The sequence below is a fragment of the Hesperophylax consimilis genome, chromosome 20 (genome assembly GCF_061612785.1).
Source record: "Hesperophylax consimilis isolate HC1 chromosome 20, BYU_Hcon_1.0, whole genome shotgun sequence".
Taxonomy (NCBI): Eukaryota; Metazoa; Arthropoda; class Insecta; order Trichoptera; family Limnephilidae; genus Hesperophylax; species Hesperophylax consimilis.
In genome coordinates this window covers 22,882,212-22,954,300 of record NC_142855.1, presented here as the reverse complement: position 1 = coordinate 22,954,300, position 72,089 = coordinate 22,882,212, and the positions used below count along the sequence as shown (strand labels likewise).

Below are 72,089 nucleotides of genomic sequence, written 5' to 3'. Positions count from 1 at the left end.
ATTCAATCTATACATGGATTGTTTGCAAGAATTCAAAGAGGTGGGATTGGGCGCGAATTTGAGTAATCTGAAAGTATGTTGCCTGTTGTATGCTGATGATGCGGTGCTGATTGCTAATAGTATGGATGATCTACAGTCTCTCGTGTCTAGGATGAACCAAGTATGTATGAAGAATGAGTTAATGATGAATGTAAATAACTCTAAAGGAATGTTGTTTGAAAGAGAGAGTACGAAAACAGTGTGCAATATAGCTGTGAATGAGGAATACTTGGAGCAGGTGGATGAGTTTGTGTATTTAGGAAGTATGTTCTAGAGAGATGGGAAGGCTGACAGAGATATTGAAAGAAGGGTAAATGCAGGTATCCCCATTAATGGAGGACTGAACGCAGTTGGCGCTAACAAAAAATTGTCCAAAGAAGCGAAGCTAGCTGTCCACAATGGAGTGCTGGTACCTACCCTGATGTATGGAAGTGAGGCATGGAACTGGCAGATAAAGGATGGAAGTAGACTGAATGCTGTAGAAATGGGATCCCTAAGGCGTATGTTTGGTAGCGTGAGAAATATAGAAATCCGCAAAGAGTGCAAGGCTGATGTAAACGTAATGAGTAAGATTAAGAAAGGGACGCTTAGACGGTTTGAACATGTAGAAATATATTAGAAGAAGTCGGAGACGCCCGAGGAACACATGGCACGATCAAGTGAATCAGACACTTGAGTCGGGCCATGTCAAGAGTCAGAATAATAGAAAAGTATGTATGAATGTTGTTTGGTGGTCCGTCCTCTCTGCCTACCTCTGCTGAGAAACGGCCTGATGGTTAGTTAGTTAGTTCAAATGTAACACTGTCATCAAATTGCCATTCAGCCCCATTTTTGTTTTGACAGTTGAACGGTTCCAGCTAAACGCTGATTCTCCGTTCAGTTTTTTGGAACAAACTATCATATTGTTAAGCTTGTCTTGTTATTACAATTTAAACTGCCGACTCCAGTCTTCTTTAAAATTGGTCACACTTCTAGGTGTTAGCATATTCAGTGGATGCTGCCTACGTAATGTGTGACTAGAGTTCAGCGCACCGATTATCTGGCTGCAGGGATTTATGCTGTAAAAATGTCGCCAAATATATTTTTATGTGAATACCGCAAAAGATTCCCACTGCCTGGAGACAGTGAAACTATGGCACTCCCGGAATCCTGAGGCGAAAAAATTAAACACAAATGAAAGGGCTTGTCTTAGCATTGTTCCTTATACCTTTCCTATCTTTATTCTAACCTACAAACATATCTTTTGTCCACCTATCTACCTTATGCCGACTATAATCAATATTTATTTTGTAAGAAACAAACAGCTTTTACATAATATACAATGATAAATATAAATATACAAGTTAACTGAAGTCAAGCCACAGAAGTTTCTTATGTTAAAGTTCATTGGAAAAGAAGTTTTAATATCTTAAAATTAATTTAGGGTTAAAGCAAGGGGAGAGGAAGAGGAAAATAGGAAGAGGATAGGAGATGCTCCTGATACATTCCATACTCTCATATTAATAATCGATCGTACGCATTACTTCATATCGATATTTCTTTAGGTTATTACCAAAAATGTCAATGCAGTAAATTTTTGTATTATATTGTGCACATATACGAGGAATTGGGGAATTTTTTCGAATGTTTGTTCTACACGAGGGTAGATAAAATAAATCAGATTGTCGGGTTGATCTAGATCAACGGAATATGAAAATTTATTAAATTGGTAAGTTCTGGTTAGTCCAGACCATTATTTAGGATTTTAAACAATAAGATTTGATCAACAATTAGACGTCGTGTTTGGAGGGAGTTAAAATTATGAAATTTAATGGATTCGGTATAATTTGAGAAGTGTAAGTTTAGTTTATAATTCATGTGTTCCTTTCTATCCTTTCGATATGGGCTTGGTATAAAGGAGTCCAGATCGGTGTACAGTGTTCCAGGTGCAGGCGAATATATGAGGTGTAAAGGGAATATAGAGTGTTTATGTTGTGGAAGGGTTTTGCTATGCGAATTAAAAATCCCAGCATTTTATTGGCTTTGTTAATGATGTCATCAGTGTGTTGGAAAAAGTTTAATAGAGTTTATAGAGTACACGTGTAAAAGTATTCAGTTATAAATCACAAGTCATCCTGTCAACACCTAAGCTGTATCTGATTACGGGGCCATCATGAGCTCGCGAGTTTGTGGTGGTAAAAAGTGAATTTGTAGTGAACCAGCACAATTGAAAAATTAAGGTAGGTCGGCATTGCTAATTTTCCTCTTTTTTCCGCTTTGCAACGGTACCTCGTGTACGTCCCCAACGAGTAGATTGAAATAATAGATTCTCCAACTCGTCGTGGAAGGAGATTTTAAAGAATAAGTTCTTTATATTAAATCAGGGATTTATTCAATACTTCGCGTATTACAAGAGTGACTTCGATAGTCGACCTAACTAGGAGCTGGCTAAATGAGATCTGCATTCTGCAAACACCATGTTTGTCTGGCAGCAGCCTAACTGGCCCTGACGACTACTGACTACTATCTGCCATCTTGCGGACTTCCAAGCAAGCTCTTTGCACTGCCCTCTATGAGTACATCTGTGAAGCTCTTAGCTAACTCACTTCCCAACAGTTATGCACTAATATATTAAGGAGAAGATCACGAATTTGAGTATAAAAGGTAATTTTTTAAAATTTTATTTTATTTAGGAAACAAACAGTAATTATTCATATGTTCTAGACTAATAAAGTTCCATTAAGAGGAAGCTACAAGCCAAAAATGTGTGTATTCTTGGTATACCTTATATTGTAGGTAATAGGCATTAAAATCGCTTGACAAACGGAGTCCAAAAACGTTCGATTTCAAGCAAAAAACTGGTTTTTATTTATTTTGTAAATAATTTTATAAACAGTTAATCAAGTGAAACTGTCACAGATAATCTTAGCTATAATACTGTATTTTTTAAAAGTTGCATTTCTATTGAAAAAAAAATTTTTTTAGTAGTTTACATTTATATTTTTAATTGAGTAATTTATTTTTTTATTGGTATTCTATTCAAGTGAAATGATAGGAAAACCTTCAATTTATCTAAAGCATATTTTTTGGTATTTATAATGTACACCAATTCGTTATAAAGATTAATCAAAATTGAGAAATCATAACTTGAGAAGTCATAAATTGGGACGTCATAACTTGGAAGTCATTACTTGATAAGTCATAATTTGAGAAGTTATTACTTGAGAAGTTATAACGAATCATAACTTACAAGAAGTCATAACATGTGAAGTCATAACGAATTATAACTTACAAGAAGTCATAACTTGAAAAGTCATAACGAATCATAACTTACAAAAAGTCATAACTTGAGAAGTCATAACGAAGCATAACTTATAAGAAGTCATAACTTGAGAAGTCATAAGGAATCATAAATTACAAAAAGTCATAACGAAGAGTTGGTTGTAAATTTGCGGGTGGTCGGATAACTCATCAAAATGACAATTAAAAACACCTTTAAAAAGTGATATAAAATCATGAAAAGTGATGAAACAAGAACTGGATTAAATGGGTTAGTTTTTTTGGTAACTTTATTTCACTTTTTAAAGGAGTGAGTTGTCATTGTTTCGAGTTATCATGAAGCCAAATTTACGTGTTCGTTGGAATTAATTCGAAATGAACTCGAATCTCGAATACAAGTGCATCACTATTCAACAATATTATTTATTTCTGCGTTTTATATTTCTATGGTTAACCGCTGTCAAATATCTGTCAACATTCTGTTAGTGCAATATTGTTGTTATAGTGTAATTAAAAACACGATAACAACACACAAACATTACTTAGTAAAAAGATAACTACATTTATTTAATTAAAAAGGATTATCTAATGATATATATTAGGATTTAATGGAGAAATATAGCGTCCCCATGTCTTGGAACACGTTAATTCCTCAGGAACCATCGCCGTGTCCTTCCGAATATGAACTCGTTTGCAGAGTTTGTTTGAAGAGAGGACGCCTGCAATCTATTTATTCGTATGATGTTGGTCGTGGGTTGGTAAAATTTTATCTACAACTAATACAAAGATTTGCCTAACCGCCGGACTTTTAATATTATTATTTATTGTTTAGGAACATTTACAGACTATTAACATGAAAAAAATCATTAGAAAAGCGCTGCAAAAAACGTATATGTCAACAGTCCACTTAAAAATGTTCACATCGTGCACAGTTTAAGTGTTATTATACACTATGTATTAACAAAAAAATATAAACAGCAAAACGTGAGCAAAGGCAAAAAAGAGATATCAAAAACAAAACAAACAAACATTCACAATCTATTGTTAATTTGTTTTTAAAATAAGCGAGATTATTTGCATATATATCTATGTAGTTACATTCAATAGAATTGTACAGACGACACATTTGAGACAATGGATTGAGGTATGCTATATTGTTCTTAAATAATTCTAGATGGAATATATTCTGACTCCTTAGATTACGTCTATTAGGAACTTTAGTAAGAATATTACTCAGACAGTGAGTTGTTTCAAGCTTGTCAAGGGAATGAACCCTTCAGTAATATCGTCACTTTTGTACAGTTTGCAATGTTTTCTATGTATTTTAAATGCGCTATTTACATCTTATTTTTTTAATTTTCCGTAAAAACAAATACTGTTTTAGAAACTAGATAAAATTATCTATCCAATTTATGCATTTAAAATAAACATTACTATTTCTAAATAATAAAATTTTAATATCAAACGTGAAAAATGATGTCAAAAACACTGATCACATTTTTACTCCAATCATAGAAAAATTGACAGATCTTGATATTTCAAAATTACGTTTGTTTTGTTTGGGGAATTTGTAAGAAAACTGTACTTTTAATTTTATCTCGTTTATATAATAAAAAATAGTTAAACCAATTGTTTCGATAGCTGCACAAAATTTAAATTATTCATTTTGGCTATTTTTTAAATTTTATTAATGGATTCCATTATAAATATTTGAGGCAAACTTGAAAGAATTGTATCTCTTTCTAACGTCAACAAAATCGTTCTTATTCGAAGTATGATACAGTTAAATATGACCGAAGGAGATAGGGTCCCATTAGCTCAGTTGGTAGAGCAGTGCTCCGGCAAGACAAGGGTCCTGGGTTCTAGTCCTAGATGAGACCGTATCTTTTTCTGATTGTTCTGTTTCAAATATTCGTTTAGGAATTGCTTATATTGTCTTCAATAACAAAAAAATATATAAATATCTTTACGATAAGTGTAAGGCTGTATAACCCATTCTAAGGTTTTAAATATAGTTTCCTTTTGATGACATATTTAAAAAAAAATTATTTATGTAAGAAGAAAACACAGATACAGACAGTAATTAAAAGATAATTTTGTAAAACAATAACTTGAGAATAATTAACTATTTCTCACTAATTGACTGGTAGATAACAATTTAAAATATTTTTTTACATGTAAATAAGGTAAAAGTATAAAATAAAATAATTTTGTATATAGATAATGCTCATTGTCAAATAAAAGTGTACTGTTTTTATACAAGTTTAGAGATAAATCATAAAAAAGTACTTAAGGCGATGCCATACGTAATAATGCAAAATCATGTGTTTTTGGTTTGAAAATTTGGTCGCCTAGAAATGTTTCAGATGCTTTAATTAAATACTGCGAGTAGAATACATCTTGGCCTTTGAAATAATCGCGTATTTTTTAGATAAGTCTTTTTATAAGCCCAGAAAAAAATAATGTAAAGGCCTATGAAAACTGCTTTAAAGTTCAAAATCTCCTACTTACGAACCCATTTTCGGTTATGATTTTATTGTTTAATGTGGCAAATTAAGTTATTTATAAAATGATCGAAAAAAAATTAAATATTTATACCTGAACATCCACAAAATAAAATAAAAGGCACTTTTTGGCCATGTTTTTTTCTTGCATAAATCAAAACAGGCGGATGGTGTTAAGCGGGAATTTAAACCTTATCGCCATCTACGTAAGGGTTGTTATTGATAGCGGCTCAATTTAAAATATTACACTACGTAGTGCATCGCCTTAAAGAGTATAGCGAATGAAGTAAGTACACATTTTCTTTTTTTTTATAGTAAAACAGACTTCAATTTCCTACCAAAAGTACCATATGTATCAGGTTTCAGGTTTTGGTTTTTATTATACAATTCGCACATTCTTCTGATTGGATCCCTGCCACCAGCATTTGTGCCCATCCGGCTAATATGGAATAAGTCGTTAAGCCTCGTCATTCTGAGTGGTATTTTAAAGTTTATTAAATTGAGTAAGCCAGGACGGTCGATAAAGTTGTTACAGATTTTGTACAAGGTCATTAGGTCAAGGTAAGTTCGCCGGTTAGTAAGAGTGGAGACGTTATATTCCGAGAGCATATTTGTGTATCCCCGTTTAGGTACGCTCATTCTGTGGTTGAGGTAACGCAGAAATTTCTTCTGGATACTTTCAATATTTTCTTTATAGATATCGTAAAGTATTCTTCCACTTGAAGATGGAGAAGACTTGGTTCGCATTTTTAAATACATATTACAAAGAAATTGATTTAAAATTATCAGACAGCAATTCCTTTCCCACCATTCAAGTAGGCGTAAAATGTAGAACTACCTTCCTGCAGGAAGTGTGATAAGAAGACAATAGAAACGCATGACTGCATATTTAATAAAAAAGTTTTTTTGATCTGATTCACGTTTTTTTACAGGTTACAGGCACAAGATCTGAGTGAACGCGTGCGTCTGTGCTCAGGCATACATCTGCAGGCGCTTGATGGATTCCCCTCCAATATATGCAGGGCCTGCTTCACCATGCTGACTGTAGCGTTTAACTTTAGGCAACTTTGCACGAGAAGCGACAACACACTCAGAAAGAGCAGCGGCGTTAAAACAGAAGAAGAAAATAACAGAGAGGTGGCTGAAATTATAGGAGAAATAGAAGATACTGATGATATTGACTGGAATGCAGAAGAACTATGTAATGGAGACGCTGAAAAAAGTTCCGATATCGAATATGATGCTAGCGTTAAAACTGAAAAAAGCATCGTTGATATGGTTGGAAGTGGACAAATAGAAAATTTGAATTGGACGACAAACAAACAGAAAAATAACGTAGATTCTGATGAAAATGAACTTTATTTGAAGTCATGGGATGGGGACGCTACCGAGTATTTCTACTGCCTAGTTTGTGGGGCGGAGTTCCAGGATAGGGGGGCGGTGGTGGCGCACACGGAGAAGGAGCACCTCGGGGGGCCCCGGGGGTTCAAGTGCTACGGGTGTGGGAAAGAGCTGGAGACTAGATGGGCCAGGGAACTGCACGAGGATCTGGATTGTCCCAATATGCCGCCCGGGACCAAATATCGTTGCAGGTGAGTGGCTGATGCAATAATATCTTAATTTAACTGAACTTAAAAGAAATCTGATTTAATGAAACAGCAAATTCTTCTATTGCAACATTAACCCTCCTGCAGGGGAAGGGGGTAACCTACATCCCCCAAACGAGAGTTTTCTGCAATATCTTTTTTTTTCTTCGTTTATTGACATCAATGGTTATTTACAAATCATGTGCTCTACCTGACTCACTAGACAATATCTGTTCTGAGCTGGGTAGCAGTATCATTACATATATTTTATAAACAAATCAGGGCTCAATAAAAAATACAAAAGAATACATAAAATAATCTAGACATAAAGTATTACATACATATATAAAAAAAATTGAACAAACTTTAGTGTGAGAGTTCTTATTGAGATGGAGTACCCCATAAAAACTTATCATATGCAGAGATGTGCAAAATGGGTACCCAAAACCATTTGAAATGCAAAATGGAAATGGGTCAAAACTTTTCCATTTGAAAATGCAAAATACCTATTTTCAAAATGCATTGAAAATGCAAAATGGTTTCTCAGGTCAAACAATTAAAATAATTATAGAATTTTTAAACAATTTCGTCATTTAATAATGGACATCAATGTAAAACAAACATATTACATGATGGTAAATCCATAAACACCACGACTACAGATTATGAAACCACAAAAAATTTGCGCGGGACTAATGTTGCCAACGTAAAAACATAGAAACTGCTATCTAACATTTAATATTACAGCGTCATGGCCCCATGTTCAGTATTTAAATCAGTATTTTTTGTAATATCACTCAATTGCCAGGGCTCCTACCAGGGAGCAACTTGACAAATGTAAATTATCTCTCATAGCGAGGTTGAGGACCGACTGATATTTGGGGCTTATGAAAAAAAGATGAGTGGAGATAGTAGGAAGAATGTTGCAAAAAAGCATTTAAAATGGAAAATGCATTGAGAAAAGCATTTAAAATGCAAAATGGTTTTTAGAAAAGCATTAAAATACCCATTTTGCATTTCCATTTGAAATGGATTTATTTGAAATAAAGCACATCTCTGATTATATGTATAGAGTAAAGTTAATATTTAAAAATAATAAAGTTATGTATTTAAAAATAAAAATAAGTAGGAAAAATGCTAACAATTGCAATTAAAACATCAGAAACAGTACTTGGAGCAGGTGGATGAGTTTGTGTATTTAGGAAGTATGTTCTAGAGAGATGGGAAGGCTGACAGAGATATTGAAACAAGGGGAAATGCAGGGAACTCCATTCATGGAGGACTGAACGCAGTTGGCGCTAACATAACATTGTCCAAAGAAGCGAAGCTAGCAGTACACAACGGAGTGCTGGTACCTACCCTGATGTATGGAAGTGAGGCATGAAACTGGCAAAGAAAGGATGAAAGTAGATTGAATGCTGTTGAATTGAGATCCCTGAGGCGTATGTGTGGTAAAACCATGTTTGATCGTGTGAGGAATGTGGAGATCCGCAAAGAGTGCAAGGCTGATGTAAGCGTAATGAGTAAGATCAAGAAAGGGATGCTTAGATGGTTTGGGCATGTAGAGCAAATGAGCGAAGAAAAATAAGGAAAATATACAATGCAAATGTGAATGGTAACAGAAGCCGTGACGACCAAGAAAGACATGGCACGACCAAGTGAATCAGATACTTGAGTCAGGCCATGAGTCAGAATAATAGAAGAGTATGTACGAGACGATGTATGAATGAGAATGAGGCAAGGAGTGTGTGCCAAGACCAAGTTTTTTGGCGGTCCGCTGAGAAACGGCGTGAAGGTTAGTTAGAAACAATAAGTGTTTTTTTACATAAAAGATTAGAAGATAGAACGTTACTATTTTAACGATATTAACCCTTAGGATACGACCAACTACAATAGCAGTTCATTGAAATCATGACTACCTTCAGGTGCACTGCAATGTGCAGTGTATAGACCTAGGTTTCACAAGTTTTGAATGCATTTCAATACTGTCCAAGAAAATTCCTAACTAAAACGTTGACATTTTAGATGCCTGTCAATTATTTCAAATATAATTTTCAATATTACATTTGGCTTTGAGATATTTACAAAATATTAGCCATCTTCTAAAAGGTTAGATAATATCTGTCCAATTCTGACGAAATAACTCTCCCTCCCTCTCCCGGGATACCTATTACGTATGTTACGCTCTATTTTGTACCGTCTCTTTTAGTGTTTTGCATTACCTGTTAAATGGGCATAGTCCGGTTAAACGGTAGGTATAAAAAAAATTGCTACTATATTAGTGTTACTAAGAGGGCAAAAAGATTTATGGGGGATCCTAGTGACCCCTCTTTTGGTAAGATGCAATTTTTACCTTCAGGTATGTAAAGGTTAAATCAATTAAAATAATTTGAACAGCTTTAATTAAAACAATATTTTCACAGAGTGTGCGGTGTGGTGGTGCGCAGTCGTGCAATGCTGGACCTGCACCGGGCGGAGCACCCTGGGGGCGAGCCCCAGCTGCCCCCGCCACCGCCCCCGCGCACCCGGCGCCCTCGTCCCCCTGCGTCGCCCCCCCTTGATATCGACGCCAAAGAAGAGTTTATGTGTGAGGTTAGTAACTGAAAATATCCACCTTGGATAATACGCTATTGTAATTATTGCATAGTCTGTTCAGGCAAGAATTCTGCTTAGAGTTCGTTTTGCATTGATCCACCCTGAACAGGGCACAAGAGCGTGTTGAACGTGCAGGTACATTGAATGGAATCTTGTTTAGCAACTCTGGGCATTGAATATTATTGTTAACTACTCTATACAGGAATAGTGCATCCTTATGATGCCTCCGTGCACTCAGTGAATCTATTTTAAAGTATGAAGCTGCCTCTGCATTATTATTAAATCTTACAAATGACTTGTGACAAAGATATTTTAGAAATTTGTTTTGAATTGCTTCGATTTTGTTTATGTGGATTTTGTAAAATGGAGACCAAACAACTGATGCAAACTCCAAATGACTTTGTACATAGGCAAAGTAGAGTTGCTTAATGATATCGATGCTATTAAGAAGTTTTGTGTTTCTTATGATGAAGCCTATCATTTTAGCAGCTTTATTTGTGATTTGATATATATGAAGGTTATATTGTAGTTTACTATCAAGGGTTATTCCGAGATTTATTTAACGCCCAGAGGGCTTTAACATGGTTGGTAGTATAATTTTAATTTGACAGATACTTTGAAACATAAAAAATAAGAATAAAATTACATTTGATAAAAGCTATGCAACAAGTTATACAAACACAAGAAACAAAAACAGAAAATTACAGCTATTTGTAGGTTTACATGATATGTTTAGGAGTATCGTTGAAATAAATGTTTTAAATGATCCAAAAACAAAACAAAACTTGCCAAGTTGGTATTGAATATGTCAACATCACCCAAGTAATGATTTCCCATGGTGTGAAGTCGTTGTATCGGAGAGTGGGCAATGTAGTTACGCTTATGTGTGCTGCTGTAGAATATTGTATTTTGTCGTCTTGTTACTGTGGGTGTATGTATGTTTATAAGTTGCAGGAGTTCACAACAGTCGAATTTAGAGTTAAGTATTTTGAATAAGAACGTTAAATCGTTTATTTTACGTCTATCTTCTAATGTATGTATTTTTAGAGTATTTAATAAGAAATTGTATTTTAAGTCTTCGACAGGGATATTTAATTTAAAATTTATAAAACGTAGAAATTTTTTTTGTATTGTTTTAATTTTTAATTTAATTTTTTTATCACAAATATCTGAGACTGTTGCAATGTTGTTGTTAATATAATATAATGTTAATATACTATAATAATACAATAACAATAATATAATAATATACAATAATATGACTGGTTTATTTGTTGTATTCTTGATATTTAACCGATAGACTGATTTGTTTGTTTGATGCAGGGCTGCGGTCAAGTGGTGCGCACCAAAGCTTGCCTCCGAGACCACCGAAAGCGCCACAGAGGTCTGCCGGTGGCGCGAGAGAAGCAGTGCCCCGAGTGTCCGTTCCGCTCGGCGCAGTGGGGCCAGATGGCCACGCACCTGCTGCGACACTCGGGCCGCCGCCCCTTCGCCTGTCACGCCTGCCCGTTCCGCACAGACTCCGGCAGCAACCTCAAGGTCCACCTGAGACGCCATTCGGGGGAGCGCCCGTTTCACTGTCAGCTCTGTCCTCATCGCGCCATCAACAGCGGAAACTTGGCCAGCCATATGGCTACACACAAGCTGGGTAGGCACAAGGTAACAAACAAGATTTAAAAAATTTAAAACTCCATAACTTAATTTAATTTTTTTATAATCAGTCTATCTACAGGTTTTTCCAATAAGAGGTGTTATTTTGATATTCAATCGTAAAATATCAATGGTTTCGTTGCTTGTGTGGCACGTAGCGCCGTCTTGTTGAAAGTAAACATTGTCCAGATCAATACCATCCAATTCCGGCCATAAAAAATCATTAATCATCTCTCGATAGCGCAATCCATTCACCGTAACTGTTGCTCCAGCCTCATTTTCGAAAAAGTAATGTCCAATGACTCCGCCGGACCATAAACCGCACCAAACAGTCACACATTGAGGATAGAGAGGCTTTCCAACAATAAGTCTTGGGTTTTCCGAGCCCCAGATGCGATAATTTTGCTTGTTGACGAAGCCACCGAGGTGGAAATGGGCCTCATCACTCAAGATGATTTTTCGATGTAATTCTAATAATTAATAATAGTGAATTTTAATAATTTCAATGCGTTGTTGAAGCGTGTATCGTTTCATTTTTATTAATGGCGTAGTTTCTACTTGTCAAATGTCAAAAAATGACAGCTTCAAAAGTAACATCTACCGAAATAGCGGGCTATTCAAAATAACACCTCTTATTGGAAAACCCTGTATATACACATCCCAGTGTGGGGTTTTTTAAGACAAATCTACAGTTTTATTCTGAGATTTACCCTACATCAATGGTTGTTTATCAGTTGTGTAAAATTTAAAACACGATTATTAGTAAAGCCCGGGCAACGCCGGGATCTTCAGCTGGTCTAAAAATAATTTAAATTAAATAATGTTAGGTTAACACACAATAATTAATAGAATCAATTCAAACGTTTTTTCATGTATGACAAAGATAGACATTCAAAGAATGTGTGTGTATGGACGAAATAGATACAGGACTGGGCAGCGTTTATGTATTTAAAAGTTGCGTTGATTCGATTATCCTAAGATGAATACGGAATGCTCTATATACTGCCAGTAGGTTGTCTTTCTATTGCTAGTTTGCTATCTCGCTTTCTCTATATATGTTCTTCTTACCTTTGCGGGAAACAATTGAAATAATTGTATTATTTATGATAATAAGTAATTGGCGTGTATTTACAAATAAAATATTATTCCTTGAGTGTACAAGACAGTTATATGTCTGCACAGATACTGTAGACAATAGGGGGCTGGATACAACTTGTCACGAAATCAGCCTCGGGTCAGTCAAAGTACAGAGAAGAATTGGTTTCTAAATCTGTCTTGACACATGAATCTATTACTAGGAAAAACTGTTTATTTATTTTATAATAAAATACACAGTTTTACATATTGGCTTTGATGCTTGACATTTTTGGTTTGAACATTTTTTCAAAGTGCAAAAAATACAGTTGTAAGTTTTCAGGTTATTATTTTTGCGTATAGTCATTTTTTGATGTTGAAATTTATTTCCCGGTAATAATTACAACCAATTTCTGGTAATTTAGTCCAACGTTATCAGAAACGGTTATGTAGAACTTGTAAATATTGCTAAATCATATAACAGTATGCTATACTGTGCTCTGATTGGCTGTAGGTGTCTGCCATTTTCTAATTCTATCCGGTAAATAGTGGAGGGGGGTCAATGTAAATTCTGAGGAAGTTCCTTGGCGGTGGTTATTTCCTCGTCTGGGTGAAGAGATAGATGTTTCTTTAGATGTGTTTCAGGATCTGTTACCATATTAGCATGTAATTCTCTTTAATAATTACATATTGCATATCATCTGATAGAGTTATTTTTATTTAAAGATTTTTTTATGTGTCGACGACACAATATCTAGAGATTTCGGGGTTGTGTTCTTTCAATTTTTACGTAAATCTAAATTTCGTTGAAATGCTGGTTAGTTCTGGACGCGTATGATACACTTGGGTTTAACTAGCGTTTGCCGTGTAATGGGAACAATTTCTCATCACATATGATGGCATTTTGGCACTCATTTACGCAATTTGCTTAGAGATAGCGACAGATATTAGAAAGGAAGATTACCGCATCTTTTGCTTGCCACTTTGAGATCTCTGCAACATGTCTATATTTTTTTTAATATCATTGGTATCACGTACCACCAATCATTACTATTTTATTAATGTATAATATTTTGTATTTCAGTGCGTGATATGCAACAAGTTCTTTGCGTCCAAAGAAACGATGGAAGGGCACGTTGCCTTTGTACACGAAGGGCGCAAACTCAACTTGTGTGCTGCGTGCGGGGGGTCGTTCGCCACGCGGCGGGGTCTGCGCAGACATCGGGATAAACACTGTCGCGGACACCCCTAGCTTCACTTCAGCGGGATAAATGCGAACTAGAAGAGGATTGCTGCTAACTTTGCCGGAATTCTGCGGAATTTAGATGCGACGCTATTGTTAAAATAAAGACAGCGTAAGATTGAATTCTGTCTGGCAAAAATAGGGCTTGCTTCATAGAACCAATTATTGTGTAATTTCGTGGTGATGTTGAAGTCGTACTCCGTGGCGTGCAGGATTCGCGGCGGAAGCCAGGAAGTCCCAAAAATAATCCTTCGAGAGAGAGCAGGGAGCCTTGTCATTAGATCTTTTCATGTGAAATGCCAGCCCCGATGCAGAATGAGCAGATGTCTTCCGATTTTTAATATCCAACTATGAGTTTTAAAATAATGACGAGACTAGCAACAAGCAGTCAGCTAAGAGAATGCCTACTGCTCTTGCGCCAGTCTTTTGTGCAAAGAATGGTGGTTTGATCGCAGATTTGGCAGCGACTCGAAAATCCAGGGTTGGCGATATGGCCAATATACAATGGTAAATCCCTCAATGATGGAAGCACCGCACACCGAAACCAAGAATAAAAATACATGTGAAAGAATCAACACACCTTGTTACAAAATTCTTTATGTGGCGCAGTCCACAATGGAGTTTTGATACCAACCCCGATGTATGGCAGTAAGGCCACTGGCAGAGGAAAGATTTAAGTAGACTGAATGCTCTACAAATGAGATCTCTCAGGAGTATGTGTGCTAAAACCATGTTAAAAATGTAGAGAAGGCTGATGTAAGCGTAGTGGATAAAATTAAGAAAGGAACTCTTAGATGGTTTGTGATGTTGGTTATCTTCCTCTGCTCTTCGTGTCTTTATTTATTAACCCATTGGCCTCAAACGACGCCGTCCCGGCGTGTGTACGGCGATGTGTCTTAAAATCAAACGACTGAGGGTCTGATGTCTGTCGGCTTAAAAACGAAAAAGGGATACATTATTGACATCTGTGTTTAAAATTTTAAATGCCAATCGCTCTGTAGATAAGTAAGCATTTATTTCGTAGTAATTGGCAGGACTCCGTTGGTACAATTTTTTCCTGATATTTACGATTGAAATTTTGTTATATTTCAGCTTCATTGAATTTTTTCAAAATGGCGTGTGTTTCGGGAATTGACAAGCTTGTTCATAAAACGCATGGTGGGCGGCTAACAAGAGCCCAAATGGCAAAAAATATAAATTATGGTAATAAGTATGATTAATGTACAACTTTACTTAATCCAATTATAAAAAAATGAAGAAAAAAAAATGGTTTTTGAAAAAAAAAAAATTTTCATATCCTCGTTTAATCATATCCTTATTTTTTTTTAAACAATACATATATTTTTTACATACCTTGATTTAATGCACAAGTAAATTTAAAAAGACTGTTTCGTTTGCATGTTTAGTTTAAAAGTTATGTAAGATTTAGTACACCACTGTACTTAAAACTTTTGGTACAAAATTAATTCGGATGTGAAGGACAATTTTTTAGCCAAACAATTCGGAGGCCAATGGGTTAATATTTAGAACTGAGCTAGCTAGCTTCATTATTTATTTATTAATTAACCCTTAGAAGAAGGCTAATATTTTGTAAATATTTCAAAGCCAAATATAATATTGAAAATTATATTTGGAATAATTGACAGGTATCTACGATGTCATCGTTTTACTTAGGAATTTTCATGGACAATATTGAAATGCATTCAAAACTTCTAAAACTTAGGTCAGAGAGTGGAAACCCGATCTGCAATAGCCATCCCAAGCTAAGGTGTGAGCTACTATCCTCAGGCTGAATGACCTGGGGAACAGTGTCACAAACGGTGTCTCCGAGAAACAGGGTCGCATCTCGGAGTATTTAGACCTTACTCCAGCACTCGGGGCTCTGCTGGAGTAGACCTTATATTTCCCTAGATACCCGTGGGACGTATATTGGACCATTTGAAAACTCCCTCGTGGGGCCTTCAAGGAACCGAGGGGGAGTAGACTCTTCCGCCATGGGGCCTACAGGGAACCAAGGAGGAGTAGACTCCTCCGTTGCAGCGCCTTCGGGGAACCAAGGAGGAGTGAAGAGGAGAGACGAAACCCTCTTACATCCCGGGGCCTTCGGGGAACCAAGGAGGAGTGGAGAGGAGAAATGAGACCCTCTTCCCTCGTGGGACCTTTAGGGAACCAAGGGGGATTGGAGAGGAGAGATGATAGCCACATATCCAATGACAATCCTGGTGAACTTCATTAAAGGGACTGGATTACTGTTAAAGGAATGAGGTAAAATGGGAGATAGCACTATGGGCCTATGGCCTAAGTGCTCAAGGGAACTACATGTAAACCGTCTCCGCTCTATACACAAATAAAATAAATAAATAGGTCTATACACTGCACATTGCAGAGCTCCTGAAGGTAATCATGATTTCTCTGAACTGCTATTGTAGTTGGTCGTATCCTAAGGGTTAAACGATTTTGTAAGGTTATTTGCATGATGAAGGTTAAATAAAGGTTTTTATAATTATTTTATATATTTTTTTAATAACATAATTTTAAATAAATTACAAAATATACATACACAACATAGCGCTTTGTCCTAGAATGATAGATACTTACAGCATCGCCCTGCTGTGACCAACATTCAGGAATTAAACTAGATCAGTCTCCTTCGCCCCTTCTCTTCACACTTTCCCTTCGAACATGCCTTCACACTCCCCTTTGCCCTTCCACTTTGCACTTTTCCTTCACTCTTTCCTCTTGCCCTTTCTCTTCGCACTTCCTCTTCATGACTCTTCCCTTACACACCTTCTCTTCAGATTTCTTCTTCGCAGTTTCCCTGTTAGTGACTTGACAGTGGGCGCTCCCGGGTGGGCTTGGGCTCCTGCGGATGGAACTTGCGGTAGTGGCGCTGCTTGGCCTTGAGGCTGCTCATCTGCACGGCGCACACGTGGCACGCGTGCGGCTTCACGCCCTCGTGCTTGCACGCCACGTGGTCCGACAGGTTCAGCTTGTCGAAGTAGCTCTTGTCGCACTGTGGACACTGCAAGGAAAAGGAAAAGTTCATGTAAAAAAAACACTTCTTTCCCATATGGAGTTTAAATAAGGGGAAGTACAAGTACAGTGGAAAGGGAAAGTGCAAAGGGGAAGTATGAAGTGCAAGAGGAAGGGACGGTGCTAAGGGAAAGTGCGGGAGAAATGTATAATGAAGGTGTGAAGGGGAAGTGTAAGGTGAAAGGCGCGAGGGGGAAACGTGCAAATGTGTAAGGCTAGCATTACACTTGTAAGTTTTTTCGTAAATTTACGACTTCTAGCCAATGGGCGCATTGGATTTTCAAAATGCAAGATGCCCATTGGCTAGAAGTCGTAAATTTACAAAAAAACTTACAAGTGTAATGCTAGCCTAAGGAGAAAAGTGCAAAGGAGAAGTGTGCAGGTGAAGTATGAAGTGCAAGGAGAATGGACAGTGCTAAGGGAAAGTGCGGGAGAAATGTATAATGAAGGTGTGAAGGGGAAGTGTAAGGTGAAAGGCGCGAGGGGGAAACGTGCAAACGTGTAAGGAGAAAAGTGCAAAGGAGAAGTGTGCAGGTGAAGTATGAAGTGCAAGGAGAATGGACAGTGCTAAGGGAAAATGAAGGAAAAATGTATAATGAAGGTGTGAAGGGGAAGTGTAAGGTGAAAGGCGCGAGGGGGAAACGTGCAAAAGTGTAAGGAGAAAAGTGCAAAGGAGAAGTGTGCAGGTGAAGTATGAAGTGCAAGGAGAATGGACAGTGCTATGGGAAAATGAAGGAAAAATGTATAATGAAAGTGTAAGGTGAAAGAAGCGAAGGGGAAACGTAAGGGGAAAAGTGCGAAGGAGAAGTGTGTAGAGGAAGTATGACGTGAAAGGGAAGGGACGGTGCTAAGAGAAAATGTATAATGAAGGTGTGAATGAGAAGTGTAAGGTGAGAGGTGTGAGGGGGAAACATACGGGGAAAAGTGCGAAGGAGAAGTGTGTAGGGAAGTACGAAGTGCAAGGGGAAAGGCAAGGGAAAATGCATAAGGAAAGTGCGAAGCGGAAGTGTGAAGGGGAAAAAGTGCGAAGGGGAAAAGTGCAAATGAGAAGTGTAAGGAGGAAAAGTGAGAATGGAAATTTCGAAAGGAAAGTGTGAAGGGGACAAAGTGCAAAAGGGAGGTCTGTAGGGAAGTATGAAATGAAGGAAAAGCACAAAGGTAAAATGCAAATAGGAAGTTCAAAGGAAAAGAGCGAAGAGTAAGGTCCAATATTCCTTAAAAGTTTGAGTTAAGTTATGTGAGGTTAGGATTGCTTACCTGAAAAGGTTTCTCCTGTGAATGCTTGGAAGCCATATGCCTCTTGAGATTGGTAACGCAGATAGCTCTAAAATCGCACAGCCGGCAAGCGTGCCTCAGATCCCCGGCGTGCATCCTGGCATGCATCATGAGCGACTGGCGGGCGTCGGTGCGGAAGGGGCAGATGTCGCACGCGTAGGGCTTGAGGCCGGCGTGGCGCAGGCGGTGCGAGTGCGCCATGCCGTTAGAGGAGGACCGGAAGGGGCAGTGAGGGCACGAAAACGTGCGTCGCCGCCCCGAGTGCGCATCCATGTGCGTGCGCCACGAGCCGTACGTCTTCAGCACCTTGCCGCACACCTGCAACCATACTAAAATTAATTGCTTGCAATCTATATCAATTACCGCCACCCCGGGAACCATTCGTTCAATTAAAAACACTTCTGCATAGATCACCCCAAGTAGCAAACTACCTGTGACTTAGCAGGGCTGTCAAGGTTCACGTGGTGAGGTTTATCCAGGTCTTGGTGGCGGATCAGTGAATCGGAAGGGTCAGTCAAGGAAGACCCTTTGACCTCTCCAGCCGGACTCTCATCCAAACAGCATCCCCGAAGATGACATAGGCACTGAGGTAAAATGATTAACCTTTGGATTCCAATGAAATGCAAGATAGAAATTCACTCAGACACACAGACACGACCAGAATACACTTAAGTACCTCGAACATAATCATAATAATTATTTCAATTTGTGTGGTTTTCGGCATTTAGTTTTGGTGTAGCAAATTTAACATGTGTTCCTGCATTCCTCCACCCAACCACCTGTCCCTGTCTGACAGTGTGGAATACCTACATCAGTGACATTGCAACAATTTATTATATATTACCAGTCTGTTAACAAAACCGGTGCAGTGAACATGCTCCCTGAGTGTGTTGAATTCGAGTCTCACCCGCGGTGTCTCCCGAGGCCATAATATCCTTTCCAATTCTAACTGTTAACCACAGCTACCATAATAGTTGTTTACAGTCCCCAATAAAACCACAATTGATTCGCATACAAGATTTGCGACTGCAGGGCATAATACCCCAAAAATTAATTATAATAATATTTTTTATGGGCTCACCTCACAGATAAACGGCCCTGATCCATGTAATAAGGGCTGACCTGGGCAGCGGGGACGTCTCCTAAAACAGACAACAATACATAATTAAACATATTGATTTCGGTTGTTGGTGCATGAGTAAGTAATGTGAAAAGCATTCCTGTGTAATGCGTTACATTATTCAAGTTCATTGAACTTTTAATTTTTAAATTAGGAACTACTCGTCACATCAGACAAGCGATAAAGTGCTTTACTAGCTGTACTCCGCCACACGCTGCTGTAGATATAGAAACAATAGCAAGTGTTGCTTTTACGTCCAACAGATGGCGCTACTTTCTTTACCTGTCACAGGTGACATCTATATAATATAGGTATATAAAAACACAAACTTATTCGAATGCAACGTTGTGTCAAAATTTCAAAGCAATCGGTGAAAAACTTTTGGAAATGTAAGATTTTGAAAACAAACGAACATTTACATTTTTATTTATTTGAGATGCGTATTTATTTTGTTTAAATGTTTGACAGAAGCTGTTAGTCAAGCCTGCTCCAAGTATTCATCAATCACAACTATACTTTTTATTTCGGATTACTGAAGAATGCTACCATTTTACTTCAAATTACTCATAAATGCCGCCATTTTACCTCAAACTACTCATGAATGCCACCATTTTTCTTCAGATTACTCAAGAATGCCGCCATTTTACTTCAGATTACTCATGAATGGCGCCATTTTACTTCAGATTACTCAAGAATGCCGTCACATTACTTCAGATTACTTATAAATTGCGCCATTTTACTTCAAATTACTCATAAATGCCTCCATTTAACCTCAAATTACTCATGAATGGCGGTGTTTTACTTCAGATTACTCACGAATGGCGCCATTTTACTTCAAATTACTCATGAATGGCGCCTTTTTACTTCAAATTACTCAAAGAATGAATAAGTAAATATACAAACTCACGGTGTCGCTTGTTCTTTTCTTTCCCGTTCCTTTTCTACCTCCTGCTTTGGCTTCTTGTCGCATATCTTCAGGTGCGAGTGGTGACCGCTGGCACTGAGGTAGCGCGCACCGCACCACGCGCACAAATACTTCATGCGGTCCGCGTGGCTAGAGCGCACATGAGCACGCAGCTGGGAGCGGCGCGGGAAGACGCAGTCGCAAAGTCGACACTTAAAATAAATAAATAGATTAGAAATTAAATAAATATTATCATCTCGGTGTCCAAAAACTAGTGGTACAAGATAATAACAATAATTGATTCCGTTTCGTGTTCCTAATAGCCACGTGAATTAAAAATGTCTTTCACTGCAACAATACTGTAGATACCAATTCATTTATAAACTCCCTTATACCTTAACCAATGTGGCCAGTGTTAATTTTTAACCGCCTAACGTAGCGATGCTAAAAATGAATGAGGTGGGTAAATTATAACACATTTGTAAAAGTGTCTAATGTAATAGTATCAAAATATTTGATGATATTTGGAAACAAGCCCCAACTTTTTTTTATGCCATTTGGGATTTGCTGTTAAGGTTTCTATGCAGTCAGCAAATTGAGTTAAGGTTTTTATGCAGCCAGCAAATTGAGTTAAGGTTTTTATGCAGCCAGCAAATTGAGTTAAGGTTTTTATGCAGCCAGCATATTGAGTTAAGGTTTTTATGCAGCCAGCAAATTGAGTAAAGGTTTTTATGCAGCCAGCAAATTGAGTTTAGGTTTTTATGCAGCCAGCAAATTGAGTTAACCCCTCCGACTTTTCGCGAACTTGAAGCTAAGATGTCTTTACCGAAATGTCAATTTCACGAAAACGTTGTGTTATTACCGCCTCACAATCAAAGCTCTATAAATGAAACATTACTGAACGGAGCCGAATAGTAAAAACTGTTTTAGAAAGGTTACAAAATAGGCTTTCAAATTGTTGTATCATAAATAAATATTAACATTTGTAAATATTTAAATTTAGAATGGAAACATGAAAAAATTGTAAAAATGACTCACCTGTAATGTTTTATGTAAAAACGATACTAAAATCACGGATAATGTAAAAAAAAAACACTTATTTCATCGTACAAATGTACAATAAACAATTCTGTCACTTCACTTTTTGACCATTTCATACAAAATATATTTTTAAAAAAATAATTAAACTTGCGAGGCGGGTCGGCACGTCAAACGGCTTTCTTGGCGTCGTTTTACGATTTGGCGGGTAAAATTTGCTTCCACTGAGTAGGTCTTTTTACGGGTTTCTATGGATAACTTTGAATAGAGATGTGAAGCTTCATTCAATACGAATATTCTACTTTTTGTTTTAGGGATGTCACTAGAAGAATAACGGAGTTATGACGATTTTTGTGTAAACACGCTTATTGTACTTGACTGCTATCGTTATTTTATCGTGTATATCTGCTTACGTTGCTGACCGGTTAAGGTTTTTATGCAGCGAGCAAATTGCGTTCATTGTTAAAAAGACTACTTATTCGCAAGCAAATTTTATTATCGTTGTCTAAATACTGAGTACAATGCAATCTGCCTGTATATTTGTCTATTAATCTGCCTGTATACTGTCAAATTCATGTATTGACAAATTATGGAAAGGTAGACGGTCACGATTGCACGCCGTGACGCTAATGGTGTAAGAAATGTATTTTTAAAATTGTTAAAATAAGTTGAATAATATAAAATGAATGTTTATATCATTAAATAAATTTATGTTACCTTGATATTGAACTAAAATAATTGACTGGTCTGTGACTGAGGTGACATCGCGTTTGGATCCCACCCAGGCGTGGTGTGTTCAATTCCTCGGTTGGCTAAGTCCTCCATCACAACACGAGCAACATTTTCCGCTTACTGTGGTGGTAGTAGGAGATTTTCAAACGATGTCAGGTTATTCGTAACTCGGGAATGTTTGTCTTTATTTTTTACAAAAAAAAAATGTCTACGATGTAAACATGAGTTACCTTTTGCAGCGGCTGCGGTCTTTTGGCTTTTCCCCTCGCTTTCTCCAATTTCTTATTGTCATCTTCATCCATGGCTTGATCCCCAACTTTATCCAAGCTGAGAAGAATCTCTACTTTTGTCTGTAGAAAACAATAAAATTAATAACAAGAGATAAATTCATATATTATTTGAGATTTTCACAGCCAAAAGTATTATCGTGATTTATTTTTGCCTATGTCATCTTTGGCGATGGTGTGTGAAGGTTATTTTTGAGGAGAGGAAGCAGTGAACATGTTGTAGAAGGGAGGAAACACAGAGGCCAGCCAGCCTGTTGAACTCAACATCAATTTGTCGTGCGTTTGGTGTGTTTTTCGATTATGCACCGGTGCCGAAGGCAACAATGACGCTAGTTCCTCGGAGCATCTTCCATTGTAATACCGGTAGAACAAAGACAGCATACTTACCTGACGCCTGTGCTCGAAAGATTGCAATCCGCCTGTTAAGATGAATCTATAAAACAGACCACCCGTTTCTGCACAGAATCAAGGGTTTTTTTCTTTTTTCTTTTTTATTGAGACCAGAGGTGGCTGCCATTATAAAAACCCGAAAAAATTAATCAAGCTAAATAAATATTTTTCAATTCAATCTTACCTTAGTTTTACAATCTTCAGTTTTCAGATGGGTACTTGAGGTTTTTTCTCTTGTCTCAACTGCAGATGACAATCTGAAATTAAAAAATAATTTTTAATGTGCATCCAAGCATCCCACTGGCAGGATCAGTTAATCTATTGCACTCTCAAATTTATTTAATCCCATAGACATCCAAATAGACTAGTCTATCAGCGAAATGGGAACAAACCAAGTGCGTGGAGCGGGGAGGTGGTGTGGCCGTCTCCTTTTCTGTAATTTGTCAAAAAATGAATCTGACAGTAAACATGCAACTCGCATTGTAATATCACCATTTAGTCTGCGAAAATAAAACCTGCTTACGAATACTGGTCCTTCAAATTGCTGACTGCGTAACTAGATCCATTAGCCAAGGCACAAAAAGCTCTTATTTATTTATTACACGCCCTAGTGGGCTTTTCTTTTAAAAAAAATACAAGCATTTTGTATCAGAGTAAACACTTAAACATTAATACAATAAAGAAGAATGTAAACATAATGGCAAAAATGAATCTTTACGCTTATAATTGAATTTAAAAGATTCAACAAAACAAAATAGTAGAAGCGGAGAAGTTATATGGATACATAGGTCTATTTGTGTCTAGAAGAATAAAAGTGATAGAATATACAACATTTATACTGATTAGTTTTCAAATGAAATATATCACCCAGATCAGAAAGACTGTGAAGTCTCGGAATCGGAGAATTTTGGTAAGCTAGTGTTCTGGTGTTATTGAAGTAAAAAGGTAAGAAATGTCGTCATGATTTTTTGGGAACATGGATATTGATACATTGAAGTAATTCGGGACAGTCAATTTTAAAATGTAGTATTCTTTGTAACAGTATTAAATCTGTGCTTATTCTTCTTTCTGAAAGTTTCAATAGAGAATTTGGTATAAGAGAAATGGATAAAACATCTTATATGTGTTTTTAGTGCCATAAATATTTTGTAAAAATATGCTGAAAATGCCAGTAAAAAAGTGAATTTTTGTAGATAATTTATATATAAAAAAGAAAAACACTTGCAATTTCTGTTACAATACACTAATTTTCATAATTTTTTCAACAATCTCTTCAGAAGGTTTCAAACTATCATAATAAAAGCACATAAATTGAATACTACATATTTATTGATAAGAAAATTACTTAATAATAAATAATCTTATATTAAACAATATTGTAGTACCCGCTTTAGAATAGGTGGGTACAGGAAAATTAATTACATACTTTTTTCGATTGATGGGAACTTCTGGACCCCTGGATCCGCATCTACAGGGTTTTCCAATAAGAGGTGTTATTTTGAATAGCTCGCTATTTCGGTAGATGTTACTTTTGAAGCTGTCATTTTTTCACATTTGACAAGTAAAAACTACGCCATTAATAAAAGTGGAACGATACACGCTTCAACAACGCATTGAAATTATTAAAATTCACTTAAGTGAATCAAATGCAAATCATCTTGAGTGATGAGGCCCATTTCCACCTCGGTGGCTTCGTCAACAAGCAAAATTGTCGCATCTGGGGCTCGGAAAACCCAAGAGTTTTTGTTGAAAAGCCTCTCTATCTTCAACGTGTGACTGTTTGGTGCGGTTTATGGTCCGGCGGAGTCATTGGACCTTACTTTTTCGAAAATGAGGCTGGAGCAACAGTTACGGTAAATGTATCGCTATCGAGAGATGATTAATGATTTTTTATGGCCGGAATTGGATGGTATTGATTTGGACAACGTTTACATTCAACAAGACGGCGCTACGTACCACACAAGCAACGAAACCATTGATCTTTTACGATTGAATATCAAAATAACACCTATTATTGGAAAACCCCGGTCAGTGGTTGAGTGGGCATAGCGCTTGGGTCTCACCCGAGCGTCGCGTGTTCGATTCCTCGGCTGGCTAAGTCCTCCATCACAACACAAGCAACATTTTCGGCTTTCTGTGGTGGTAGTAGGAGATTTTCAAACATTGTTGGGTTATTCGTAACCCGGGAATGTTTGTCTTTCTTTAAAAATTAAAAAAAAAAAAAATTAATTCTAGAAAAACTATTCGGTAATTGATCTGCGTTAAAAAAATTATTTCCCGTTACCACTTTTTAGAGATATTAAATAATATTTATTCAATTCTGACGAAATTAATCTCCTCTCTAATCACCATTACTGTTTCAAAAAATCTTCGCCGCAAACAAGTCGTGAGTAAAATGTGCATTTTACCGGAAAGGGTTACAATAATAATGTGTATTTGAACTATGATCCATTTTGTATAAAATATCTTTTTACCGTTTGGCATAACTTGATGATTGACTGCTGGAGGAAGATAGGCGATGTCCAGTTAAAACGATAGGTAAAATTAAAATAGCAACTGTTATCTGAATTGTACTGCAAAAGGGCAAAAGGATACATGGGGGACACTAGAGACCCCTTTTCGAGTGATATTTAATTTTTGCCGTCGGTACGTAAAGGTTAATCATAAATTCATATTAAAGTGGAATTCGACAGCATCAGTTATAAAATTATAAAAACTTAACGTATTAATTTGTACCCTGATGATGCTTAAGTAAAGCGAAACCGGTCGGTTCTTAAATTAATAAATATCGTGGTTTTAAAACAAAAAAGTATTTTATTTTATTAAATATGTCAAACCACAAAGTGATTGCTTTCTACAATAATATAAAAACTTAATAAAATAAATCAACTCACCTCTCCGAACAGACTGCCTGATGAGCTGTGTATCGGGACTGCTTTCGGAAACTCCTGAAGCAGAGCTGGCAGAAGAACGGGCGAGGATCTGGAGCCAGGGGATCGGCTGGACTATATCTGACCTACAGCAGGACAAATGATCAGGTTAGGTCAAAATCAGGAATGCCCTTAGATAATATACCGAATCCATTAAATTTCATAATTTTAACTCCCTCCAAACACGACGTCTAATTTTTGATAAAATCTTATTGTTTAAAATCCTAAATAATGGTCTGGACTCACCAGAACTTACCAATTTAATAAATCTTCATATTCCGTCTAGATCAACCTGACAATCTGATTTATTTTATCTACCCTCTTGTAGAACAAACATTCGAAAAAATTCCCCAATTCCTCGTATATGTGCACAATATAATACTAAATTTTACTGCATTGACATTTTTGGTAATAACCTAAAGAAATATCCAGAGATGTGCTTTATTTCAAATAAATCCATTTCAAATGGAAATGCAAAATGCAAAATGGGTATTTTCCATTTTGCATTTTGCATTTTAAATGCTTTTCTCAATGCATTTTCCATTTTAAATGCTTTTTTGCAACATTCTTCCTACTATCTCCACTCATCTTTTTTTCATAAGCCCCAAATATCAGTCGGTCCTCAACCTCGCTATGAGAGATAATTTACATTTGTCAAGTTGCTCCCTGGTAGGAGCCCTGGCAATTGAGTGATACCATTACAAAAAATACTGATTCAAATACTGAACGGGGCCATGACGCTGTAATATTAAATGTTAGATAGCAGTTTCTATGTTTTTACGTTGGCAACATTAGTCCCGCGCAAAATTTTTGTGGTTTCATAACTGTAGTCGTGGTGTTTTTGGATTTACCAACACGTAATATGTTTGTTCTACATTGATGTCCATTATTAAATGACAAAATTGTTTAAAAATTCTATAATTATTTTAATTGTTTGACCTGAGAAACCATTTTGCATTTTCAATGCATTTTGAAAATAGGTATTTTGCATTTTGCATTTGAAATGCTTTTCTAAAAACCATTTTGTATTTTGCATTTTCAAATGGAAAAGTTTTGACCCATTTCCATTTTGCATTTCAAATGGTTTTGGGTAACCATTTTGCACATCTCTGGAAATATCGATATGAAGTAATGCGTACGATCGATTATTAAGTATGGTGTATCAGTGAGAGTATGGAATGTATCGGGAGCATCTCCTATCCTCTTCCTATTTTCCTCTTCCTCTCCCCTTCCTTTAACCCTAAATTAATTTTAAGATATTAAAACTTCATTTCTAATGAACTTTAACATAAGAAACTTCTGTGGCTTGACTTCAGTTAACTTTTATATTTATATCTATCATTGTATATTATGTAAAAGCTGTTTGTTTCTTACAAATATATAAATAATGAAAATGACCAATTTACAATGTGTTATTTTTCTAACCTGGCATTGCAATCTGTGTCTTGGAGGGTTCGTTATTGGATGTTATTCGCATTATGTCTTCCATTGATATGCTCGTTGTAACATATAAAACCAAGGAAAAGAAGGCTCCTTAAACTAAAGGATCGACTCTGAATATGGGTGTCTAAGTGACCATCTCAGGCAGAGTCAAGTAACCCTTGACTCTGTGCAGAAACGGGTGGTCTGTTATAGATTTCCTTAACAAAGGGATTACAATCTTTAGACCAGGTTTAGAGTAAGGTATGTATGTTGTACTTGTTCTTTCGGTATTACAATGGAAGATGCTTCGAACCGGTGCTTAGTCGGTAAAAACGCCAACATGTATACACGGTTGACATTTGTCACATGAGAACGGGTCGCTTCTACGCCTCGTTCTTGAGTTCAACAGCTCGGCTGTGAAACCATTTGCCGGCCTCTGTGTTTCCTCCCTCCTACAACATGGGTCTCTTCGAGATCCGTGTTCACTCCTTCCTCTCCTGTAAAATACCCTCCACACAACATCCCCATAGATGACATAGATAATACAGTGCTCTCATTAATCCGCTACCCAAAAAAAAAAAAAAATATGCCAAAAATTACCGCATCGATCTTTCGTAAAATTTGCATTTTTTTGTTTCAAAGTTAAAGTGTCATAAATAATTATAAGCAATAATTAGTCGCCTTAAATATCCAAAGAAATTGAATATATGAGCTACGTCGGCTTATTCCCAACCCGCCAAATAATTCAATATATACTATTACTTCAATCAACAATTACTGCTCATATGTGGAACGAGTTACTGGCATCTGTTTTTCATTCTTTGTGTAATCCGGGCCTCTTTAATAAATCCCTTCCTATAGCCCCTACCTTAACCCTCCTCAAGCGGGTGGCGACAAAGCTCCCCACCTTTACACTGTAAAGACAGGGGCGCTTTTGTGAGGTGTCACATAAAAAATAAGTTTTAGTATTTTTAGGTTAAGTTTATTTATTTATTTTGTAAGAAACAAACAGCTTTTATATAATATGCTATGATAGATATAAATATACAAGTTAACTGAAGTCAAGCCACAGAAGTTTCTTATGTAAAAGTTCATTAGAAATGAAGTTTTAATATCTTAAAATTAATTTGGTGTTAAAGGAAGGGGAGAGGAAGACGAAAATAGGAAGAGGATAGGAGATGCTCCCGATACATTTCATACTAATACATACCTTGTCCCAAGTGCTATGACACGTTATGTGTCGTCTCAAACTCGACATATATCTTGCCCTGTAGGGACATTGCGGACAGGCTAACGCTCGGACATCTGAATGCATCAGGACATGCCGAGCTAAGGCGCCGCGCGAGTCCGTACGATAGGAGCAAGCGTTGCAGCCAAACGGGCGCAGCCCATGATGGCGCAGACGGTGCGCCAGATATCGTGGGATCTTTGTGCAAACGAACGGACATTCCGGGCAAACGAGATTTGAAGGATCGTCTTTGTGATCCTGAAATGGCAAAAAAAAAATTGTGTCAAATAGTTGTACCGATTAATGGTAAAAGTACGGTTAACTGGGAGACGTATGAATTCGGCTCATCAAAAAGATCTAGATCGTTCGATGAACGACTCATCGCTACTTCATACTTCGCGACCTCTCCTGGAATATGCTTTCCAAATATGTAGTCCTTACTTCGCAAAGGATATAAATCTGTTAGAGAGAATACAGAGACAAAATACCAAGAGCTCTGAAAGATCTACGATACGAAGATAGACTCGAGGAACTAAGATTACCAACCTTACAAGAAAGAAGAGAAAGGGGTGACTTGATCGAGACTTTTATCTGGACATTACAGTTGCCCTAGCATCCAACAAATCTTCAAATTACCAAAACGCCTTTTGCATCTAATCCTAGAAAACACTTCCTTGCAAATAGAGTAGTGGATGCTTGGAACAAACTCCCACAACATGTCATCGATGCAACAAATATAAATCAATTCAAAGCTCTATTGGATTCACATTTGGAGAGAAGAAAGGACTTAGTTCAAACTTAAAACAACTCAATTACTGGCAAACTTGTTGTGAAATCAGATATGAGCGCATCAGCAGAATGCTGCCTGCTCTGCACATAATAATAATAATAATTTTGAGGTTATTTTCTCACCTGCGTGTTGCGATGGGAGATGGTGCGGTGTGTGTTCAGATGAGCATCAAACTGGCGGCGCGTTCCCAGTGATGTTGAACAGAGTCTAACAAACAAATAAATAAATATAAACAGAAAGAAACCCATCTGTGTTATGCCGGGTTCACACGAGGACAGGACAATACTGTATTGTCTCAGCTACAGACCCATTGTTCTAGTGTGAATAATAGTCCTAGTTTGAACTAGTTTGTTAGTATTTTTTTAATGATAAACTAAAGCTTATAAGACAAGGTTAATATGCATAACACAAAGGATAACAACGGATTCAATTCCCGTCGGCGGAATTTATTTTTACTCGGAAGATATTTTCAATTTGTATTGATATTTAAGGCGAATCATTAATGACTCTATATATATTGTAAACATTCCTTTCTTAAGCATACATACAGTCTTGAATTCATTCCGAATCTATACATTTGTAACATGGTGTTACCACACGTAGGCCTCAGCGATATCATAACTACAGCACTCAGTCCATAGCAGTATTTATAATGCATTAATACCCACTTGGTCATGTCATGTATTAGTTTTAAGTCACTAGTTAAAGTCTTCGTTGCAAGTCACTTGCTATAAGTCTTACAGATGCAAGTCACTAGTTATAAGTCTCAGTACTTAGTTGCTAGTTATAAGTCAATAGTTGTAAGTTACTAGTAATAAATCATAGCTATAAATTATTAGTTATAGGTTAAAGGTGGCTTTAAAAATCAAAAATGTGTTTTTGGTTTGAAAATTTGATCGTTTGTAATTTTGTCAGATGCTTTAATTAAATACTGCGAGTAGAAAACAACTTGGCCTTTGAAATAATCGAGCGTTTTTTTATAAGCCCAGACAAAAATGTATCAGGCCTATAAAAACTGCTTTGAAGTTCAAAATCTCCTACTTACGAACCCATTTTCGTTAATGGTTTTATTGAACTGTGTGATAAATTAAGTTCTTTTTAAAATGATTGAAAAATGTTTTAATATTTGTGCCAGAACGTCTGTAAAATAATATAAAAACACTTTTTGGCTATGTTTTTTCTTGCATAAATCAAAACAAACCTTATTGCCATCTACATAAGGGGTGTTATTGTTAGCGGTTTGATTGAAAATGTTATACAACGTAGTGCATCCCCTTAATAAATTAAGTTATAAAGCTTCCTTGTGGTGATTTTCACACGAAAACGGCGCTATATAAATAATCCAATAATAATAATAAATACAAAGAAATACCTGCAGAAGAATTTGGTCCCAATTCCCATACATTTATTTTCATGTCGTCCACGTTCATTCCTATCTCCGAATGCCTCGTGACAGCCGTAGCAGTGGAAACCATCGCCTTGCCCCTCTCCATTGAAGTGCGTCTGCATCGTGTGGAGCTCCAGTCTTTCGCCACAACGAAACAAAAGACCGCAAAGTTTGCAGGCTGAGGGATCTAAAATAAGAAGTGTTTTAGGGTTAGAAGGGAGGTTTCATTAGCACATGTGTTGCCGATACCCTGCAGTACTTTAGTACTTCTAAGAAAAGTTTTAGGTTATCAACGAAGAGAAGAAACCTAGAGTGCAGAATTACTTCTGAAATATCGTTAGTAAATATGGAAAAGAGGAGTGGGCCTAAATTAGGGCCCTGGGGTACTCCTGATTGTAGAAAAATAGGATAGATTGTTGATTGAACAGTCCATGATACACAAACTGTATCCTGTCTGCAAGATAGCTAGCAAAAAAGATGGTTAGTCTTATGAAGAATCCTATTATAGCCAGTTTATTGTGTAAGATGTTGTGATTAAAAGTATCGAAGGCATTTGAAAAGACATTACATGAACAATCTACTTGGTGGCCTATATCTAACGATTTTTATACATAATCCGTAAATACCAAAAGGTTGGTTGCTGTAGATAGACCTTTTCTGTGGTTTGCCTCTAAAAGGGCCAATCTTAGTTTTTCGAGTTTCACAATGTAGAGTTTGCTCTTTTAAGCAAGTTTTAAAATCATTTCTGGAAATCGAAAGGTTCTTTTAGATTTGGAAGATGACCCAATTTTGGGGCGAGATCGCAAAAAATATACATAGGGTATTTATGATTATGATTACCATTATTACAATTGGTAACTGTCCACTCTCATTATGACTGTCGTTTTCTCAATAACATACGTAAATACTTCACCGAAATCTTAACAGATGACTCTATTAGTTTTATGAGGTAGCCAAATCCCGGCACTGGGAGGAATGGGAGAGGGCACCCGGAATGAGGCAATCCAAAGTACTCATAAACGGACCAGACCCAAGAAACAGATCAACTCACTGAGGGAACTGGTAGCACTACTAACGGGACACTGCCATCTCAGGAGACACATGCAGTTGTTGGGAGTGGAAAACACTAACAGATGCAGGAAATGTGAAGAGGATGAAGAGACTCCAATTCACCTTTGGTACCAATGTCCCGCTCTGTTGGTAACAAGGCTCAGATACCTGGGAAGACACATTGTAGAACCAGAAGACATAGCCACATATCCAATGACAACCCTGGTGAACTTCATTAAAGGGACTGGGTTACTGTTAAGGGAATGAGGTAAAATGGGAGATAGCACAATGGGCCTATGGCCTAAGTGCTCACGGGAACTACATGAAACCATATCTGCGCTTTTAAAAAAATATATAAAAATTAGTTTAATGCCATATCAGCAGAAACAGCCACTGTGCTGAAAAGCGAGATCAGATTTTGTGAAGCACATCGAAGTTTATCTAGATTTCACCAGCCAAAATTTCTCGACCCTACGTCTTGCACCGCAACAGGAGGGTTATATTTGTAGCGACGCACTACTAGAATAATACAAGCCATTTGCAGAGCAGCCTAAAGTGTTTGAGACTTCCAGTATGGACTGGAAATTTCTGGACTCGCGACGAAAGTCTTTCTGCAACTTCTAGAATTCTCCGGGAAGCTCTACAGAGCGTCGGGCCTATTTCAGTCCAGTACTCAACAACTCACCGCGCCCGCCGCCGAGATCCACTCCTGTATACCCTTTTCGTTACCGAAATATCCTCTCTTTCTTTTTCTTAAAGAGATCCTCCACACAGGATCCCCAAATATGACAAAGATGTTAATGTTATAAAAAAAGTTCTACATTGTGTTATACTAGACTACTAACCTTCAAATTCTGCTTCAATCGTCATGTCAACATTGTTTAATTTTACATTATCAAATTCAGTTTTTCTATCTTTATCATCAAACTCAGTTTTTATATTCTCCGTCTCTCCAAAAGGACTTTCCGTCTCTTCCCAAGTGAAATCGTCGTCACTTTCATCTATCTCTATTTTGACGCGTCGTCCAACGCATTTTTCAAGTCTCTCAATGCCAGCACTTACTCTCTGATTACTGTTTGAATCCACGGCATTGTTAGTATCACCATTGTTGCTATTATCAGCGAGTGGAACGTTGTTGATCTTGAAGTCATCTGCATGGCTTTTTAGGGACAGACTCAGTGATAAAGCGGAGCGAACACAGAGGGTCCTGAAATTATAATTTTTAATAAATTATTCATCTTTCTTGTGCTAACTGCCTAGAGCCAGTGAGACTACGGTATCCACAATTGGGGTATATTGTGAGGCTGAAGCTAGTGGGGAGAGGAAAGAGATGGTAATAATGAAGGTGGTGAACTATCTGACTATTCAGATCTGGTCGCTATTCACGACTAATGCCATCAAACACATTGCTTTTATTGTATAGCCACTTTGATAGGCTGTGCGGTTTGGTTGTAGTAGATCGGTGACAGTCAGTGTGCAAACATGAAGTATAATCGCCCTCAATATGTCAAAATAAACTATGTATATAGCAATGAAGATACATCTAATTATGGAATCCCACAAGGTACGGTACTGGGTCCAATATTATTATTTTTTTATATGTAAACGGGATATTTTCTAAAACACTTCATGGTAATATAACCTCTTATGCTGACGATACATGGGAATTAGTTAAAACTAAAAGCAATAGAAGACATAAACACTCTTAAATACTGGTTTGACATAAATTTACTATCTCTAAATAGCGAAAAAACTCACGTTAACCATTTGCAATAAAATCAAATGACGTTCCACAAAATTAAGACATAATTAATTATACATGATAATTAAAAAAAAAAACATAATAAAAATAACTGTACAATAAACTGTACCACATTGAAAATTTCAAATAAAATTGAATACTTAGGAATAATAATAGACAAAAACCTAAACTGGAAAGATCAAAATCAAACAAACCACAAGCGCCAGCTTCTATAGAAGAGGAACATTAAAAAATCAAAAGCAGTGAAAACTAATACATAGTATGAATTATTTAAGTCAACATTATTGATTATACTCTGTAATACTATTATACTGTAAATTGATTAATTATTTAATAAATAACATTGTTATTAACAAAAAAAATTAAAAATTCCCTTTGTTTCTATGATCTGTTAAGACGCCCGAGAAAGACACGGTGCGATCAAGTGAATTGACAATTTGAGAGGCGGGTATCGGTACTGCCACCCAGGAAAACATTTATTCGATAACCAACACCTCTGCCATAGATCACCGCAAGTGGTAAGCTATGGCCGGGATCATAAGGTGAGGTTTGTCCAGGTCTTGGCGGCAAGACGCAAGACTGAGCGCATGTGAAATGACATAATAGTGAGTCAGTTAGTTGATAAAGAAAGTTTTACCTGAAATTATAAGCCTGTACCAATTTAACGTAGCATCTCTCACAGATATTCCCGGGTAAGCCATCGTCAGGTTCGCATCTCAGCCCCGAAACCTGACGCAACTTGGCTCCCAGATCCTGCGCGCGCTTGCGGTGCCGCGGCGTGTACGCAAAGATTGACTGCAGCTGTGCAGGAGACTTCAGGCAGACACGGCACGCGGATAGCGGTAATTCCAGCCGTGAGGTGGTCATAACGAGGCTAGAACACATATATTTATTTATTTATTTATTTACCCCTAAAAAGGCTTTTACATAGAAGTGATACATGATGCAGTACAATAAGAGAATATGTATTATACAGGAGATATTGACAGTAAATAGATGTAATCCATTTTAAAGAAGGTAAAAAATACACACTTGTAAAATTGTGATTACAAGTATAATGAGAAAATGTTAAAAAATATGAAGCAATATTAGTAAAACGTAAGAGCAACATAAATCATTAAAACTAATTTACCAACGCTACTCTAATTTGTAGGATTCAACAAAGTGTTGGTGTAGATTATGCTTAATTCTATATATATAGTCAATAAATAAATCAATAGCACCCCCATACTTGTTGTCCAGAACATGCATCCTATTGGTCAGTGAGTGTGTCTGATAGTTGGTCGAGTATGTATTGCAGATGAATGTTATATTTTGTCTTGTATTCCTGGTCGGCACATGGAGTTTAATAGTGGCAACGATAGCAGGACTATCAATTAAGTGGTTAATGACTCTGTGTAACACAACCAGGTATGAAATAATTCTCCTGTCAGACAGTGTTATTAGATGCAATTGATTCATCAAACTGACATAATTAATGTAATCAATAGGAATTCCGAGCTTAAAATTTACGTACTTAAGAAATTTGTGCTGAACTCTTTCTATATTATTGGAGTGAACTCTATATAAAAGGGACCAAATAGGTGAATTATACTCCAATTGACTTCTGACTAATGAAATATAGAGGGTTCTCATACAATCTATGGACTTAAAATCATTTAAAGTTCTGCAAAGGAAACCAAGCATCTTTAAAGCCTTATTAGTTATATAGTTGATGTGTTCAATGAATGACAAGTGTTCATATAATATTACACCCAAGTCACGAATATGTGATACTGGTATTAATTTAATATTATTTAATGTATATTCATGTAATATATTATAACGAGTTTTGGAAAATCGTATTACTTGACATTTCTGAATGTTCAAAAATAAAGCATTTTGTTCACACCATTGATGAAGTTGTTCTAAATTACTCTGTAAAATTTGACAATCGTATACATTTCGTATTCTTTTATATATTTTTAAGTCGTCAGCAAATAGCAGAACTTCTACATCATTAAATTGGTCAACAATGTCATTGATGAATAATAAGAAAAATATTGGGCCGAGGTGGGACCCTTGAGGAACCCCACTTGTGGCCTCGAATATATAAGATTGTACAGAATTAATCTTTACACTAAGCACCATATGGCTAAGATAACTAACAATCCAACTCAATAATTTACCTTTGATGCCCAACAATCGAAGTTTATAAATAAGTATGTGATGTCGAACCTTATCAAAAGCTTTACTAAAGTCAGTGTATATACTGTCCACTTGTTGTTTGAGAACCAGAGATTCAGATATGTAATTTTCATAAATCATTAAATTACTTAAGGTAGAGCGACCTGTGATGAAGCCATGTTGGTTAGGAACAATAATGTTGAGAACATAATATATGAACCGTTCAAAATAAATTAACTAGCCTCGACATACACTCGTTAATTAATTCACATTCATACAACTTTTGACATGAGCAAAAGTCTTCCTTGCACGTCCCCGACTTCTACCTTCAGCGTCATATATATTCGTTGCACTACTTTCTTTCTCCATTCGTTCTACATGCCCAAACCATTGCAGCGACCAAATTCACAATTTATAATTAACAACTTTACCCATCTACCTCTCTCTGAGAGCTGACAGAATTAAGATGTTCTGTTTATACTGAACTTCACTGTCTCCAGGCGAAAATAAAGGTCCCGCGCGAATTTCTTTAATTTTTTTTAAAGAAATTCGCATCATACCCAAGCTATAAAAATACTAAACGAAAATCAAATATTATTTGAAATACAACTCAATTAACCTCGTAATATGTTTATTACGATCCGCCTATCGGTATTTGCTCATTCCTGCTTTCTTTAAATAGGTCCGACATCTCTCACTCGCTTGCACATAGGAGTTGAGTGGGGCGGAACAGAGATAGAGATTCGAATCAGATTTCACGGTCGTAAAAACACCCTCATTCCAGGAATTTAATTATTACAATAACAAATAACATACTATCCTTTAGTTAAAATACCGATGTAAACGAAAGGCACAAAGATAAATATAAAAAGAAGACTTGCATTACGATTGGATAATTATGTACATATAGTTGGGACCTTTACAAAGAGATTGGTATATAATATTAAATAATTCCGTCTTTTTTGCCATTGAAATGATGCCGGCGCAAAAGGTAGAACTACCCTTCCCGGCGTTAAGCATCAATCGACCGAACGGGTAGAACTACCTTTCCCTCCCGAAGTGTGTTAAGTTAGATATGTATATTTTTAATACTTAAGTATATACATATATTTTTCATTCCAATATTGTGTAACTTAATCAGCATCGTATTTTGCTTTGTTATTTACTAATCTGCGCTGTTGTACGCGTTCATAAGGGCTCTTTATTACTTAAGCAATTTTCTTGTTAATAATAATAATAACAATAATATTTGGATGATTTCTATAGCACCGTTTTTGTGCAAAATCTCCTCAAGGGCGCTGTACAAATATATAATACAATTATACAATGATATATTTTATTACTAACTGGAGATAATATACAGAACCATACTTACCTGGTAGGTCACTTGAGATTAACACTTAATTAACATTAACTAATTGTTTATTAGCAAAATTTAGATACAGGATTTAGGACATAATTGGATATAACTGGACTTTCTCTTAGGAATGGTATATTTAATTTAAGGGTATGACAGCTTAAAAAGGTAAGTTTTTAGTTTAGACCTGAATTCTGTTGGATTTGTTATGGATCTTAGTTCCGGAGGGAGTTTATTCCAAGCCTTCGGCCGAGATGCTCCGAAAGCGCGATCACCAAACTTAGTATTTGTCTTGCGCTTAGGTTCCATCAGTCTGCCTACAGCTGATGATGTTGCTGATCTAAGAGTTGACTGTTTAAGCGTAGAGTGTTTTCCGGGACGCATAGTTCAGAGATGTAGGGTGGGGCCATTTCTTTGATGGATTTAAACACCATCCAGCACAATATGCATCAACTCCACACAGTAGGTTATTTTAATGGGAAGATCATTACCAACAATATTAAAGATAAATATTTTTTTTAATGTGCTAATTTTATTAGCTACTAACTGTACCCGCCACACGTTGCTGTTGCTTAGTCTGTCATGTCCAACAGATGGCGCTGTTTAAAAGCATGTTTTTACCAAGTTATAAGTGACATCTATATAATATAGGTATATAAAAACACACGCGTATTCGAATGCAACGTTGTATTAACATTTCAAAGCAATCAGTGACGAACTTTTGGAGATATAAGATTTTGAACAAACGAACATTTTTATTTATATATACTATAAGTTATATTGTGTAAAAAACGAAAGGCGTTAATTATAAAAATAGATAAATAATTTGTTAAAAATACTTGTTTTAAACAATCTTGATTCATGCTTTACTGATTTTAAGACAAAAGTACACCATTTTTGGTTGTTTTTTGAATAAAATTAGGTCAACTAAACTTGAAAAAACGATATATTTAATTATTAATTCACACCTTGAAGGCTTTTACATGTATATTTGTTACAGGTAAGTTGTTCAGGTGTACAATAATAATTTTGTAGTATAATAAACTGATGATGAACGATATAAGCAGGTACAATACAATTTATCATAGAGAGTTATGTTGTACAAAGGAGTTCATATAATTTTATTTATTTATTCATTTTTCGGGAAATCAACAGTTTACATTTAATCAGTTTGTACATAAGTATTATGTAGTAAAATAAAATCAATTATGGATTTCCTCCTTGTCACTTTAACTGAGAGAGCATAATATGGAATAAGTTATTTAAATAAATTATACAAAACAAAGATTATATAAAACGAAAAATTTACAAAACAATACATTTATAGCCATGGAGAGAGGTTTTAGATATAAATCAAATCATAATAAAGATATAAACAATAGAGACATAAACATTATTCACAAACCATCAGAGATTTTATTCTTTTATGGACTTCTTGTATTTGGTAAGTTCGAAACTGAAAATAACAACCTTGGATAATACGCTATTGTAATTATTGCATAGTCTGTTCAGGCAAGAATTCTGCTTAGAATTCGTTTTGCTTTGATCAACCCTGAACAGGACACAAGAGCGTGTTGAACGTGCAGGTACATTGAATGGAATCTTGTTTAGCAACTCTGGGCATTGAATATTATATAATAACAATAGTACAACATAACTATTTAAGGTACTATGAAAGAAGTTACAGAACAATTTGTGATAACTTTGTTGATATTAAACATGGAAAGTTTGTTTTAAGGCATATTTGTAATTAGCAAACCCTTATTACGCCAGATTGGGTACTTTAGAGAACATAGCTAAATTAACACAGCGATAAAAGGTGCACATGAAGAAGTATGAAAGACATATCGAAAGTTGTACAAAGGATATGATACATAACCAATTTACCTTAATGTCTCCTTGCAAAGAAAGGCTTAATATCGTCACACAATCTAATTTCTGAATATCGCTACAATGTCACGAAGAATTTTCTGTGACGATTTTGCAATCAAATCTCAACAAACAATTAATCCATGTTAATATCATACTTTGTATATCAATGGGATCAAACCCGATCTTTTTTGATAAAAGGATAGACCTTAAACCCATTGGGCTATGAATTTTGTCACTTTTAATTCAACTTTAGTAATGTTTGATCGTTCTTTGTAAATAAAGAAAAACAAAAATTACTGCAGTTTACGAGTTGACAGGTGACAGCTGACAGGTCTGAAACCATAGAAAAATGCACAAAAAATAAAAGCCACATAGTGATGGTGTCTTCAGATATTTAGTTTCGCGAAGTTATTACTTCGAAGAATATGATATTTCGATTTTTTTTAAACCGGCGATTGACACATGCTTATAAAAATTTCTATTATGGTCAGATAAACAGAAAAAGAGAACAATGCGCTTCCGATTTGCATAAGATAGACGCTATGAAACAGACACTCGCCAAACAATTCACTACGTCAAGGTTTGCCTTTTTTAAATTTAAAATGTAAAAAGTCTAGTGAAAATAACTTTTATTATATGTTTGTCTAAGTAAGCGTGTTTTTTAGTTTCCTTATAAAGTGGTATATAAATTTAACAAGAAAAAAAATCGGTCGGTAAGTGATTTTAAATTTTAACAATGTTTGCGATGTGTATTGTTATATCTGCCTTACTTTGCAAATTTAAGTATTGGGAACTCTTTGTAAAAAGTAAAAGGTTCTACTTATAATTGTGTTTATTTACATTACAAATAATAGGTTATGGATTTAGCTGCACTGTTCATTACCCGAGGTTTGGTATTTCTCTGGTTCGAGAAGCTTATTCCATGTCAATCTCATCTCACAAGTAATTGTTAAACTCTAGCGAGATCTGTTGGACTCTGGAGTAAACTTTATGACAAGCGCCATCTATCGCTTAAATATTCAAATTTATTACCATACATCACAGAATGTGAATGAGGTAAGGAGTATGAGCCAAGACAGATTTATGTGGCGCTCCATCCGTTCTGTCTACCCCTGTGGGGAAATTGCGTAATGGCTAATTAGTTATGTTTGCGTTAAAAAAAATAACTACATTTGTTCGCTTGTGATTTAAAATTTTAAAGAATCTTTAATCTGCTTTTGAAAACATAATTTCATTTTGGAATACTTTTAAAAACAGCGGATCTCTTTGAAATTCAATAAAAAGCGGGAATATTTGGTGATGTAATTTTTCTTCGTGGAGATCCGACGAAATTAATTCGAAATGATTGTTTCATTCACGCCATCATTATTCGTTTGAATTATGACATTTCTATGGTATCGCGTTTGACAGATAGCGCTTACATCTGTCAGATTTTTGTAGATTTACGTCTCTTCAAGTCTCTAGTATGTTGGTGATCGAAACTTTTGTAATATATACAGTATAAATCTGTATCTATTACCTCTCGTACACGACTTACGAAGTACATCAAACTTCCCACCAATAGCTTACACGGGTAAAATATTACTTTTAAATACATTATAAAATAATATTTCATATCTGTCATACTAGAAGTGCCGATGTCTGATTTTGTTATCAGAGTTCGATGCCAGAAAGTTCTCTAAAACGTCCCTCACTTTAATGCTAATAATGTCAGCCTAGATTAACGAAATTGTGTTCTATCTATTGTTTATGTCAAAGTTTCGGCATATTTTGCACCGCATTACAATCGATCATCTTTCCTGAAAAATTCACAGCAAATATTTACCTTACCGCCGCACTTTTGGTAGGCATAGGTTATGGAAATTACACTTTAAATATTTAGTAAATATTCGGCATCGCTGGCCACGCTTAATACGAAAATTTTTCAAATTAAATATTTTGATTCACTTGAATTAACCTAACCTTAACCTTTGTATGTTATAAAAACTAACCCAACCTAAGCTAAACTTTACTAATCTAACCTAACCTAACAAAACCTCTACTAACCAAACCTATACTAACCTAACCTAGCCTGAACTAATCCATAGTAATCTAACCTTTTTATAAAATATTTTTTTATGCCTAAATACCTTTATTTAATTAAATTTTAGTTCCGCCAAAATAGTACCTACCTAATTTGCATAGAGTAAATAGTAATAACATCTCTTCTAGCCACTCGTATAGTTTCAGGAATACCAACATAAATATTTTGGCTGTCATCCCATATAATCCCATACAACAAAATCGAATGTTCATTTTACGTAATTAAAAGCCAAAATTAAAAATTTCCCAAATGGAGATAGTTTCATTTAATAGTAATGAAGGTAAATCAAAAGGTTTTATTTTTAAAAATTTCGTATTAAGCGATCCAGAATAATTAACAAATTTGTAAACCTTGACAAATATTGAAGCATTTGTGGTAAATTTTTTTAATTCAAAATGAATTGGCTGTATTTTCTCTTTTTAACACTATTTAAATAACATTTAGTCACCATGGTTATTCAATCTATACATGGATAATTGTATGCAAGAATTGAATGAGGTGGGATTGGGTGCGATTTTGAGTAATCTGAAAGTATGTTGCCTGTTGTATGCTGATGATGCGGTGCTGATTGCTAACAGGATGGAAGATCTACAGTCTCTCGTGTCTAGAATGAACAAAGTATGCATGAAGAATGAGTTAATGATGAATGTAAGTAAGTCTAAAGTCATGGTGTTTGAAAGAGAGAGTACGAAAGCAGTGCGCAATATAGTTGTGAATGAGGAATACTTGGAGCAGGTGGATGAGTTTGTGTATTTAGGAAGTATGTTCTAGAGAGATGGGAAGGCTGACAGAGATATTGAAACAAGGGTAAATGCAGGTAATTCCGTTAATGGAGGATGAACGCAGTTGGCGCTAACAAAAAATTGTCCAAAGAAGCGAAGATAGCAGTCCACAATTGAGTCCTGATACCTACCCTGATTTATGGAAGTGAGGCATGGAACTGGCAGAGAAAGGATGACAGTAGACTGAATGCTGTAGAAATGAGTGAGAAATGTGGAAATCTGCAAATAGTGCACGGCTGATGTAAGCGTAATGAGTGAGATCAAGAAAGGGACGCTTAGATGGTTTGGGCGTGTAGAGCGAATGAGCGAAGAAAGGAGAATATATGACGAAAATGCGAATGGTAGCAGAAGTCGGGGACGCCCGTGAAAGTCATGTATGAATGTGAATGAGGCAAGGAGCGTGTGCCAAGACCGAGTTGTTTGGCGGTCCGTCCTCTCTGTCTACTCCTGTGGAGTAACGGCGTGATGGTTAGTTAGTTAAATCACATTTCTCATTATAATCCAAAATCATAAAAGCATAAATAAAAATATCGTGTCAGGCTGGAATATATATCTGCCGAAAAGACTCTACGGTTGTTTCTTGTCTTTTAAGAATATCTCCCAAAATTGCTCATTTCTTTCTTCGTTCATATTCTATACTAACCAATTCTAATTTTACGAAACCTTTCAGGCATATATTATCGTGTCAATTCACGATGTCAGAAGGAGAAAATATCATACCAGACAGTGACCCAAATGATGGTGACCTGCAAGTTGACCTACATGGTCACGGTGACCTACACGGAGATTTGAGAGACGACCTGGACCGTGACTTGCGTCGCGATCTCCGCCGTGACCTGCAGAGGGACCTACACCGTGATATGACTGCATCATACAGCGAGATATCTTCGTGCGACCCAGAACCCGATCTAGAAGCAGCCGTAGCGTTAGCAACGCCCTCTAGACCAGACTCTCTTACTTGCGGTGAGTCAACTAATGCTTCATTTTGCTGTTAAGAGCGAACGTGATTGTGTGCAAAAGAGGAGCGATGCGTCTGATTGATAATCTATTGTTAAGACGATGCCATACGTAGTAATGCAAAATCATGTGTTTTTGGTTTGAAAATTTGGTCGCCTAGAAATGTTTCAGATGTTTTAATTAAATACTGCGAGTAGAATACATCTTGGCCTTTGAAATAATCGAGAATTTTTTATACAAGTCTTTTTATAAGCTCAGAAAAAAATAATGTATAAGGCCTATGAAAAGTGCTTTAAAGTTCAAAATCTCCTATTTACGAACCCATTTTCGGTTATGATTTTATTGTATAATGTGGAAAATTAAGTTATTTATAAAATGATCGAAAAAAAATTAAATATTTATGCCTGAAAATCCACAAAATAAAATAAAAGGCACTTTTTGGCCGTGTTTTTTTCTTGCATAAATCAAAACAGGTGGATGGTGTAAAGCGGGAATTTAAACCTTATCGCCATCTACGTAAGGGTTATTATTGATAGCGGCTCAATTTAAAATATTACACGACGTAGTGCATCGCCTTAACCTTTTCTTATCTATGGTGTGTATTTACTACACATTGCTTCTAATAACTTTAATAACTCTATAAATATAATAAATTCTGGGTTCAGATTTTAGGTATTCCTCCGTTATACATTTATGCGCTGAATTAAAAAATAATATTTTACATAGCTTTCAAATTAAATTAAAAATTAGAGATTTTTGTTAAAAATCGGGAACAAATACACCAATACAATCAACCGTGTGACACTGTTACGCGAAGAGTGTGCGAGGAAATGACACGCTATTGATGTCCCGCTTTACTTCGCTATGCTAGAACATGAGAAATCCACACGTCCGCAGTTGTATTTTGATTTAGACCATCAATACCTACAACCGCACAGCTGTGTGTGTGCCAGCCGCCAGTCATCGGTCGGGGACCGTCGTTAGATGTGGACTCCTCGCACGTTTGTTTAGCATCTGCCGATGGTTTTTTCATGTTTTCAGCAATTAAATTACAATTATTATCACTTTTGATATAAAATATAATAAACATAAGCGATTAGCTATGAATATTTATATTTTCCCGATATTAAATCGCTTATTTTGAGATGTGTATTGACTACAGAGCACCGGAACGCGTGGATTTTTTTAGCACAGTAAGGGAAAGGTTAACAAACAAGGTAACGGTTACTTTTTTTATCAGGAGATATTTTATTATTATTATTGTATTGCAGACGCCAAGCCGCTGGACCTTGACGGCCGCGTCTCACACGACGGAGACATGACGCACTTTGTGGCCGACGATCTGGAGTACAAGATAAAGATATCCAGTCCCGTAACAAAGGAGTCTCCTCTCTCCATGCCCCGTTCCGCTACGCCCGCTAGTCTGTATCGACAGCTGTTGACGCCGCAAATAGGCCAGGTTGACGTCACCGGTGAGTTACAAGATCAATGTGCAACTGCGTTTTGTTGACACAGCGATATACACGGTGTAACAGCACGTACCCGAAGGATTTAAACCAGCGATTCTGTGGCATATTTGACGTTAAAAATCTAATTTTGCTGTCTGATGATATTTTTTTCCAATTAAAAACCAAAACAAAAATTCCATCATACATTGACACTGGGCAGTTGTATACAGCGGATCACGTGATACACACTCCGTCTCGTTCCAGCAGCATGGTAACATACGAGACAGAGCGCGTATCACATGATCCGTCACGATGGTAGCAGTGTGATCAGTGTCAACGTGTGACAAATATTATTATATCATCTAAAAAATATATATTTTTTTAATTGAAATAATATACAATCTCCAAATATGCTCAGGAATTTCTGGTTAAAAAGCTTGCGTATGTGCTGTTACCCTCTGTACATAAACCGAAAAACGCTTTATTCATTGAACACCCTAACAGATCAATGCGCAATGATTATTGCTGACTACCGTATGTTTATCTGTTGCAGTGTTGAACGACCTGGAGTACGAAGCGCGCCGCATCGCAAGCTCGGTGGACAGCCTGACGGAGCAGCTGGCCGGCGTCCTGCACTGCGTGTCTTCGCTCACTGCTGCCGGTGTGCACGTGTACGGTGCGGCCGTGGCTCGAACCTGCGACGCTCTGGACCGCAATATACGCGCCATGTACACGGTGCTGGCGCGCGGCGAGGAAGTCAGTCGGGCCATGGCGCCGGCACAAGCTCACGCGGCGCGCCTTCAAGAGATCAGGAGACTGCTTCACATCATGGAGAGCACACTCTGAACTGATATTTTAACTATATTATTAAATATTACTTATTTAAAAAGAGACTAAATAATTTATATTGACATAGTTTGCTCTGGTATTCAAGAAATCTTCACCACCATCACAAATGTAAGTCTTCGTGGGCGTTTATGCATCCAAGCCTAGGAAACACTTCCTTGTAGCGATGGATCACAATTTATTTTATCAAGAGCGGGAGCCACGGTACAACTATTCAAAGAGTTGACTTGAAGAATTGAACGATAGCTCAATTAAATGGGACCCGTGAGCTCAGAGCATATGAGCAATGAGAATACTGCGTCCGCCCGATACGGCTCCTAGCTTTTAGTGTACGAATGTTTGCATGACTCTTAGTTCCGGCATGCCGCCTCCGTTACACGTAGTTCCCGTGAGCACTTAGGCTATAGGCCCATAGTGCTATCTCCCATTTTACCTCAATCCTTTAACAGTAATCCGGTACCTTTAATGAAGTTCACCAGGGTTGTCATTGGATATGTGGCTATGTCTTCTGGTTCTACAATGTGTCTTCTCAGGTATCTGAGCCTTGTTACCAACAGGGCGGGACATTGGTACCAAAGGTGAATTGGAGTCTCTTCATCCTCTTCACATTTCCTGCATCTGTTGGTGTTTTCCACCCCCAACAACTGCTTGTGTCTCCTGAGATGGCAGTGTCCCGTTAGTAGTCCTACCAGTTCCCTCAGTGAGTTTCTGTCCATATCGAGTAGTTGTCTGGTTCGTCTTGGGTTCCCCGTTCCGGGTGCCCTTTCCCATTCCTCCCAGTGCTGCTATGTAGTAACGTCTCTGATATGTAACTCAACAATTAATACTTGGATAATTTTAATGGAGTTCTTTTTATAAAATATCTCCTGATAAAAAAAGAGTAACCGTTCAATTGAGGCATGGTACATTTTACCGGGAGTCGTACGAATTGTGTCGCTCTTTCATGAACGACTCATCTCTACTTCCTTGCAAATAGAGTATTGGAAGCATGGAACAAACTTCTACAACATGTCATCCATTCTACTAACATAGAGTATTGGAAGCATGGAACAAACTTCTACAACACGTCATAGATTCTACTAATATAAATCTATTTAAAGCTCGATTGCAATCTTATTTGGAGAGAAGAGAGGATTAACTTATTTTAAATTTAAAACAACTCAATTACTGTGAAATTATGTGGAAATGAGCACATCAGCAGAATGCTGCCTGTTCATCAAATAATATTATATAATTTGCATTTTATTATCTACGGCTTTAATAAAAATGTATTTTCGTGTCACCCCCTAAGGGTTAATGAGTCAAATGCATGTATTTTTAATTGGTTATAGATTTTTATAGAAAATACGGAAATTTAATGCTACAAATAATTTTTTTTTTCAATTCATCTATTTGTCTTTGTGAATGAATGCGAATCTTGGAAGTGGAAATTAACCCACTTTCCGACATCCAATAGGGCTGAAACTCAGCAGATAGACTCGTTATCGATGACAGTGCATTCTATCAACTTTTGGTGGCAATCACGCAAACACACGCGGAAATATACGCATTTCTCTGAAATTAAATGACATTACAGTTAATATACAAAATAAATGTCGGCCCTACCCAGTCACGATTTGACACAGTTGTTAGCGCGTTTGACTCCAGTTCCTGGGGAGAAAGGTTCAATCCTCAGACAAATCAAATTTTTTTATTTAAATCTAGCTAGGTCAAAAAAAAACATTGTTTTTTTACATGTCGAGTTTTTTCGCATCGACATATTGCCCGCCTTAGATAGTTCACAATAAAATTATAATCTAAATAAAAGCATAAAAAGTGTTTAATTTGGGGAAATATGGGGTGCAAATTGCATTCTTACGGACTTCCCGCATCCCTGTGTACGTGGATTGCTGACTTTTTAAGGGATAGGTCGATTCAGGCGGTTGCTGACGGTTTCACCTCTTCCTCGCACTCCATAAATGCTGGCGTCCCACAGGGATCGGTTCTGTCTCCAACTTTGTTTTTGTTGCACATCAATGACCTTTTGACATGTGCACCGATTCATTGTTACGCGGATGACAGTACAGTTCATGATAGCTTTTTGTTTGACAAGCCCCCAAAGGGCACACAAACTCCAACGGCTCGGAGGGCTTTGAAGCAGAGAATGGACGGTTATCTCGAGAGTATTTCCTCCTGGGGTAAAAATAATCTCGTCGAATTTAATGTTTCAAAGACCCAATCCTGTCTGATTACGTCTAAAAGGGATCCAAATGATAATCTAGTCTCCTTCAACGGAAGCAATCTTCCGAACAGGCCTTCCATTGATATGCTTGGTGTAACTATAAGTGACCAGCTCAGGTACGGGGGCTCCATCGAAGCTAGAGTAAAGTTGGCCTCTCAGAAGCTGGGCGTACTGTACAGGGCCCGCAGATACTTTAATAGTACTCAACTGCTCACCCTGTACAAATCGCAAGTGCGCCCTACTGTCGAATTTGGCAGCCATCTCTGGTCTGGAGCCCCAAAATACCTGAAAAAAACCCTTGACTCTGTGCAGAAACGGGCGGTCCGTTTGATAGATTCCCCAATCTTAACAAACGGACTGCAATCTTTAGAGCACAGGCGTCAGGTAGGTATGCTGTCCTTATTCTATCGGTATTACAATAGAAGATGCTCTGAGGAACTAGCGTCATTGATCCCTTCGGCACCGGTGCGTAGTCGGGATACACGCCAAACGCGCGCCCAACATTTGTACACAGTTGACACTTGTCACATGAGAACGGGTCGCTTCTACGATTCGTTCTTAAGTTCAACAGCTCGGCTGTGGAACGAACTGCCGGCCTCTGTGTTTCCTCCCTCCTACAACATGGGACTCTTCAAGACCCATGTTCACTCCTTCCTCTCCACAAAAAGACCCTCCACACAGCATCCCCAAAGATGACATAGGCCCTGAGGGAAATTATTTTCTTCAGGGCCTCCTGTGTGGAGTAAATATAAAAAAAAAAAAAAAAAAAAACAGTCATTATCCTTCTCAAGTACGCACAGATGTCACAGACAAAAGACTCATTATTTGGTTTTATAAAAGCCAATTAAAAAAGCATGCAAGAGGCCCATTTTATATAGGTATTATATATGTAATTAAGTTTGTATGTAATGTTTCTTTTATAAATAAATATTACATGTTGTAAATTGGTGTTTTATTTTGGAATTTGTGATGCTTGGCTTCGGTTTCACTCATGGGATTTTGGACCTTTACACCGTACCATTTCGTTGGCCTAGAGGCGGCCACGTGACAATCTATTTTGGCACCAGCGAGGTTTGCGCATTTATTGAATAAAATACGTCACATCATCGACTTGACTACAGAAACAAGCGGTCTGTTTGATATATTCTACTATCTTCAGAAACGGATTCCAATGTTTAGAGTGGGAACGCTTTCTTTGTTCTAAGGGGCACCCTTGTGAGGTATTACACCAAATGAAAATGAAGCAGGATAAGCAACGAGAATTTCTTTCTGTAGCTGGCCCTACAGAACTGCCCCTTAAGTTCTTTGTTAGCACTTATTCCGATCAGTTCTTCTTGTCACATGACATCCGATTCTTCAACGTTCCATTTCCACAGTCAAAATGTCCTCAAACTTAGTTTTGAAGTCTGTGTAAAGTACATTTAAATGTTGAACATCATTATTACCTTGGACGTTTTTCAAAAACAAGTTGGGGAACTAGGAAAATTCGTGGCTTCCAATGTGCAATGTTTTGCTTGAATATATTAATTCTGACGAGAAAAGGAACGTAGACTCTATTTATATACCTCTATTAAAAACTTTACGAAATATAAAAATGCAAATATCAAATAAGTAATTTCTCAGTCTATTATATTTGTGTTAGGTCTATTGTGTCATTTACGAAACTCCTAAATGTTCACTTGGAGGTAAATGGGGCTCCACTCGTATGTACCCCCAAATTTTTTTCTCGCTGACAGACCCCCAGCAAGCCGATATGGACCCCTGGGGGTCCATATAGACCACTTTGGGAACCTCTGGTCTAGATATTCATTGGTTCCCCGATGTCCTCCTGTTAAAAATATTAAAGAATACAGTAAAAAAATATAGCAGGATTAATAAAATTAAACATTTTTTCCAAAATGTAATTTTTTATTTTAAAAATGAACGACCTAAATTTTAATTTTTTTTTTTTAATATCACAGAACGCATACAAAATTAATATCTATATTATTTTTATGACATCAATATTTTAATTATCTACTGAAAAGAAAATCCATAGAAGTATGATATAAATAGGAGGTTCAACTCCTAGACAAGCGCCCAATAAAATTGATCGAATCTTATTAATTTCAACAGAGTAAGATCAAGTTGACCTTACTTTGGGCACATAGTAGCGCCCGTAACACACTTCTATTAATTTATATCTTCAGTGGAATATTAATATAATATAAACATGAATTCTACTATTACTATGCCTATTCGAGTACAACCTGCATTGTTTTTTTAATCCCAACTGTGAGACTATGGCATCCCCAATTGGGGTACGTTGTGAGGCTGAAGGTAGTACGGAGGGGAAAAGATGGGGAAGAGGAAGGTGGAGTACCTGGCTATTCAGATCTGATCACCAAAACACGATCGAATCCATTTTAAGCAGCTCTTCAATTCTGAACGGTGGTCTCATATCGTAGCGATACGTTAATAGTGACTGCCGACCCGTGCAAATCCCAAGTGCACCCCACTGTTGAATTTGATAGCCAACTCTGGAGCCCCAAAATACTTGAAAAAAAACCATTGACTGTACAGAAACGGTCGGTTCATTTGATAGATTCCCCAAACGAATTTCAATCACAGGCATTTCAATGGAAGACGCTCCAAGGAACTAGCTTCATTGATCCTTTCAGCAACTGGTGCAGTCGGGAAACACGCCAAACGCGTGACCAACATTTGTCACATGAGAACGAGTAATTTCTACGAATTAGCTCGGCTGTGCAACAATTTGCCGACCTCAGAGTTTCGTCCCCCCTTCAAGTGAGCATGTTCACTCCTTCCTCTCCTCTAAAACCTAACACCGGACATGATGTTAAAAAAATATAAAACATATGTGCGACCTCTCCTGGAATATGCTTTCCAAATATGGAGTCCTTACTTCGCAAAGGATATAAATCTGTTAGAGAGAGTACAGAGACAAAATACCAAGAGCTCTGAAAGATCTTAGATACGAAGATAGACTCAAGGAACTAAGATTACCAACCTTACAAGAAAGAAGAGAAAGGGGTGACTTGATCGAGACTTTTATCTGGACATTACAGTTGCCCTAGCATCCAACAAATCTTCAAATTACCAAAACGCCTTTTGAATCTAATCCTAGAAAACACTTCCTTGCAAATAGAGTAGTGGATGCTTGGAACAAACTCCCACAACATGTCATCGATGCAACAAATATAAATCAATTCAAAGCTCTATTGGATTCACATTTGGAGAGAAGAAAGGACTTAGTTCAAACTTAAAACAACTCAATTACTGGCAAACTTGTTGTGAAATCAGATATGAGTACATCAGCAGAATGCTGCCTGCTCATTACATAATAATAATAATAATAATAAAAGACCCTCAAACAGCATCTCCAAAGATGGAAGAGTGAAGTTATTATAATTTAAGGAAGATTGGGAACTGTGTTAATACTCTGAATACCGTCCTTATTTAAGGCCGACATTTAAAATCTAAACATCTGACTCTAAATGTTTTGTGACCCAATCTGAATAGCGATAATTGCGAATTCTCTTTCACGACATTCCTTACATGGGGTTGCCATCGATCCACTGACTCCGTACAATTATTTTTTAATAAGACTCTTGTCAAGACATACATATGCATAAAATAAAATTACTACATGGTGAAATTATTGAATTTGTTGTCCCAATGTTACTATACCAGAATTATACCCACCACAGATAGTTGCACATGATGTTTCATAGCAAAAATTGACACAAGAGCTACGTAGATTGACACAGCGATGCGGCCGCACATTGCTAGATGACTACACCACGATAATGCCCATTTTCGTCTCGACAGTCATGGAAAACACATGTGTTTTTGCGCAAAATGTCGATACTTTTACATGGACGTGGCCCTATAACGTGCTTTTAGCTTCGCTCGACTGGTGCATCTGCCACCATATCCACGCAGCCGTGCGTAACGTGTGCGTGGCCCACTGGCAGCTCACAGTGAACGAAGCTAACGTAGCCGTGCGCAACTATCTGTGGCGAGCTTTACACACGGACAGAGTTTTACTTAAGGCGATGCACTACGTCGTGTAATATTTTAAATTGAGCCGCTATCAATAACAACCCTTACGTAGATGGCGATAAGGTTTAAATTCCCGCTTAACACCATCCGCCTGTTTTGATTTATGCAAAAAAAAAAACATGGCCAAAAAGTGCCTTTTATTTTATTTTGTGGATGTTCAGGCATAAATATTTAATTTTTTTCCGATCATTTTATAAATAACTTAATTTGCCACATTATACAATAATATCATAACCGAAAATGGGTTCGTAAGTAGGAGATTTTGAACTTTAAAGCAGTTTTCATAGGCCTATACATTATTTTTTTCTGGGCTTATAAAAAGACTTATTTAAAAACACTCGATTATTTCAAAGGCCAAGATGTATTCTACTCGCAGTATTTAATTAAAGCATCTGAAACATTTCTAGGCGACCAAATTTTCAAACCAATAACACAAGATTTTACATTACTACGTATGGCATCACCTTAAATTACACACTTAAAAAACCTAACCCCACTTTTGATTTTTTCAAACACTCTCAATTTTTTAAAAAGCAGAACATGTGACTTGTGTAATTCCAGTAAGTGTGATAGTTTATCTAGGTGTAATTCTCTCCATGTTCATGCGTAATTCGGTCCATGAGTGATACTGACAGCGGTATGTGAAATTTACACCTGTAACATAATTTTGTCCTCGTACACGGAAATAATGCTAAATTTGGGAAATTGGATATTTTTAAAAGGAACATCTTAACAAATATAATTTAATTTGTTCAAAACTATTACATTTATAAAAATTATGAACAATTTTGGTTTATGACTATGCGTAAAATATATAATCGAAAATAACGCAAAAATTCGCAGATTTATTTTCAATTATATTTTGCGTTTGTTTAACAGTCACGAATGTACAGTCTGACAAATAAATGTAGAACTTTTAAATTTCAACACGAAAATGGTTCAAAAGTAAAAGATTGTAAATTTTTAATAAACAGTGTTTTCCAGATGCATATTTTCCACATTATGTAATATAATGTATTCATTCAAATCAGTATAATGGTACTGAACTCAGGACCTTAGACTTGGTGGGGTACTGCTCTACCACCGAGCTAATCCGGCCCTATCCCCTTCGATCATATTTAACTGTATCGTACTTCGACTAAGAACTGCAAAAATTATCTTCATTTTCTTAACGCATATTTTTATTGGCTGCTATCTTTATGTATGATTGCAAGATTCTTCCCGAAACTAAACGCAATCTAGATAGTGATAGATTCAATGTACCTGCGCATTCAACACGCTCTTGTGTCCTGTTCAGGGTGGATCAATGCAAAACGAACTCTAAGCAGAATTATTGCCTGAACAGACTATGCAATAATTACAAAAGCGTATTATCCAAGGTTGATATTTTCAGTTCCGAACTTGCCAAATACAAGAGGTCCATAAAATAATATTTCTCTGATGGTTTGTGAATAATGTTTATGTCTCTATTGTTTATATCTCTATTATGATTTGATTTATATCTACAACCTCTCTCCATGGCTGTAAATGTATTGTTTTGTAAATTTTTCTTTTTATATAATCTTTTGTTTTGTATACTTTTTTTAATACATATTCCTTTCTAACAAATTTAATTTACTTATTCCTTATTATGCCGTCTCAGTAGAGGTAAAGTCACCAGGAGGAAATCCATAATTGGTTATATTTTGGCTGTATAATACTTATGTACAAATTGATTAAATGTAAACTGTCGATTTCCTGAAAATTAATAAATAAATAAATATATCCATTTTTATTTTAATGTGCGACATCTGTTGACTTTTCTGCAAGTCTAGGATGAATATTTTTACTTTTGAAAGAATCTTTCGATCATACACAAAGATAGCAGCCAATAAAAACATGCATTAACCACTCAGAACATTAGAACGTCAAAAGACGTAAATATGATAATAGCGGTCAAGACATTAGAACGTCTTTTCACAAAACGCGCGAGATTTTACAAAAATCGATTTATTTCCATCACTAGTATACGGATTGCCATGATTTAAAAAACAGAGTATCGATAATGAATAACGCTACGCGTCTGTATTCAAGAATATCTATGGAACGTAGAGTTGCATTATCTAAGCCGATTGAATCTGTCATCTTGTTCGTTCATAATTTATTGCGTTTCTAAATAATTTATTAAAAATATTTTAGTTTGAACGGTTAATATTTTGAGGTGACTAATAGTTTCTAATTATATTTCTTCAATATATAAAGTGTTATTTCTTTATGATACTCAGAAAAAAGTACATTTTTCAAAGCTTTGAAATAATTGTAAGCGATTTTTACATTTTTTGACGTTTTCATAAAATGTATATTTAGAAACGCAAATATTTACGTATTACAACACAATGCGATAGTTGATTTCATAATCTTTCCAAAACATTTTTTAGAATGAGGCTACGTTTCCCAAAACGTGAGTTATGAAGCTTTTAGCAAAACTCGTAAATAACACAAAAATTATCACGTTTTGACAGTTCTCAAAGGAACACATAGTAGATAGTCTTTGTCTGAGAGGTTAAGACAATGAAGATAATGTTGTTAGTTTTAAGTCAAAGTATGATACAGTTAGACATGACCGAAGAAAATTGGGTCGGATTAGCTCAGTGGTAGAGTAGCACCCCGGCAAGGCGAAGGTCCTGGGTTTCAAATTTTTGTCTGGAATCGCTAATATTGCCTTCAATAATTAATTTAATAATCAAATGTTATTTTTTTACATTTTGTAAGCAAGATAAATGCACGGAAATGTGTTTTTTTTTTTGTATTGAAAATGTATCAACCCTTTCAGACTGGGTTTATATTTGAAAAAGCATTTAGTTTTAAGAATTTTTTTCTTCACTAAATTAAGAATAAATAAAGATTGAAGGTTATAGATTTTCCAATTACTGGTACAACTGACTTAGCGCGCAATATTTTTATAGGATTTTTGCTAAAAGTTCAGGAGGTAGTAGCCATTTTTATATTTTGAAATGTGACTTTGTCTCTAATCGCGACCAATATTTTTTCAGATGCAAATTTTGAAGTTGTATCATATTGAAAAAATTAAAAAATAAACACCAAAAAATTTCAAATAACTGTACCAATTATTATCAGTACAAACTATTGGCATTTGTTTTAACACTAAGAAAAAAAATTGTTATTTTAGGTGACTGGATAAAATGACAATTGAACACACCTACAAAAAGTTATATAAAGTCATGAAAAGTGATGAAACAAAAACTAGGTTAAATAATTAACTATTTAACCTAGTTATCGTTTCATCACTTTTTGTAGGTTACATAGTTAACTATTTAACTAGTTGTCGTATCATCAATTTTAATGACTATATCACTTTTTGTAGGTTACATAGTTAACTATTTAATCTAGTTTTCGTTTCATCACTTTTAATGACTCAATATCACTTTTTGTAGGTTACATAGTTAACTATTTAACCTAGTTGTTGTTTCATCACTTTTAATGATTCTATTTCACTTTTTGTAGGTTACATAGTTAACTATTTAACCCAGTTATCGTTTCATCAATTTTTATGACTCTATATCACTTTTTTGTAGGTTACATAGTTAACTATTTTACCTAGTTACTGTTTCATCACTTTTAATGACTTTATATCACTTTTTGTATGTGCGTTGAATTGTCATTTTAATGAGATATCATGTAACTGTCATTTTTCCCGCCAACTTTTAAACTGTCAAATTCAAGTAACATAACCTCACTTCTGAATGCGAAATTTGTTCCAAAATCAGTGTTGCCACACAAATGATAAAAATAATAAAAGTTCCACTTTATAAAATTTCTACATATACAGTCAAACCATACCACACTTGTTTTAAAAATAATAATCTTATACACTAGAAATCTAAGACTAAATTTAAATGTAGGTATTTTAAACAAATTAATGTAAGCAGTCAACTTAAATAAGGATTACTATTTATATATAATAATATAATATTAACCTAAATTGCTTAAAATTATTGATTCGACAAAAACCATAGACAATAATAATTTTTCGAAGAAATCGTCGAATTCTATGGTGTTTAAAAGTCACACAAATCCACATTTTAACAATCTTTTCGCTAATACATATAATTATTACATGTGAGCAAAAAAAAAACGAAATTATAAATCAGAGGGAGATAAAAAATAGTACCTATTCACAGAAAATATTACTAAATTACTACGCCATTAATAAAAGTGGAACGATACACGCTTCAACAACGCATTGAAATTATTAAAATTCACTTAAGTGAATCAAATGCAAATCATCTTGAGTGATGAGGCCCATTTCCACCTCGGTGGCTTCGTCAACAAGCAAATTGTCGCATCTGGGGCTCGGAAAACCCAAGAGTTTTTATTGAAAAGCTTCTCTATCCTCAACGTGTGACTGTTTGGTGCGGTTTATGGTCCGGCGGAGTCATTGGACCTTACTTTTTCGAAAATGAGGCTGGAGCAACAGTTACGGTGAATGGATCGCTATCGAAAGATGATTAATGATTTTTTACGGCCGGAATTGGATGGTATTGATCTGGACAACGTTTACTTTCAACAAGACGGCGCTACGTGCCACACAAGCAACGAAACCATTGATCTTTTACGATTGAATATCAAAATAACACCTCTTATTGGAAAACCCTGTAGAAGAAAAATTCGGGGACATCATCATAGCATATCACAAGCATGACTTCCATTGATATGCTTGGTGTAGCTCTGTGACCAGCTCAGATCAGTTGGGGGGCTCCACCGGGGGATGACCCTGTACAAATCGTTTGTGAGCCCCACTGTTGATTTCGGCAGCCACCTTTGGTCTGGAGCCCCAAAACAAAAACCTTTGACTCTGCAGAAACGGGTGGTCAGTTTGATAGATTCTCTTAACAAACTAACTGCAATCTTTAAAGCGCAGTCGTCAGGTAGGTATACTGTCCTTGTTTTGACCGGTATTACAATGGAAGATGCTTCGAGGAACTAGCCTCATTGATCTCTTTGGCACCGGTGGATATTCGGAAACGCGCGTTAACATTTATCACATGAGAATGGATCGTTTCTACGACAGCTCGACTGCGCAACGATTTGCCGGCCTCTGTTTTCTCCCTCCTACAAATTCACTCCTTCCTCTCCACAACAGCATCCCTAAAAATGACATGATCATGAAACACGATGATCTCCTGTGTAAAGTTAATGTAAAAAAAATGTGAACCAAATACTAGAGTAAAGTTGTAAAAATAAAATGAAAACAGTTTACGGTTTCTTTCAAGAACGTAACAGGCTAAAATTGACATTGACAAAACAGAACGCGATGAAAGATGTTATTTTAGGTTAGTTTTGTTGTTTTCTTCAATGTTCTATTTTGTAATGGAGCCAGTAAAAAAAATATACCGACATTCACCCCGCCCTCACCACCCGGTGGTTCATATAATGCTACGTTTACATAAGCGAGCCGAACTGTCGAACTGAACCTCAACTTATGCGAAAGGAATGAAGCAACCGCAAACGGCGCGAAACGCCGCTTGCAGTTGCAGCGTTCCTTTCCCGTAATTCGTGGCTCGGTTCGCGTTTAAGTTCGCAAATGTATAATATATGTACCATTATAGTGGAATCATATTACAGAGACTGTACTGTAATATTATTTTTTGTATAGTGACCATTAGAATATTGCTATCCTCACTATCTCAAAACTTGATACATATCTGAAGATGTCTGACAATGAACCGGACAATCGAAATATACAGGACAAGTCTGCCGGCATGTTTGTGTAATTTTCTGGTAGTCTGGTATAGTTATGGTACGGTTGCTGCCTATAGAAGACGCATGGTCTTCTGGTAATGTATAGTTGTGGTACGGTTGCTGCCTCTAGAAGACGCATGGTCTTTTGGTTGTGTGCTGGTATAGTTACGATGCTGTTACTGCCTCTAGAAGACGCATGGTCTTTTGGTCGTGTGCTGGTATAGTTACGATGCTGTTACTGCCTCTAGAAGACGCATGGTCTTTTGGTCGTGTGCTGGTATAGTTACGATGCTGTTACTGCCTCTAGAAGACGCATGATCTTCTGGTAGTGTATAATTGTGATATGGTTGCTGCCTCTAGAAGACGCATGGTCTTCTGGTATAGTTATGGTACTGTTGTTGCCTCTAGAAGACGCATGGTCTTTTGGTCGTGTGCTGGTATAGTTACGATGCTGTTACTGCCTCTAGAAGACGCATGATCTTCTGGTAGTGTATAATTGTGATATGGTTGCTGCCTCTAGAAGACGCATGGTCTTCTGGTATAGTTATGGTACTGTTGTTGCCTCTAGAAGACGCATGGTCTTCTGTTAATGTATAGTTGTGGTACGGTTGCTGCCTCTAGAAGATGCATGGTCTTCTGGTAAGTGTGCTGGTATAGTTGTGGTACGTTTGCTCCCTCTAGAAGACGCGGTCTTGGTAGCCTGTGTCGGGGACGGCCGGCTTGGTGGGCGCGGCTCCCGGGATGGCGTGCGTCTGACGCAAGTGGGCGGGACGCCGCGGCGGAGCCAGGTACTCAAACATGCCTAAATAGAAACAAACAAATAACATTCTTTAGAAATTCGACAGTCATTAGATAAAGTAGTGTTAAATGTTTGAAATACTCAACCGGTTTTAGTCGAATAATCTTCAAACCCTCCGCTAGTTATCGGGCATTTTCCAAAATGCTATTTTTCGTACCAATATAATATAATAATAATGATTGGATTATTTGTATAGCGCCGTTTTTGTGAGAATATCACCTCAAGGACGCTTAACAACTTATTTTATGCATTTAATCTATTCCTATCACTTAGACTTAACTTATTACTTGTAGCTTATAACTAAGATTCATGTCTGGAGCCAGTGAGACTATGGCATCCTAAATTGGGGTATGTTGTGAGGTTGAAGGTTGTGGGGAGGAGAAGTAGATGGAGAAGAGAAATGTGCAGGAGTACGTGGCTATTCAGATCTGGTCATCATGGCTGAAGCCATTTCAACAAACGTTTCAGTTATGAATGGTGGTCTTACGCCAGGGCGATACTGAGAGTATCTTCCACTTTAAAACGTGCCGCAAGTATACTGTATATTATTTTAAATTAATAAATTGAGAAATAACATAAATTAAGTAAAAAAATGGCAACACCTTGAACATAACCTTGTAGCAGTTCAATTTTGCCCTGCCACTAATTTTTGTAACAACTGGCATGTTGTTTATGTGACGCATGCTTTATGGTACCTTCTAGAGAGAGCTCAAGACAGCAGCAACTTCAGTACTATTCGGGCAGCCAGCTGAGGGCGTCGTGACTACAGGGGAGATACGAGCGAGCACTCCAGTCGACAATCTTACGGGCAGCGATGACGCCATCAGCTTATAGAATTATTACACTGGTTATCGGATTGCATCGTTTCTAAATTTAACAACGCTTTATGCGTAGTTTGGCGCCCTTCACACGTTAAGTCAGGTCAGATAATTTTACGTCATCACACCAATGTCACACTTCAATGTAATTTAAATTCCGTCTGTGCGCTCAGTACTTCGTATTGACGCTCACCCCCAGAGATATAACTAATATTGTTGTTAAATAGAGATCTCTTGCTCTTTAAGTTGTTGGAATAAATGTAATATTGGATATCTTTTATTCTTACAATCTTCGCAAATTCCCGATGTTGGTTCCTTTAAGCTTTGACAATGGCGGCCCAAACGTGGCTTATTTGGAATTATTATTTCAGATCATTACAATGGCCCTCATCGTGCCTGTTACCTTTATATTTTCTGTTTCAACCTAACCTAAAATTCTACAGAGTGGAAGATAATCTCAGTACAGCCCTGGTGAAAGACCATCATTCAGTATTGAAACATTGCTTGAAATGGCTTTAGCCGTGTTTGGTTGATCAGCCAGATCTGAATACCCCATCTCCTTCCCCTTCCCACTACCTTCTGTCTCACAACATGCCCCAATTAGGGATGCCACAGTTTCACTGTCTAAAGCCCTCTGGGATCAGTTGGGACTCTTGAATCACATGAAAGCATTTTCCTTTGTCGTCAACAAATCGAACAGTAAAATTTATAATACATTTGTCTAATAAATGAGTTTTTTTTTTAATTTAGTTCATTGTTCAGACAAAAAAACGTCTAGCAAGAGCCATTTTTTTAAATAAAAAATTTTAATATTTCAAAAGTTAAATAATTTTATAACTAAAATACTCCAACCTTCTGATAGACTGTGCCAGAGGCCTAAAGGGTTAAAAAAAACTAGCTGACGTGTACCCGGTGTTGCTCCACTTTTCTCTACTTTCTATAAATATAATATCCATGTATTATACAGGGTGTATCGGCACGTACCCGACAAACTTTAACCAGCTATTCCTTAGCACATTTGGAGTAAAAAATGTTATGGACACTTTGCAAGTTTATCAGGAAACGGCCTGTAATCCCTTTTTTAGTTAATTATGATCTGGGATATTCCGGGATGTTCCCGAACGTTCCAGTACGTTCCAGTATGTTCCGGGATGTTCTGGAATGTTGTGGAATTCTCTCGAATACTCTCGAATGTTCTGGACTGTTCTAGAATGTCTAGAGGGCGAAACTTCCAGCCCTAATATCTTCAAAAGCACGCCTTTCAACCTGGAATGCATGGGAACCTTCTTCATGGATGGGGGATAGAAGGTTACCACACCATATAACTCCCTTGATCATACCGAGCAGATTTCAGACTTAAAGGAAAATGTAAATAAGGCTTGATGGAAAATAGGATATCGGAAAGGTTAATCTTAGGTTCTCTGATGATGGTCAACCTCCTACAGGAGTGGGCAGATAAAGAAGACCAGCACTCACTCTGCGTGTGCTGCGCCAGCATGGTGCCGAGGTCGCAGGGCATGGGATCCATCCAGAAGAAGTCGTGGTTCAGTGCCGTGTCCGAGTCGTATCTCCGCGCCGGGTCCAGCTGCAGCAGCTTATCCAACAGATCGCAGCCGTACGGATCCTTTACGTATGGCCGCAAACGTTCTTTCACCTGGAATATAATAAATTTATTAATGAATACCCTCTTTAGTAAGTGAAATCATTTTAAATCATAGCAAGATATTGCTGCCCCCACGCCAACGGCGTCTTGCGATCAGTATCGGAATTAACCATGCAAGCGAGCCCGCGGGCATAGCAGTTGATTCCATCCCTTCTTGCACGAAAGCTCCTAGCGACAAGTCGTGTGAAAGCTAAATTAATTGAAATAGTGATATTAAAGTCATTAGCTTTTAGCAAGAATCGAAGGATGAACTCCTGACTGGATCCTACTGCGAATCTGGCTAAATTACTAAAAATGCTGAGTCAGATTCCGATGTACTGCGGCGCATAGCCGAAATGGCCGCGATCGCACGCGCTTCCAACTGCCAAAATCGACATAAGCTGAAACCATTTAATCCCCCTTCACGTGCTTTGATAAAATTCAGTGCCTATTTTCTGTTTAATTCACCAGAAGTGGCGAGGAGTTAGGCGAGATTTAGTATAGAATCCATAAACCCATGTATAACCTTGAATTGCTCTGTGTAAATCTCCATTGATTTATGTGATGTATGGTAATAAGTTGGGAATTCAAGCGATAGATGGCACCAGTCATAAAGCTTACTCCAGAGTCCGACAGATGTCGCTAGTGTGTAGCAATTGCCTGTGGGGTATCCTTGTCAGACTTCAAGCTTCTAGAAACAGTGAATTACCAACCCTCGGGTAATGAACAGTGTAGCTAAATCCAGACTTATTTATTGTACGTAAATAAACGCAATTATTGTAAAGAACCTTTTACTTTATCAAGAGTTCCCAACACACTAAACCTGCAAGTAAAAGCAGAGATATAAAAATTTACAAAGCCCTACCATAATATGCACTTGTTAAATATCACTCTGTTGTCTTTAAAGATCCCCGTCCCACCCTGAATGAAGTAATCAGAACAACCCGGCCTGGGACAAGTCAATATCATGCCTTGAACTAGCTGTGAATTGACTCAGGTTTGGCTGACACTCAAACCTGCTTCCCGTCTTATTAATTAATCTTAACAGGAACACTCAGCATCCCTATGGGGCTCAGTAACAATCTTTTGTATCGATCTTAAGTAATAAGTACAGGGTTTTCCAATAAGAGGTGTTATTTTGAATAGCCCGCTATTTCGGTAGATATTACTTTTGAAGCTGTCATTTTTTGACATTTGACAAGTAGAAACTACGCCATTAATAAAAATGGAACGATACACGCTTCAACAACGCATTGAAATAATTAAAAATCACTTGAGTGAATCAAATGCAAATCATCTTGAGTGATGAGGCCCATTTCCACCTCGGTGGCTTCGTCAACAAGCAAAATTTTCGCATCTGCGGATCGGAAAACCCAAGAGTTATTGTTGAAAAGCCTCTCTATCCTCAACGTGTGACTGTTTGGTGCGGTTTATGGTCTGGCGGAGTCATTGGACCTTACTTTGTCGAAAATGAGGCTGGAGCAACAGTTACGGTGAATGGATTGCGCTATCGAGAGATGATTAATGATTTTTTATGGCCAGAATTGGATGGTATTGATCGGGACAGCGTTTACTTTCAACAAGACGGCGCTACGTTCCACACAAGCAACGAAATCATTGATCTTTTACGATTGAATATCAAAATAACACCTCTTATTGGAAAACCCTGTATTAGCCTAATTACATTTTCAGACAATTAATTATTGCTTAAAAATAATATGCTATCCTTTGTTCTATGCATAAAAATCTTGTCTCGTAAACATTAGGTTATCATTTAAAATAACAATCTTTTGTATTCGCTTAGTGATCAATTGAAGATGTCCGCTGACTCGGCATAATTATTTCGCTTCGTTAGTATTCTGGACAGTGAGGAATACATATGGTAGATAGTCCAAGAATTTCTGCACTAAAATAAATCCCCATATCTAGTATTACATAGTGGAATATGAAAGTTTATGAATGCAAGGAATTTGGGAGCAATTCCGAGTCGGTGAAAATTCTCATGTCCCATAATTAAAGCATATTCATATTATTTAAAAGAGTGTTCTTCAAAATTGCTGCAGTAACCATTTTAAAACATACCCATCTGAAAACGCAAGAATTTATTTTGTGTTCTTTCAATAGCTTGTCCATTGGTTTTAATGTGGGTTCCAAGAATGAGTTTCTCTGGGCGGCCACAAACAAACGTCAACATTTCATAGACAATCCACCAATTTCTATTTCCGGCAGCGATATCATCCCAAAGACAACAGTCAAACTTATCGGTGTCAATTTAGATTCAAAATAAATAGGACTGTCCGAAGAAACCTTCCTACAGAAGCAACAAAACTACTTATCAACTCTTACGTAGTCTGACATCTCACTGCAATGGGGTTTATGCCAGCCTTCCAAAATATCAAATTGACAAACTTCAATCAGTGTTTAATGCAGCAGCGCGGCTCATAACCGGGGTTTCTAAATATTCGCACATTTCAGAACACCTTCGTAACCTTCACTGGCTCAAGTGCCCTGAAAGAATCCAGTACAAACTGTGCTGGATGGTGTTTAAATCCATCAATGAAATGGCCCCACCCTACATCTCTAAACTATGCGTCCCGGAAAACACTCTGCTCTTAAACAGTCAACTCTTAGATCAGCAACATCATCAGCTGTAGGCAGACTGATGGAACCTAAGCGCAAGCCAAATACTAAGTTTGGTGATCGCGCTTTCGGAGTATCTGGGCCGAAGGCTTGGAATAAACTCCCTCCGGAACTAAGATCCATAACAAGTCCAACAGAATTCAGGTCTAAACTAAAAACTTACCTTTTTACGTTGTTATACCCTTAAATTAAATATACCATTCCTAAGAGAAAGTCCAATGATATCCAATTTTACAATTATGTTCTCAATCCTGTATCTAAATTTCGCTAATAAACAATTAGTTAATGTTACTTTAGTGTTAATCACAAGTAAGTATGGTACTGTATATTAACTCCATATATAGTTAGTAGATCATTGTCGAAGTGTATTATATATTAGTACAGCGCCCTTGAGGTTATTTTGCACAAAAACGGCGCTATATAAATCATCCAAATATATCATTATTATTACTCAAGTTGACTTCTAAAGGCAAAATATCAAACATCATTTAATTACTACACACAGAATACGATGAAATGAAAAGATTTTTTTTGCTGCTCAACTGCTCCCGACCGTCTGGAGCCAGTGAGACTATGGCATCGTCAATTGGGGTATTTTGTGAGGCTGAAGGTAATGAGGAGCTGGTCACCAAACATGGATATGTTATTTCAAGTATTGTAGGGTAAATTCTACCTTGCGTTTCTGTCCCTTGGGCAGTTCCATCTTGGCGTACAGACTGAGAGAATCCACTCCCGGCCATACGTCTGGCGTACAGCTCCCGCAAAGCTGCGAGATGAGCACCAACTGCTGCTGTTCGGTGGAGCCCTGCATGATAGGCGAGCGCGTCCAGAGCTCTGCCATGATGCACCCGGCGCCCCACAAGTCTACCGGGGGGCCGTAGTTGCGCTCGCCGAGTAGAAGTTCCGGGGGTCTAGGATAATGTTAACAATTATTCTATTATTTATTATCAAATTGTGAACAAAGGAATGAAAACACTAGGCTTCGTATTAAGAACAACTAAAAACTTTAATTCTTTACAAGCCATTAAACTGTTATACGTATCTCTAGTAAGAAGTCTAATTGAATATAACTTAGTAGTTTGGTCTCCATCTTACAAAATTCACATTAACAACATTGAGCGAATACAAAAAAAATTTCTACGTTTTATAAATTTTAAATTAAATATCCCTGTCGAAGACTAAAAATACAATTTCTTATTAAATACTCTAAAAATACATACATTAGAAGATAGACGTAAAATAAACGATTTAACATTCTTATTCAAAATACTTAACTCTAAATTCGACTGTTGTGAACTCCTGCAACTTATAAACATACATACACCCACAGTAACAACACGACAAAATACAATATTCTACAGCAGCACACATAAGCGTAACTACATTGCCCACTCTCCGATACAACGACTTCACACCATGGGAAATCATTACTTGGGTGAGGTTGGCATATTCAATACCAACTTGGCAAGTTTTGTGGATCATTTAAAACATTTATTTCAACAATACGCCTAAACACATCATGTAAACCTACAAATAGCTGTAATTTTCTGTTTTTGTTTCTTGTGTTTGTATGACTTGTTGCATAGCTTTTATCAAATGTAATATTATTCTTATTTTTTATGTTTCAAAGTATTTGTCAAATTAAAATTATACTACCAACCATGTTAAAGCGCACTTGAAGTGAAATGACACTAAACTGCGCTATATAAATTCCATGTTATTATTATTATTAAAGCCCTCTGGGCGTTAAATAAATAAATAAATTATACTAAAATAAAGTCGCTATCCGCGTCTGTCTGTTTGTGCGCTTAGTTCCTCTAAACAACGCAACGGATTTTGATAGGGTTTTCTCTATCATATAGAGAATTTCTTCCGGAAGGTTTGTATATATAATACATGCATGTTATATTTATAGAAAGTAGAGAAAAGTCTAGCAACACCGGGTACAAGTCAGCTAGTTGGTACAATATATACTTAGTGACTATTAAGATGTTCAATTAGCTATTTGACATGATGACTTATTTACTTCTAACTCAGTTTTGACGAAATATCACTTCTGGCAATAAACTGACGTATATATACACGTGATAATGAAGTCCCACGTACCTGTACCAGAGCGTGACCACTCGGTTGGTGTACCGGTTGACCGTGCCAGGCTTGGTGACGCTGAAGGCTCTGGCCAGCCCGAAGTCAGCCAGCTTCAGGACTCCATTCTTGGTGATCAGTACGTTAGCGGCCTTCATGTCGCGGTGCAGAATCTTGTTGCTGTGGATGTAATACAGTCCGTTCAGGAGCTGCTGCATCACCTGCCGATAAACAAACAATAAATCAGACCTTGATACTTTGTGAAACTTTTTTATCTGAAACACTCCCAAAGCCATTTCAAGCAACATTTCAATTCTGAACGGTGGTCTTACACCAGGGCGATACTGATAGTATCTTCCACTCTGGAAAGTGGCGCAAACATACTATCATAGACATATGAATATTAGTAGACCTGTATAGTATGCACAGACATAAGAATATATAGAGTAGAAATTAAAGGTGAGGGGTAAAATCAACTGTTGAAGAACGAAGGGGGTAAAGCTGACTGTGATTCGTCAATAAATCAATCTGACAGGATATAGGCATCTCGCATTATAATATCACCATTTAGTTCTTAAAATTAAAATCTGCTTTTGAATGAATAGACATTTTTACATGGGAGTGCAAATTACTCGCCACGTTATGAACTAATTTGCGAAGTCCAAATTCGGCAAAGTAAATTTCTTCTATTTTCAGAGTCGTAGTTAGTTTCAGAGTATTTAGTTAAGACACTTTTACAAATGTTTCATAATTTACTTACCCCAGTAAACAACGATGAGCACACTTTAGAATCGCTACATTGTGATGTGATAGTATATGTTTCTAAAACTGATCCATATAATACGGTGTGAATAAGCTTAAAATAAAGTAAAATAATGCTTACTTATGGAATGTAATACGACAATTGGGTTTATTCTCTTTTTCACATCTATTTTTACAAGTTTTCATATCACAAGCAACCATTTTGCCGTGTTATTTCGTAAAATGCCTCGACCATAGCTCGACGCTAGTTCGAACAAGAATGATGACGTCACATTCTCAAGATTCACGGGAAGCCATACGCGAGCCCAGCCGGCTCCAATGGAACCGGTATGGGGAGTGGGGATAATACGCTTTTAATCACTTAGGGCAGGTCTACTAATATTCATATGTCTATGAGGGTGATGCAAAACATTCATACAATGAACCGAGTCAGCGATCCTGCGGGTTCGATGTCCAGACGCTTTGCTCCAACCCGTGGAAGACGAGAACAAAGGAATCATCACCAATATAAGCGGAGGAGGACCTAAGTACTTGCATCATTCCACTCGCTTCAACAAGTCCGACTCGGCCTTACATTACTCTGCACGATCTAACACTCTGTACCTAATGATATAGACGTTATTATTTTCGTGTAATTAATTTGATTCAACAATAAATCTGTTAAATCTTTTACTGAGTTTCCTGACTATTCTCTTTGGCGTAGAGAAGCATCCAACTTCCTACAAATGAAACAAAACAAAAAACGTAAAAGATCATTGTGAAATAGAATCACAAGTCTAAATTAAAATGGCATTGATATGTCGTGTCACTTCGCACAACGAAACCACTATACTCTTAGCTTCGCACCCATTATCTTTGGATACTGCGGACGGTCGTTTCAAACACTTATTTTAATTATTGAAGACAATATTAGCGATTCCTAAACAAAATTCTGAATCTGGAGATAGGGTCCCATTAGCTCAGTTGGTAGAGCGGTGCCACGGCAAGGCAAGGGTCCTGAGTTCGAGTCCTAGATGTGACTGTATCTTTATCTGATCCATAGATCTACGAGACCAGTACAGTGCGCCCAACTTCTAAGAGGATTGACTTTGGTTGATCACTTAATACAGATACAATGGCTACATACCTTCTTGATCTCGCCGAGGTTGAACTTAACATTAACGTTGGACAGCAGTCCCGCCAAATCATGCTCACAGAAATCAAACACGAGATAAAAGGTGGATCTGTATTTATTGTGAGCCGTTGCTTTCGTGCGGCAGATTTCAATCAGATTCACGACGTTCTCGTGCTTCAGCAGCTGTAAAATCCTTATCTCTCGAAGAGCCGTGATGGGAAAACCTTCTTTCTCATTATCCATCAAAACTTTTTTCATAGCAACAAACTTCTTGCTGCATTTCTTCTCTCGAGCTTTAAATACTTCTCCGAAGGTGCCTTGTCCAATTTTCGCGACTTTTTCGTACTTGCAGGACTCATCGCAGAAGGGGAAATCAAAGTCTTCTATGTATTTTTCCTTTTCTCGGAGGCTCATCAGCGTTGAGGAGGCGGCCGGAGGCTCGGGGCCCCCTGAAGGGGCGGCGGGGGGCACTGTGGACTGAATGGTGCCGCTTTACATGGACCACAATCAGAGAAAGATAGTTATTATTATAATAAATGCCGAAATGGCGCAAATTGAAATCGCCGACGGCTACCAAACGTCAGAAGGAAAACTCAACTGACAACAAAAGGAATAAAAACACTCCATAGACAAGATTTTATGCTTGATTGTTGAGTTACATATTTAGCGGTCAGGTGTTATTTTGTCAATGGTACCTATTTATCAATTGAATTATGATCGTACCTTTTGCTCTTTATCAAAATTTTCCGTTTCACATTTTTTTAAGGATTAGCGGACCCGGCAGTGCGTGGCTTATTTATGGGTTTGATATTGTCTTTCTCGGGCGTCCCCGACTTTTACCATTCAAAACATTCCTAGCACTAATAAAGAGTCTATAGTCTATACCAGGGCTGTCCAAACCACGGCCCGCGGGCCGCATGCGGCCCGCGGTTTAGATTATTGCGGCCCATTGAACCTTTTTTTAACCGACTTCAAAAAAAAGTCCGGAAACAGGAATTGATTTTTTTAAGCTCCTCGCTGAACGTTTCCCGAAACTGACGAATTTCGGGCAAAAAATGGGCTCGATGATGGGCAGTACCTACCTTTGTGAAAGTGCATATTTAACAATGAAGTTTATTAAATCGAAATACAGGTCTTCATTGACAGATACTTCACTTAAACATGCACTGCGCCTAGAGGTGTGAATAACGGTTCTTTTCCGATACCTAATATAACAAATAACACCCCAACCCAATAACATAATATCATACCTGTTATTTAATAACATAGTATTCCGAGAATTTGGATTAAGCTTGTAGATACGTAATAACGAACGGCATCGTTATTCGTTGCTGGGGCCGAGCGGCCGAGTCGATAATCAAATATTATATTCATATTAGGGCAGGAGAGGAGCATAGAATAAATAATGTTTATAATTTGATGATTTTTATTGCTTTGCACTTTTCTAGTGACAGTTAGGTTTCATATACATTATGAAGTACATAAAATTGTTGAATTAATTTTGAATAAATACCTCAAATAAAAAATATATATTTTTACCACTGGAGCGATTACAGAAATAAAAAATATTCTCCTTGATTGCTTGACGTTCCTGCGCGAAAAAATTTCATTCCACATTAAAAATATCTAACCGCCGAATTTGAATATGGAGACACACAAAACTGATTAAATTGATATCTAGGCAATGAATCCAACTATATTTAATCATATATTTTTAGGATTTAGCTATTAAAAAATTAACAACTTTTTTGTAGTTATTTAAAATATTGCATTTTTCACGTAACATGGCGATACTGAAAGTACCTATCTACCATTCTTGAACGTGCTGCAAATATACCATATAGGTACTAACGAATTATTTAAAACTAATAAATATTGTGAAATTATACAAATTTATCAAATAAAATTTACTTGCGCACGCCGTAATTTGAACCCGCGACCTCCGAATTCGTAGCCAAGGATCGTAATCTCAATCTCAACGGCGAAACAATGAACAACTATTTTGTAGTTATTTAAAATATTGCATTATTCAAGTAACATGGCGATACTGAAAGTACCTATCTACCATTCTTGAACTTGCCGCAAATATACCATATAATTATCAAACAATACTTCGTATATCTTCGGTGATCGGGAATTACCCAAATTACGTTCTTACCTTCTTAGAACTTGGAACTTCCAAGTTCCAAGAAGTTAACATTATTTCATAATTTTGTTATTCCGTTCCGTTCGTTATTCGTTATTCGAATTATTTAGTTATTCAGTTATTTTACAAGTCAACCGTTCCATGTCAGAACGGTCGACTTACAAAATAACGGGAAGTTATTCAATACTATGTTATGCGGTACTAGAGTAACAGGTATGCCATTATTTGAAGATACTATGTTATCCATACCTGTTAACGTTATATTAGTCACACCTCTAACTGCGCCTAGCTACCACTAGTATTGAGGTTGATGTTGACAGAATTGTAAAAGACAAATTAATGAAAAAGTAGATAATAAAATAACGATATTACGTATTATTACCAGTATTTTATTTTTATAAATATTTTGCGGCCCACCAATGTATTTAGTCTTTTTTATTGGCCCTGGGTCCCATCTAGTTTGGACACCCCTGGTCTATACATATGAAAATTGCCTGTTATTTATCCACTAGCTTGCCCTGCATTTTAACAAAAACAATCAGGATTGGAACAACGGCCGATAATAAAATTTAAAAAAACATGAAAACAAATTTTTCTTCATTTTAATAATAAAAGTTTTTTAACATCATGCGAGATATGAATACCATTTTTATTGTAGATTCATTATTTTTCTTTCCATTGATACCAGAAACGGTTTTACTATAGTCTATGAAATATTAAAATAGTCAAAATAAATATATTAGAAAGCTTTCAAACCTACAGCATTTTGAATATGTTTTACTGTAATTATTTGATATTTAATTTAGCCAAATAGTCGTACAAAACTGCTCATTTTCTCAACAATAAAAAAACTGCCCAAAAAATGGACACGTGAAAACGTTATCGACAAAAAGACTAACTAACCATCACGCCGTTTTTCCGCAGGGGTAGGCAGAGAGGACGGACTGCCAAACAACTCGGTCACACCACACATTCCTTGCCTCATTCACATTCATACATCGTCTCATACATACTCTTCTATTATTCTGACTCTTGACATGGTCCGACACGAGTATCTGGTTCACTTGATCGTACCATGTCTTCCTCAGGCGTCCCCGACTTCTGTTACCATTCGCATTTGCACCATAAATCCTCCTTACACTCCTATCTTCGCTCATTCGCTCTACATGCCCAAACCATCTAATAGTCCCTTTCATAATCTTACTCATTACGCTTACATCAGCCTTGCACTCTTTGCGGATCTCCACATTCCTCACACGATCAAACATGGTTTTACGACACATACGCCTCAGGGTTCTCATTTCGACAGCATCCAATCTACATTCATCCTTTCTTTGCCAGTTCCATGCCTCACTTCATACATCAGTAGGTAACAGCACGCCATTGTGGACTGCTAGTTTCGGCTCTCGGACAATTTTATTAACCGCTTTCAATCCTCCATGAATGGAGTTACCTGCATTTCCCCTTGTTTCAATATCTCTGTCAGCCTTCCCATCTCTCTAGAACATACTTCCTAAATACACAAACTCATCCACCTGCTCCAAGTATTCCTCAGCAACAACTATATTGCACACTGTTTTTATCAAAATCCGTTGCGTGGTTTAACCGCTTCTGTGCCAAGAATGCGAGTTAACTCGCATTGCGAGTTAACTCGCATTCTTGGCCTGCTGTGCACAGCTACACTTCTACCTACTGGCATTTAAAAGGTTAAGAACTAAGCGCACAGACAGATGCAGATAGCGCCTTTGCTTTATACTATTAGAGATGCATGTTAACTGTTTCATACTGGTAATATCCTTGATATTAATGTATGAACTGACTTGTAGATTATTCTATTACGTTACCCATAGATGGCGTTACAGAGCCATAGTCAATCTATAACAATAGGTCCAAGTGTTCTGTTGATTAATCCTTAGAAGAAGGCTAATATTTTGTAAATATCTCAAAGCCAAATATAATATTGAAAATTGTATTTGACAACGTCAACATTTTATTTAGGAATTTTTATGGACAGTATTGAAATGCGTTAAAAACTTCTAAAACCTAGCTCTAACTTTCACTGAACTGCTATTAATAATAATAATTGGATGATTTGTATAGCGCCGTTTTTGTGCAAATTCACCTCAAGGGCGCTGTACAAATATATAATACATTTCTACAATGATCCATGTTGTTACTAACTATATATGGAGATAGTATACATTACAATACTTACCTGGTAGGTCACTTGAGATTAACACTTAATTAACATTAACTCATTGTTTATTAGCGAAATTTAGATACAATACAGGATTTAGGACATAATTGAAAAATTGGATATAATTGTACTTTCTCTCAGGAATGGTATATTTAATTTAAGGGTATGACAGCTTAAAAAGGTAAGTTTTTAGTTTAGACCTGAATTCTGTTGGACTTGTTATGGATCTTAGTTCCGGAGGGAGTTTATTCCAAGCCTTCGGCCCAGATACTCCGAAAGCGCGATCACCAAACTTAGTATTTGTCTTGCGCTTAGGTTCCATCAGTCTGCCTACAGCTGATGATGTTGCTGATCTAAGAGTTGACTGTTTAAGAGCAGAGTGTTTTCCGGGACGCATAGTTCAGAGATGTAGGGTGGGGCCATTTCATTGATGGATTTAAACACCATCCAGCACAGTTTGTACTGGATTCTTTCAGGGCACTTGAGCCGGTGAAGGTTACGAAGGTGTTCTGAAATGTGCAAATATTTAGAAACCCCGGTTATGAGTTAGTATCCTAAGGTCTGACAGAAAACACCTGATACAACAATACTCAAAATGAAATCGTAGACTACTTGCTACAGAGCAGCCCAAGCTAGCGTAGCCAATTAGGGAAATAAATACAATAATTGAATGTAAATACTTCAGAACAGGTTACACCTAGTGATGTAAATGAAATTATATTCAGACAACCTAGAGCAGTAGAGAGGTAAGGCTCTCGACTAGCAAGTCAGAGGCTGCAGGTTCAAATCCCAGCATGTGCGAGAATATTTAACCATCGCGCCGTCCGCAGAGAGGACGAACCGCCAAACACGGTCTTAGCACACATTCCTTGCCTCATTCACATTCATACATACTATTCTGACTGTTGACATGGCCCGACTCTAGTATCTGATTCACTTGATCGTGCCGTGTCTTCCTCGACTTCTGCTACCATTCACATTTGCGTCACATATTCTCCTTACACTCGTCTCTTCGTTCATTCGCTCTTCAAGCCCAAACCATCTAAGGGT

At 36.9% G+C, this 72,089-nt stretch overlaps 5 protein-coding genes across 6 annotated transcripts; 2 read left to right on the top strand and 3 right to left on the bottom strand.

Annotated features, from left to right (window-relative positions):
- Nucleotides 1-3,779: 3,779 nt before the first annotated feature.
- LOC149414369 (uncharacterized) lies at nt 3,780-14,221 on the top strand. The gene is made up of 5 exons (XM_089643988.1): nt 3,780-4,051; nt 6,734-7,393; nt 9,811-9,979; nt 11,306-11,641; nt 13,791-14,221. The coding sequence occupies exons 1-5, from the start codon at nt 3,906-3,908 to the stop codon at nt 13,956-13,958; spliced, it is 1,479 nt and encodes a 492-aa protein (XP_089500114.1). The 5' UTR covers nt 3,780-3,905; the 3' UTR covers nt 13,959-14,221.
- A 2,474-nt stretch (nt 14,222-16,695) lies between these two features.
- LOC149414368 (uncharacterized) lies at nt 16,696-22,500 on the bottom strand. The gene is made up of 5 exons (XM_089644286.1): nt 22,282-22,500; nt 20,285-20,493; nt 19,339-19,399; nt 18,240-18,575; nt 16,696-16,971 (listed from the first exon to the last, which is right to left on the bottom strand). Exons 1-5 carry the CDS (start codon nt 22,351-22,353, stop codon nt 16,771-16,773), a joined length of 879 nt encoding a protein of 292 aa, XP_089500412.1. The 5' UTR covers nt 22,354-22,500; the 3' UTR covers nt 16,696-16,770.
- Nucleotides 22,501-22,897: 397 nt separating this feature from the next.
- On the bottom strand, nt 22,898-38,995 carry LOC149414367 (uncharacterized). Its single transcript, XM_089644148.1, has 8 exons — nt 38,708-38,995; nt 33,935-34,171; nt 32,381-32,742; nt 30,471-30,672; nt 29,221-29,305; nt 28,291-28,566; nt 25,623-25,744; nt 22,898-22,985 (listed from the first exon to the last, which is right to left on the bottom strand). Exons 2-8 carry the CDS (start codon nt 34,162-34,164, stop codon nt 22,898-22,900), a joined length of 1,365 nt encoding a protein of 454 aa, XP_089500274.1. The 5' UTR covers nt 34,165-34,171; nt 38,708-38,995.
- A 1,136-nt stretch (nt 38,996-40,131) lies between these two features.
- BORCS6 (BLOC-1 related complex subunit 6) lies at nt 40,132-46,571 on the top strand. The gene is made up of 4 exons (XM_089644247.1): nt 40,132-40,265; nt 42,228-42,520; nt 43,786-43,986; nt 44,516-46,571. Exons 2-4 carry the CDS (start codon nt 42,253-42,255, stop codon nt 44,806-44,808), a joined length of 762 nt encoding a protein of 253 aa, XP_089500373.1. The 5' UTR covers nt 40,132-40,265; nt 42,228-42,252; the 3' UTR covers nt 44,809-46,571.
- A 10,129-nt stretch (nt 46,572-56,700) lies between these two features.
- Nucleotides 56,701-67,288, bottom strand: LOC149414365 (cyclin-dependent kinase 9-like). 2 transcript variants are annotated; one of them, XM_089643699.1, is made up of 5 exons: nt 66,709-67,288; nt 64,842-65,041; nt 63,409-63,646; nt 59,930-60,107; nt 56,701-57,638 (listed from the first exon to the last, which is right to left on the bottom strand). In XM_089643699.1, exons 1-5 carry the CDS (start codon nt 67,108-67,110, stop codon nt 57,514-57,516), a joined length of 1,143 nt encoding a protein of 380 aa, XP_089499825.1. In that variant the 5' UTR covers nt 67,111-67,288; the 3' UTR covers nt 56,701-57,513. The 2 variants fall into 2 exon arrangements, with proteins under 2 accessions (XP_089499825.1, XP_089499826.1); XM_089643700.1 differs by lacking the exon at nt 59,930-60,107.
- Nucleotides 67,289-72,089: the final 4,801 nt, after the last annotated feature.

Excerpts from the sequence above, each read along its gene's own strand:
- LOC149414369 (XM_089643988.1), top strand. The coding sequence starts at position 3,906 with ATGGAGAAATATAGCGTCCCCATGTCTTGGAACACGTTAATTCCTCAG. Across the intron at positions 7,394-9,810 it reads GGGACCAAATATCGTTGCAG|AGTGTGCGGTGTGGTGGTGC; the intron begins GTGAGTGGCTGA and ends ATATTTTCACAG. Across the intron at positions 9,980-11,305 it reads AAGAAGAGTTTATGTGTGAG|GGCTGCGGTCAAGTGGTGCG; the intron begins GTTAGTAACTGA and ends TGTTTGATGCAG.
- LOC149414368 (XM_089644286.1), bottom strand. The coding sequence starts at position 22,353 with ATGGATGAAGATGACAATAAGAAATTGGAGAAAGCGAGGGGAAAAGCC. Across the intron at positions 20,494-22,281 it reads GACCGCAGCCGCTGCAAAAG|TGTCGACTTTGCGACTGCGT; the intron begins GTAACTCATGTT and ends ATTTATTTTAAG. Across the intron at positions 18,576-19,338 it reads CAGGGCCGTTTATCTGTGAG|GTGTGCGGCAAGGTGCTGAA; the intron begins GTGAGCCCATAA and ends GTATGGTTGCAG.
- LOC149414367 (XM_089644148.1), bottom strand. The coding sequence starts at position 34,164 with ATGACCACCTCACGGCTGGAATTACCGCTATCCGCGTGCCGTGTCTGC. Across the intron at positions 29,306-30,470 it reads GGGACCAAATTCTTCTGCAG|ACTCTGTTCAACATCACTGG; the intron begins GTATTTCTTTGT and ends TTTGTTTGTTAG. Across the intron at positions 28,567-29,220 it reads TCTCCCATCGCAACACGCAG|GATCACAAAGACGATCCTTC; the intron begins GTGAGAAAATAA and ends TTGCCATTTCAG.
- BORCS6 (XM_089644247.1), top strand. The coding sequence starts at position 42,253 with ATGTCAGAAGGAGAAAATATCATACCAGACAGTGACCCAAATGATGGT. Across the intron at positions 42,521-43,785 it reads ACCAGACTCTCTTACTTGCG|ACGCCAAGCCGCTGGACCTT; the intron begins GTGAGTCAACTA and ends ATTGTATTGCAG. Across the intron at positions 43,987-44,515 it reads AGGCCAGGTTGACGTCACCG|TGTTGAACGACCTGGAGTAC; the intron begins GTGAGTTACAAG and ends TATCTGTTGCAG.
- LOC149414365 (XM_089643699.1), bottom strand. The coding sequence starts at position 67,110 with ATGAGCCTCCGAGAAAAGGAAAAATACATAGAAGACTTTGATTTCCCC. Across the intron at positions 63,647-64,841 it reads GTGGTCACGCTCTGGTACAG|ACCCCCGGAACTTCTACTCG; the intron begins GTACGTGGGACT and ends ACATTATCCTAG. Across the intron at positions 60,108-63,408 it reads CCAAGGGACAGAAACGCAAG|GTGAAAGAACGTTTGCGGCC; the intron begins GTAGAATTTACC and ends ATTATATTCCAG.